Source organism: Pinus tabuliformis, chromosome 5_1 (genome assembly GCF_031772625.1).
Source record: "Pinus tabuliformis cultivar Carrire ecotype Pingquan chromosome 5_1, CPIR1, whole genome shotgun sequence".
Taxonomy (NCBI): domain Eukaryota; kingdom Viridiplantae; phylum Streptophyta; class Pinopsida; order Pinales; family Pinaceae; genus Pinus; species Pinus tabuliformis.
Window position 1 is genome coordinate 245,781,552 of NC_142305.1, and position 72,089 is coordinate 245,853,640.

Sequence of the window (72,089 nt, forward strand, 5' to 3'; positions counted from 1 at the left end):
AGAGCCGCAGATTCACAAAATACTGTTGAGCCATCCATTACAGATCTTTCATATACAGCCATGGTTAAATGGGTACTGAGTGATGTTGATATCAATAGACAGTTTAATGCTCAAGGTCAAGAGCTCACAAGGTCATTATTTTTACAAATTTTGAAGCTTTATACCCGATAAAGAGGAAGGGGCGCAAAAGGCGAAAAACACATCAGAGAAGCCCGGATCAAAGAACGGAGGTAGTTTTCGATGCGCGATTAGCGCCTAGTGCTAATCGCACATTGCTGAGAAAATTGCTCGAGAAGGAAAGCCTCTAACTGCTCAGTCACCTGTAAGCCCGAAAATTGCAAGAAAGCAATGATAAAAAAACAGACTGGAAACAGAAAGCTAAAGAAAAGGCAGAAGCAATCCAAATGGTTAACCAAGGTGAACTGAGATTATTACTGGGCATACACGGTAAAGCCACATAGTCAGTGGATGACTCTCGAGTATATCATTGATTTTGCTGAGAAGATGGTGCCAGCTCTTGCCAATTCTGTTTTCTTAGCTCAACCAAAAGCGGAAGACAATCAGCCGACTCTACTCAAGCAAATACTGAATGCTTGCAACGTTAAGGAGCAAATGCAGAAATAGTTAGATATTAGATTTAATTTTTAGAAATAGTTTTGTTTTATTTTTGCTTAGAAAAATGGCGGTAATTTAAACCACATCCTGAATCTTTGTAATTAAGTTATTTAGTTAGTAGTATTTAAACCCTTCTCATGCGTTTAGAGAAGGGTCCAGAAATTTATCAAAAACTTGTCCTTAGAACATGCACTTTTCCACCCTCAGAGGAGGTTTTGATGAATGAATGGAACGGGATTTGTTGATGTTTGCATTTGATATCTGCTACTGATGTTGCACTTTTGTACTCTTAGTGGATGTTAGAGCAAAGAGAGATAAATCATTGTCGCTTGAAGCTCATGAGTAGGACTAGTCATAAATGGTACTTTTATCTCTTGACCATTTCTGCTTATGTGTTAAATTGATATACAGTTTTTAGTTGTTTATGTATTATTGCATGAATGCCTGAGTTATCATTTGGCACTTTTGTACGGTGATAGCTATTTATTTATGCTTAATGTATGAATAGCTCATTATGCGATATGTTTTTCACAACTGTTTTATCTAACTTTTTATGCGAAGTGGTTCATCCTTATTGATTTCTTTTCTCATAATAGTTGAATGATCTTTATTACCAGTTGTTATTTGAAATCTTTTTAGATCTCATAATATAAGAATTACATCCCGGGTTAGTATAGACTTAGATGTTGCTGCTTATTAGATTACAATAGCATAGCATTAGATTAAAGTTAGAAATAGAATATCTCAATTAGGAACTGTTAGATCAGGAACATCAAATTCTACACACACACACTCATAGATTGGGAAACTGGTCCCATATCCCCAGTCAGACCCGCTATACCAAACGGATAAGGAGCTGCCAACCAAGGTCTGGACCGAGCGGGTATCCCCCTTGTTGTAGACCCGATTTTCAGGGCTTCAACATATTTGGCGCTAGAAGGAGGGCCTGAACTATGAATGGCAAGTAAATCTAAATCTGAATACCATTCTAAGAGTAAATCGCCCTCACCATCTCCCCCGACTTCTCCATTACACTTAAATCCAGAGTTAGTAGTCGCTGGAGTATCAACCGCTGCTACGCACCCTGACATTTCAAAACAATCTACCATTGAACCTCCTGAAGTCGAATCTCTGATTCACAAACTTCAGCGATTTTCCATTTCTCCTCAAAGGTCTGATAAATCTCAAGGCAGCGTGACTTCACAATATAACCCTGCTCATCCCCTGACCAAATTGAAGAGTGAAAAAATTGGTGTTCAACCAACCGAATTACCTCTTCCCATAAGGAAAAGAGCAAGGAAATCCCCTAAGGAGTCCGACAGTGAGACTCTTTCATCATCATCATCCATCTCAACTTCTTCACCGCGAAGTCAACCATCCACTCCACCACTTCAGATCATCATCCATCCGTCCACTGGAACCCCCACAACTCTTCCTCAATCATCTGCAATCGTAGTATCCTCATCTTCCCAACCGCAGGGATCATCTTCTACACTTTCCTCTATTAGTAGTTCAACAATGGCCCAGTCTCCATGGAATAACCCTGGGGCAGTCTTAATGCCTGCACCCTTGAGTCAAATATCGGCCCATCCTGAGAAATGGCTGCCTAAGTTTAATCCCGAGGCAAGCATGCTAGCAGAAGAGCATATAAACAACTTTATGCTATCCATTAATCTCAATGGGGTTACTAATGAAGATGTTGTTTTTTGAATTTTTCCTTATACTCTGCAAGGAACAGCCGAATCATGGTATTTCTCATTACCCTCCGGATCTATCACTAGTTGGGACATCTTCCAAGAGCAATTCCTGACCAAGTTTGGTGATGACAGGTCTACGGCAACACTAATCAACGACCTATCCAACCTTAGGGCCGAATCTAGAGAGCCTATCAAAGATTTTAATTTACGTTTCAATAAAATCCTAAACAAAATTCCTACTGCTTCCCAGCCCAGCGAAGAAGTACGAAGTGAATGGTATATCATTGCTCTACCATCAAACATAGAAATATTCGTGGATAGGGCTAATAAAACCACCTTAGCCAAAAACATGAAAGAAGCAATAGTAGTAGAGAAACGTATAATAGCCCTGGAAAAGAAATCCGCGATAGAGGAATGGAAATCCAAGAAAGTCACCTTCAAGGAAGACTCCAAGAAGAAACAAACAAAAGATCCATTCGATTTGGAAGGATTGCAGAAAGTTCTAAAGACCATGTCCAATGAAATGGTCGACATCAAAAAGCAAGTAGCAGAAACTTCTTCAAAAAAGCCCTACAGAGCTTTTAAAGGAGGCCCTTCAACGGATTAAAAACCACCCAATGCTATTTCAAATGCTGAATCCGAAGAAGAGGAAGAGGAAATTGCCACTGAAGGGAAAACTGATGAAGAAGAAGTTATAGAATTACAAGGAATGTGGGATTTCATCCTCCCACAAGAATAAGATCAAGAAGTATTCCCGGTTAGCACACGAAGTAAGAATCAGCTTGATCCTCCCCAAACTATCCCTAAGCCAAATAGCGCAAGCTCTGCAATAAAGGATAAAGTTGCAACAAAGAAAACGACATCTAAAGCGACTCAAACCAGCCCAGTCCAAACAGATGCATTAACTCCATCTAAAACACTAGTCGTGTCAGATGAAATGGAGTACAATATTATAGAAGATATGAAAAAGACTAGGGCCAACATCACTCTTTACGAACTAAGCAAGTTAAAGCATCAACAGAAGATAATGCTGAAAGAATTACACGTTGTGCCAGTTGCACCTTTGCCTACCGTTGTACTTTCTCAAGCTTCTCATAACATGGGAAGACCTCCAACTAATGCGGTCAATAAGATTGATCCAAATGACATCGCTCTAATTGGAGGAAGATCGAGATCTCATACTCCCCCGTTTCTCCTTATGAAATTTTCAATAAAAATGTGCACAATTGCTTGGTGGATTCTGGTGCTTCATCGAATATTTTACCAAAGTCCATATGTGCCAAGTTAAACGTTTAGCCACAGAAATCTATTGTGCACATATTTCAGCTAGATCGATCTCAAGTTGAAGTGATTGGCGAACTAAATCAAGTAACCATAAGGTTGTCATCCAACCCGAAGGTATGTCAAGTTATTGACATTTTAGTTGCTGATATTCCATAATTTTATGGCTTAATTCTTAGCAGGGATTGGTCAGAAAAAATTCATGGATACTTCGCAACTGACTGGTCGCACATGTGGCTGCCCTACAATGTTAAACCAAATCAAATAAAATTTGAACGAGAACTACATCAGAAATACATAGTAACAGAGCTAGAGGGGGAAAATGAACCAGTAGCATATAACAGTAGCATTATTGACAACTACTCGGTAGATTCTTTCCTCGGCAATTTCAATGCTCATACATCACCCTATTTAGAACACTCTGTTTTGTCCCAAGTCAAAAAAATTTCTCGAACTGATAGTTCAAAATGTATCAATTTTTTAGATAGTCCTGTAAATAAATCTTTGTTTTGGAAATTATTTTTTGATGGTTCTAAATCTAACGAAGGAGCAGGAGCAGGATGCGTTTTAATTAGTCTAGAAGGAGATAAAATCATGCTAACATGCAGACTCGAATTTGATTGCACCAACAATACAGTAGAATATGAGGCTTTGGTCCAAGGGTTATACAAAGCAATCGGGTTAGACGTCAAGTACCTTCAAGTTTTCAGAGACTCTAAGATTGTGGTTAGACAGGTACGTAATACTATACATTGCTTATCAGGTCATTTAAAACATTATCAATCCTTAGTTCAAGATCTGACTGAGCATTTCATAGCATTTAATATCTCTTCAATTCCCAGACTCCAAAATGCAAGTGCAGACCTTTTGGCTAACGTAGCTTCTAAGCTTATTCCTTCAGAAGATTTTAGTCCAGATAGATTCTCAATAGAATTAATCTTTAGACCATCTATTCCTGATAACATCACAAATTGGAGAGTATTCAATGATGATCCTGATATCGTAAATTTCCTCACATCTGAAGGATCCTACTCCAATCAAATAATTGACGAAGACCAACATGATCGACAATTGCAACAAGATAGCACTAACAATGCTATACCTAAGTCGGTAGTCAAGTTAGAAGACTTGTACGATTTGAAAGATCGGTTTAAAAGGTCTACCAATTCAAAACTCCAAAGTTCAACTTTGAACTACGAATTAGTAAACCTAGGAACCGATGCCAAACCACAAAACATTAATCTAGGCCTCGACCTAGCCCCTAAAGAAAAATTAGCGTATATTCGTCTTTTGAGACAATATAAAAATGTTTTTGCCTGGAATTATGATGAACTCAAAACATACGACACTTCCATCATCCAACATACTATTCCCATGATCGATAATGAAAAACCTGTCCAACAAAAGCTGAGAAAGATCCATCCCAATTTAGAAAATCAGATAAAAACTGAACTCAATAAGTTATTGAAAGCCAGAATAATATTTCCCGTCAGACATTCTAAATGGGTCTCCAATATGGTACCTGTTAGAAAGAAAAACGGAGATATTAGGATTTGCATTGACTTTCGAAACCTTAACAAGGCCTGCCAAAAAGATAATTTTCCTTTACCACCTATGGAACAGATATTGCAGGCAATGGCGGGCTCAGAATTAATGTCTTTCTTGGATGGATTTTCAGGATACAATCAAGTGTTGGTACATCCTGATGATCAATTGAAAACCACATTCAGAACTAAATGGGGCACATACGCATATCGAAAGATGCCATTTGGTTTGATTAATGCTGGTGCCACATTCCAGAGAGCTATGGACATCACATTCAAAGGTTTAGTCAATAAATCTGTAGTAATTTATTTGAATGATATAACAGTGTATTCCAAGAAACAAAGCGACCATATTAGAGATTTAAAACAAATCTTCCAAAGGTGTTTAAGGTATGGAATTTCACTTAACCCGAAAAAATATTTTTTCGCATTAAGTGAAGGGAAACTTCTAAGATTCATAGTGTCAAAATCCAGAATTCACATCGATTTCGACAGAATCAAAGGGATTTCTAAAATATCCTTACCTCACAACAAAAAAGCCATGTAATCTTTCCTTGGTCAGATCAACTTTGTAAAGAGATTCGTTCCATATTTTTCACGAATCGTGTCTCCTTTGCAAGCCATGATTAAAAAGAACTCAAATTTTAAATGGGGCCAAGATGAACACGAAGCATTCAACCTGATCAAACAAGCTATTATTAATGCTCCATCGTTAGCAACTCCGAATTTTTCAGAGTCTTTTATTTTATAGACATTTGCCTCAGATAGGTCATATGCTGCGATACTCACTCAAGCAAATCAAGAAAAAGCGGAAGCCCCAATTGCGTTTTTCAGTTCAAATTTACAGGGCGCTGAATTAAATTATTCAGACGTGGAGAAACAGGCTTATGCTGTATTCAAAGAGGTCAAATACTTCAAACCTTTCTTACTTAAAACCCATACTAAAATTATAGTACCGTTTCTAGCGGTAAGGAATCTCCTAATACAGAAGGATGTGGCTGAGAAAAGGGCCAATTGGGTTACTGCCTTATAGGAATATGACATTGAGATTAAACCAGCAAACATTGTAAGAGGCCAAGGCTTTTGCAAAATGCTGGCTGGAGCGTCGCAAGTTTCTGAAATTCCATCTGCAGAGGTACAAATGTGTGAGGTAAGCCCAAACGATGCAGAGTCATTATACGCTGATATCATTTATTATCTTAAGAACGGGTATGCTCCTTCACACCTCGATCATACTAAGCTAAGAGCTCTAAGGTTGAAAGCCAAACAATATCAACTCATAAATGATATTATTTTTAGAATAAATTATGATTCTGTTCTTCTTAGGTGTCTTGAGAAATCTGAAGCTGAAAAAGTTTTGCAGGAATTCCACGATGGGCCAGTAGGCGAACACTACGCTAGAGATTCTACTACACATAAAATCTTGCATGCAAGGTATTACTGGCCCACGTTATTTAAAGACTCGCACAGTTATGTGAGGAAATGTCAAGTTTGCCAAACTATTGTTGGGAGACAAAAGAAGCCATCCTTGCCACTACAGTGGGTTAACATTGAGCAACCTCTCAGTCAGTGGGCATTGGACATAATAGGTGAGATCGTTCCTCACTCTTCTAAGCAGCATAGATATATCCTTACAGCAACAGATTATTTTACTAAGTGGGTAGAAGCAGTTCCAATCAAGACAGTTAATGCTGAAAATATCATTGAGTTCATAGATCAATTTATAATCACCAGGTTTGGATTGCCTTCTGCTTTAATGTTTGATAATGCATCATACTTTTCTGGAAATGTAATGACTGAATTTGCACTTAAAAGAGGATTCAAACTTAAATATTCAGCCAATTATTACCCACAAGGCAATGGGTTAGCTGAGTCCACAAATAAAAACCTAATCAGGATTATCAAAATAACAGTTGACCAAAATCATAAAAATTGGCATAAGGCTTTGATATATGCTTTATGGGCAAACCGGATAACGCAAAAAGCTTCTATCGGCACTTCTCCCTTTAATTTAGTTTATGGGAAATAAGTGGTTCTTCCAACTCATTTGGCAATTCCCTCTTTGTCTTTAGTTCAATACATTGATGAAGTACCCACTTCCTCCTTGTAGCTAAGACAAATGGAAATAATCAAATTAGAAGAACAACGAGAACAGGCTAAGAAAACTCATGCTCATCATCAAGCACTAGTAAAATCCTCTTTTGATTCAAACATAATGACCACAAAATATTTTCAGATGGGAGACTTAGTTTTAAAATGGGACAAGGCTCATGAAGAGAAAGGCAAACATACAAAATTTCAAAGAATGTGGCTTGGTCCTTTTCAAATTGTAGAAGTCGTAGGTCCATCAACGTTTGTGTTACAGGATTTAGCAGGTAAGAGAGACTTTTTTCCTGTTAACGAACAAATTCTCAAGAAATATTTTCCATAGAAGATTATTCTTCTATTTTTGTAGAGTATTTGTTTTTCTTTTCATAATAAAACCAGTTGTGAGTGGTTACATTAGGCATTTATTCACAAGACACCAATTCTCTTTCAGATTTTGATTTTTCGCTTCTATAAATAGCAAATCTTTTGGAAACTTGATCTTTATTATTGATAGATACAGTTAAAGACTCTAGCCTAGATATGATACTAATTTCAACTCCATAAAGTTTGATGAAAAAAACCTTTAGTGAAGAAATTGTTTTATCTCAGTACAATGAAAGGTATCAATAACAAAATAAAGATTCTCTGTAGAACAGTTGTTTCCAAAAACTCTACTATTGTCGTCCAGAGCTATCTTAAGGAAAAAATGACTTCCTCCCTGCTAAAGAGATCACAACTTTCAAAGTAATAACCCAAGGATACACTTCATCTTGAAGAATAAAAGGTCTCATCACGAGCCGGCTTACCATAATCACAGATATTATAACTTGCTGACTTTGGCAAATACTGTACACCACAACAGGGCAATGACTCAAGATTGTTGCAATCAAAAGACAAGGGGTCTCATCACGAGCCAGCTTGTTCAGCAAATTTATAAATCAAGTGAATGACTGTGTCATAAATTGGCTATCAAACCAAGATATTGTTCTTTAAGAGTAAAAAAGAAAATCAAAGCAATAAGTGTGGATGTGGATTCTTCTTTGAGAGTTGTAGGTTGCTTTAAGTAGGATACAGGATCATTGCTGGGTAATAGGTAACCCTGTCGAGGCTATAAACGCCTGCTAGCAGCAGAGGCTCTACCTACGACAAATGAGCATATTTAAAACTGGTTTACAGAGAAGACTTTGTTTTATCTTTACAAGACCAAGTAATGACTGATGTAAATACAAGGGCTAGCTTGAGGAAGTAAATAATCAAAGTTGAAAATAGTTGAAACAAAATGTCATTGACAGGTTAGAGCATAATGTACTTTATCTTTCCATAATAAAGTTTAACTTTCTGAAAAATTTTCTGTTTTGGAAGTTTAGAAAATTCAATAGAAAAAAACAGATATAATTGGTTCTTCCAAGTGAATCGCCAATTGTTGTGGCCACCAACAACCCCCCTCCTTATTTAGTATTAGCAATAACACTATGTAAGTGGGGACCCTTAGTCAAAAAAAATTTAAAAAAAATCAATTAGTGCTTATATGTCACTCCTTAAAAAATATCGCATCGCGCCAAGAACGATAGGGCATTTTCTTATGAGTCAAAATGATAAAATGCGAGATTGCGACGCGAACTCCATCGCATCGCATGCATTAATAAACACTCATGTTGGAAAACCTTAAAATCGCCGATATGCGATATCGCATATCGCATGTCGCAAAATCGCATAAAATGCACATAACAATTAAATGATCAAGCAATCCGCGATCTTGCGATATTGTGATCTGTGATCTTTGCGATATTGCGATCAAACAACCTTGCAATAGAATAGCACGATGAAATAGTAGTAATGTGATACAGCGAAATGCGATACTGCGATGCAGATCGCAGAAACATTCCATCGCAGATTTTCCTGGCTCAATATTCAAGAAAAAGTTTTTCCATGAACCAAGAACTGGATACGCGCTTTAATGATAATTAATGAATTACACGCCAGTTGTTAACAAAGTATGGTTTTGTGTTTTTCGAAGAGCCTGTTCACGTCAGATGGCATGTTTTTGCATATCCGTGGCATTTAAAGCTTTCTTGTCATTATTTATTATCATTACTCTCTCCTCACTTGTGAACTGCAGGAACGAAGAACAAAAGTTACACAAAGCAATGTGCAGGAAGCTATGGGGAAAACGGGTAGAGCTCCAATATTCAAAGACAGAGAAAAGGTGCCCTCATAAACAAATACCACATGCAATAGAGCCGAAGATTCACAAAATACTGCTGAGCCATCCATTACAGATCTTTCATATACAGCCATGGTTAAATGGGTACTGAGCGATGCTGATATCAACAGACAGTTTAATGCTCAGGGTCAAGAGCTCACGAGGTCATTATTTTTACAAATTTTGAAGCTTTATACCCGATAAAGAGGAAGAGGCGCAAAAGGTGAAAAACACATCAGAGAAGCCCGGATCAAAGAACGGAGGCAGTTTTCGATGCGCGATTAGTGCCTAGCGCTAATCACGCATCGCTGAGAAAATTTCTCGAGAAGGAAAGCCTCTAACTGCTCAGTCACCTGTAAGCCCGAAAATTGCAAGAAAGCAATGATAAAAAACAAACTGGAAACAGAAAGCTAAAGAAAAGGCAGAAGCAATCCAAAGGGTTAACCAAGTTGAACTGAGATTATTACTGGGCATACGCGGTAAAGCCACATAGTCAGTGGATGACTCTCGAGTATATCATCGATTTTGCTGAGAAGATGGTGCCAGCTCTTGCCAATTCTATTTTCTTAGCTCAACCAAAAGCGGAAGACAGTCAGCCGACTCTACTCAAGCAAATATTGAATGCTTGCAACGTTAAGGAGCAAATGCAGAAATAGTTAGATATTAGATTTAATTTTTAGAAATAGTTTTGTTTTATTTTTGCTTAGAAAAAGGGCGTTCATTTAAACCACATCTTGAATCTTTGTAATTAAGTTATTTAGTTAGTAGTATTTAAACCCTTCTCATGCGTTTAGAGAAGGGTCCAGAAATTTATCAAAAACTTGTCCTCAGAACATGCACTTTTGCACCCTCAGAGGAGGTTTTGACAAATGAATGGAACAGGATTTGTTGATGTTTGCATTTGATATCTGCCACTGATGTTGCACTTCTGTACTCTTAGTGGATGTTAGAGCAAAGAGAGATAAATAATTGTTGCTTGAAGCTCATGAGTAGGACTAGTCATAAATGGTACTTTTATCTCTTGACCATTTCTGCTTATGTGTTAAAGTGATATACAGTTTTTAGTTGTTTATGTATTATTGCATGAATTCCTGAGTTATCATTTGGAACTTTTGTACGGTGATAGCTATTTATTTATGCTTAATGTATGAATAGCTCATTATGCGATATGTTTTTCACAACTATTTCGTCTAACTTTTTATGCGAAGTGGTTCATCCTTATTGATTTCTTTTCTCATAATAGCTGAATGATCTTTATTACCAGTTGTTATTTGAAATCTTTTTAGATCACATAATATAAGAATTACATCCCGGGTTAATATAGACTTAGATGTTGTTGCTTATTAGATTACAATAGCATAGCATTAGATTAAAGTTAGAATTAGAATATCTCAATTAGGAACCGTTAGATCAGGAACATCAAATTCTACACACACACTCATAGATTTGGAAACTGGTCCCATATCCCCAGTCGGACCCGCTATACCAAACGGATAAGGAGCTTCCAACCAAGGTTCGGACAGGGCGGGTATCCCCCTTGTTGTAGACCCAATTTTCGGGGCTTCAACACTAGTAAAGGTGGACACTTTGAAGAAAACTGCAGATGCATTGACAAAATTTGTGAGCTTTGAGAAGTTCTCTTGGTGTAGAGAAACAATGGGCATTGCAGGGGCTGGATAAATGAATAAGCTCTCATGTGGCCCCTTATGGAAATAAAACAACAAGTGGGAGAATGTTGGGTTGTGTTGTATTCTTTCCACAACTAGCCGGCGTAGTTAACCGAGGGGTTAGTGGGGGGGCGAAGCCCCCCCTTCGTTGCGCCGATTGAGCAATGGGGGGGTCACAAAGGGGTTTGAGGGGGGCGGGTAGCCCCCCTCTAAGGGGTCTGGGGCAGCACCCCAGGGAAACTTTTTTTGGACCCTATATTAGGTTATGCAAACCTACCTATGGTTTTGTGCATGGTTTTTGCACATGGCTTTGGATGCGATGGTTTTCAGTCCATGGTATTGGATGCTTCAACATGTATAAATATGTATTGTAACATTGAAAGGAACATAATGAAAAATCAATCTGGTAGTCCCGATTTTGGGATCCAAGGGAAAATCTCTGTGTATATGTGTTTTATGTGTTATGCTCTCGCATTGTTTATTTTCTGTGTTTTAGAATTAGTATGCAAGTAATTTCTGTACGGGATTAAAACTACTATTTGAGCCCTAACTTCTTATACCCTGACCTCGTTGGGAACATGCAAAGAAAAAACAAAGAAAGAGTAGATTTCTCTGATACCACTAATCCGAACTTGTGTAGGAATGCAATAGAACATAGATATCAACATAAACATAGAGATGCTATAGAAATAAAACTCCATTCATTAACATCAGAGAACTGAAATATGCTTAGATATAGAATGGAAATAAACTAGCTTAGGCAATGGTAGTTTATCTTTGAGAAGAGATGTGGTAGCTACATGCCTCTAAATTGTGTTACAATGAGCCTCAAGGGACTTTTTATTATTGATCGACAAATGGAAACCCTGAACAACCAGAAACCTAACCCTAGGAGATGGAATGCCAAGAGTTTGCGGGCCTTGTTGGGATTAGTCGTGAAACCAACTTCTTGGGGTCGTAACTTGGTCATATGATCTATGTTTGGCACATACAATACCTCGTTAGAAATATCTCTTTGATTACTATAGGATTTGTAGTGAGACCCTATATATGGCTATGGGCCTGCAACGGACCTCAAAAAAATGTCGTTTAGGGGGTTAAAACAACTACGAAAGTTCAGGACTCGAAAAACTGCTAAAAATAGTAAATGTTGTTATAATCAATGAAACTGATGAAGTCGTCTGGAGGTCTAGGTGGAATAGGCATGTGGCCACCCATATCCACCTAGATCAACACAACTAACTTTGAGCAACTTAATCACTTGCTCACACATGTGACTATTCTCAAGATAGCAGACCCAAAGAAGGATTTCCTAGTTTGCATAGATGTTTGAAAGGAAGGACTAGGTGGAGTCGTGATGCTAGAATTACATATAATATACTAAAAATAAATGAAAATAAAAGAGCATGAGAGGAACCATATTACTCATGACTTGGAGTTAGCAAAAATTGTGTATGCATTAAATATGTGGAGGCACCACTTGCTTGGGAGAAGGTTTGTGTTAATGTCAGATCATGGACAATTGAGATACTTTATTTATCAACCTAAGTTAAATGCTAGATAAGCTAGATGGTTGGCTTTGATTGGTGAATTTTATTTTGAAATCAAGCTTATTAAGGGCAAGGAAAACTGGATAACATATTCACTTAGTAAAATTCTACAAGGAGCTTACTTGGAAGCCATGAGCACCAGAGAAATTGACACCAAAGAAAGTATTAAATAGGCCATGCTACATGATGAGAATTTCCAGTATGTGAAGGAATGCTTACAACATGAATCAAAGGGAACAATAAGCAATAACTACAAGCTAACTGATGATGGTATGTTTTTATTCAAAGAAAAATGGTATGTACCATGTGTAACAACCAACTTGAAGAAACTCATAATGGATGAGTTTCACAAAAGACCGTATTAGAGTCATCCTAGTTAACAGAAATGTATAACAATAGTAAAGAAATTATATTATTGGTTAGGAATGAAGAAGGAAATATCTAAATATATTCCTGAGTGTTTGGAATTCCAACAAGTCAAAGTAAAAAGCAGGCATCCAATGGGATTACTATTGTCTCACCCAGTGAACATGGTGGTACTTGGACCTAATATGCTAAGAGAAATCGAGCAAGAAGTGATTGATATAAGGTAGAAGTTGAAAGTATCCCATGATGGGCAAAAGATTTATGCAAACTAACAAAGAATGCACAAATAATTCCAAGTCGGAGAGCATGTGCATCTCCACATCATACCAAGGAAGAGCTCACTAAAAGTGGGGTCATGTTCTACATTAGCACTTGTATTTTGTGGACCATTTTAGATTTTGGAAAGAGTGGGACCAATATCTTATAGACTGGCCTTGCCACCCACAGTGAAAAATATGTATGTAACATTAATCATGTGATTGAATAGTATGTTATATATGTGGAATCTGAGGGGGAATTCCAAGTCAAACCATTTTGCATCCTAGACTGGAGAAAAAACATGCTCCAAAATTGAGTAATAGAGCAAGTTAAGGTGCAATGGAAGCACTTTGGACACAGTGAAACTACCTAGGAATTTGAAGACCAAATGAGAGATCTCTACCCATTTTTGTTTAATTCGGATATTGATGTAAGAGTTGTTAATGTATAGACATATCTTAATTTTTGTGTTCAGTTTATAGAACACTAAGGATGATATTCCGTTAAGGAGGTAGGATTTGTGACATCCCTCTCATTCGGCCTATTTTTTGTAATTCAAAAATGTGATTGTAATGCCAGCATGGGAATAGGAGACATGACTAGCTTATATAATGTGTTTTAAACTTTTAAATTTAATCATTATGATTGTTGACTAAACTAGAGGAGAGCATTTTGAAACCCCAATGTCTAATGGAGTTTGCTTGCTTGGAAATCCATGAAAGTATCCATGAACTTAAATGTTGAATTTAATGAACTATCATTTGCAAACCTAGTCAAGCAATTTATGAGATGCAATTAGAGGCGATGGAGGAGAAAGTGGTGCCATTTCCCCTAACGCATCGAAGAGATAGACCTGTGACCTCTCAAGCATATAAAAGGATGTTGAGAAGAATTATTTAAATGCACAACTGAAGAGAACAGGGCTTGGCTCTAGTTGGTTAGTCCCTTGGCTCTCAAGCTCTCTCTTGTTGATTAAAATCACCCAAGTTCTTTCCTTGACAAAGTTTTTTCTTCTTCTAAGTGCGCTCAACTGATTGATGGAGCACGTGGGAGTTCTTGGGCATTGGTAGTAGAAGATAGAGTGGTGTCTAAGCTAGTATACAGATCCCTATCCATGGGGTATACCAAGTTTGTGAATTTAATAGAATTCCCTATGAATGATGTGAACATGCTATGTAAGTACTAGACAGAGTGGTTCCAACCCATGTGTGTTCAAGATTATAGACCAATACCTTAAAGACTTGACCTTGCATACTCATGATTTAAATCCTTGTGAATTTTGGGTGAATCCATTTTGAACTATGTGTGAGGCCACTACAATGTGTTATATAAACCTATGTGGATCAATAGGAGGCTCAGTAAAAGACTCAATCACTATGACGGTTGTTGTATAGCTAATAAACCTCTTGGAAAAATAATTTTGGGTCGTTATGTTGCTTGATGAGTAGCTGATAACCCACCTAGACAATGGACATTAGACCCTTTGTGGTGCTTTTTATGAAAAAACAACTAATTAACCACTTAGACAGTGGGTTCCAACTCCTGAAACTGAACAATACCCAATCTAAATCTTGGGTGAACCCCTATGAATGAAATCAAAAGAAAGAGTGGGTCATTGTTGTCAGTTCTCTTTTTAATCAATATTTTTTCTATGTTTTTTTTACGTCTTTGGTTCTAAAAATACCTCTTTTAGTCATTTATGCTGATATTTTCCCATATTTTTAATAAATTAACACTTTCCCAACGTATTTTTAGTGGAATTTTTATTTTTTAAAATTGCATGTAATTAATTGCATTGTAAAAGAAATTTGCAAATTGTAGTAGATTTCATAAATCATCCTCCATTGTGAGTTTCCTACTCACCCATTCCAAAACAACTTTGAGACCCTTGGTCAACGTGACAATTATGGTAGCAAAATGGTGACATGAACTGCTAAATTGAACCAAATCCAATTTTTAGAGATTAAATCCACAATTTGAGTTGCCAACAAGGTTGATTAGAACATATCCCATACCTATAAAAGGTTGTTCTTCATTTAGAACAAGATTTTTGGGTATGTTATTGTTCTTTTTCCTATAAAGGAAAGCAAGCAAATTTAGCTAGCCAACACATGTTATTATTTTTTAGAACTCATATTTCAACTTGAGAGCTTGGATTTAGATTAGAAATTCGTACTAAGTCATTTTGATCAATTTATGGAGTGCTTTTGAAGTTTCAACCTATGATTTTAAGTTAAATTCACTTGTTGAGCAATGGAAGGACCCCCACAACTTAAACCAATACACTCTTTCTTTCCTGGAAAAAAAAAAAAAAAAAACTATATTTTCATTCATTTTCATAAAAGAAAACACATTTTGTATATGCACTTATGGTGCATTCCCTAGGATCTTCCCTGATCCTACAAGCGGATAGAATGTCCCATTCTTTGAGCCAAATTGCCTTTCCATTTTGGTTATAGGTTAGAAATCAACAATTGTTCCAAAGCTGACAGAGTCCTCAACCTTACAAGACAAGACACCCATATAATCCACACTTCATATGTATTACCTCCTCTTCCTATTTAATATGTTGCCTTTGATTCACCTTAGCCTTGTTGTTGTGGACAACCTTACTGCTAGAATCTTGAAGATGTTTGTAAGATGATTGTTTAAAACCCTTATGCTCAACATGCAAGCTACAAAACAACATTGTGAATCAATTCTCTCTTAGGTCAAGAGGCTACAAGTTTGACCATAACAGATTCAAGCTTAAGGAAATTAGTACAATGGCTATAGAAAGAGTGCCTAGATTTTTCTAAAGACCTCTGCTCAAATTTGATGACGTGTTTAAGGCAGATTAATAACTAATGTGATTGACAAATCGTGGCCTCTCTTAGCATTAGCAGATCTAAGGAGAAATAACAAAGGGTCACAGAAAGTCACTGCATTAATAGTTTTAGGGCATCATTTTAGGGAGATCTTTGTTTTGAATTAAATCTATATCAGAAATCAACACACTCATCCATTTTGAATTAGTCATCAAGGGTTCGATCTTCTTGACAGGTGACAGTACAGGGTTTGTAATACATGGCTTACTTCTCCATGAGCTTCAAGAAACTTTCCAATCAATACAGTTAAGGTGCAACGAGTACTTTCCAGGACTGGGCTCTCCATAAGGTTGAAGAAAAATTGCAAAGAAATTAGATTCTTGTTGATGTGTAATAGAGAGCGAACAAATTTTGTGAACAAATCAACTTCATTCTGTAGAAGGGTTTCAAACTGCATAGATTGTAATGTGCAAAAGAGTATTTTAGATAATATCAAATCTCATAGTTCCTATTCCATCAACGAAATTACTCCAAATACCCTTTTTCTAGCGAAATTGTTTCATATCCATGTTAGACCACTTAGAAACAACGCATCACCAAAATTTCACTCTCTTGGTTGTATTTGGTTACAGAACTTTTTTGCATGACCAAAGCACGGTTACTCATCTAAATGCAACCTCCAAAAAAAGCTGAATGAAAATCACAGACCCCAAAGGATAAACCAAATAAACCCATAGGCCGAAATGAATAGATCATAAGATTCACATTCAATTCTTGAGATTGTCTTCATCAACCAAGCGACAAAGTATTAGGAAGAAGAAAAAAACTCTACAGTGTAGAAGATCTAAGTTTTCTTATATAGAGATAAGGGACGAAATTTAATTTGAAACTAACCAATACTTGAGGAGGGAAATTGACTTAGGATTTTAATTTGGAGGGGGGGGGAATTGAATTTCAAATAAAAATTCCCACTTAATTTTGTACCACCAATTAATTGATTCTGACTAGACATAAGGTCATAAAAAAAATTGCGAACCATTCCTCCAACAAGTGTGTGCTACCACATCATTAACTAGATTAGGGTCTTTAATCTTTTGGTGCCACATCATCACATGTCGCCACATTTTCAGCCCTTGGGGTTTTAGGACCATTGGCTGGGACTTCAACTTTGACTGGGTGTATCTCACAAACCATGAAGGCCCACTGGATGCTCCATGTTATCACTCCATAAATCCCTTCAGACTAAGGAAAGGTCCACAGAGCTAACCAAAAACCGCTATGGGCTAGAAAACTGGCCTTTCTAGATGGAGGGCACTCCCTCAACTAATGAAAACTAAAGGGTCGACTCTATAGCATACAAAGACCAGTTCTGGGAGTATTTGGATTTTGATAAAGAAAGTGGTAAATGGTTTCTACAAGAAACTATTGGCAGTATGAGTGATCTTTCTATTGTAACATGTTGATGTATCTCCAACCAACTTCATATATGGAGGCTTAATTAGCAGAGTTTTCGGAATGAATAGCGAAATTGTAGTATAGAAAAGGTAAAGTATAAAGACATTTATCAAAGAGAAGAAATAAAAACATTTATCATTGCAGCTCAGATTGATGACCATCAAGAAGAAAAGAGATAAATTTAAAGGCATACACACTTCATTTGCAACTGAAATATACTTGGTTCAGTCATACATGAGCATATAAGATGAATTCAAATATAACTATCCCCTACACCTTTAAACACAATATGAAGAAAATAGATAAGAGAAAAGGTACATAAACTAAGAGAAAACCTATTCCAAAAACATTCATACCATAAGAATCTCCATAAATCGACTGGAATCCCTTCAACATTCAGGCATGTTCATTAAAACCAAACCACAATCGTGATAGCAGTAATTCCTTTAGAAATTGGGAAAACCAAAAACAACAACCTTCTTTGTCTTCATTTATCAAAATACATAGTAGAGACATGGAGGAAAATCAATTCAATTTCACTGCATCTTCGATCCCACAAAGGATCGATTCAAATTTTGGAAAAGATAGTAAACGGCGGTTTTTTCCATGCTTTTCACCCAAACATAAAGCATAAAGCACCCTTTTGTCTTTTTGAAAGAAAAAACAACCTAATTAAATACAAATTATCTTAAAAAGGTCTTCAGACTGATAAACTAACTGAAATAGAAAAAAAAAAAAAAAAAAATCTGCTTTTGTGACTGTTGAAAAGCCTACACAACATGTGTGTAGTGCCCAAATCTTCATGCTTTTGGAAACGACACGTGGCAAGAAACTGGGATGGTGAGTTGGACACCATATGTACTCCACGCCAGCACCTTCAAAACCTGACAGATGGCCATTGTACTGTGTACGTGGAATGGTCAGACCATGGGCTGCGTAGAAAGTGCGTATAGCCTACGTAGAAAAATTGTTGCAACTGTTCCTTGAATTATCTTCATTGCTCCTAAACGTTGTCATGAGACTATTATGCCGATCATATCAACCTTAACATATTAATAAATAATAAAATTAAAACAAAACTTAAGAATAAAAAGGAAAGCCTGATCATTTTCTTTTCCTCTTGCTTGATAATTTGTTGCTAGAAGCCTTGTTGCTAGGAGTCTTGGACTTGGGATCTGGAGTAATGAGGTCCTGTTGCTTCATAGGTGGAAATAAATCAAGTGTTGTTTTGGATTTAGGATCAAACTTAGGAATTTTCATGAGCGGAGGTATTACAGCAGCCCTCTTATACGTCTTTAGCAATTTATGTGCCTCTAAATCTTGCCTCGTAGTTCTCAGTTGTGCATTCAGGACCGAGTTTAACTGGTTGTGAACACTTGACTTCATGGTCACAGTGTTCTAAAATATGTTGAATAGAAGTCTTATACTCTAGATTTTGTTGCCTGAATTGATTGACCTAGTCTTTGCTTTCTTCTAACTCCTCCAGGCACCTATGATAATCTTTCCATTGACGGAATGGGGGTGTACCAGGGGCTTTAGCTATTTGTATCATATGTTGCACATACTTAAACTTTGATTTAAACACCCTGATTGCTGGCTCACTAGACCCCACCACAACATTCTTAGCTTGTTCAACAAAGGTAACATGTTTCTTCTTCCCTTTGGGACTTGTTAAGGGTGACTTTGTCTTGTCCTTTACTCATTTAATGGCTTGTTTTATGTCTCTGTTTTGCTTCTCCAAAAATGTTATAGTTTTTAAATAGTGCCTCTCTCATATTTACTATCTTAAGATCCTCTTCTTTGTATTGTGCAACACCTGTCTCTAGTGGTGCTATGACTTCTTCATAATCTGATTGTACCATTGTTGGATCCTTGACCTCATCCACCTGTGCATCTGTCTGCTTATCTTCATAGATTTCTACAATTTCTTGAGGGGCTGCCTCTTCCTGGGTTTTCTTAACTCTAGACATTGTTCTTGGTCTCATTACAAATTCATCTTGGAATGTGTATTCAATTTTGACCTTAAGTATGGCTTGTTAAGTTGGTGTTTCATGTTCCTATGTTCCTCTGTTCCTTTGTCTTCCTTGTCATCCTCTATGCCTTGTAACTTATTTTTCTTATTCAACTTGCCTATAAATTTCTTGCTTGGCTTAGCACTTTCCATTTTTATGGGTTTCATTTACATAACTGAATGAATGCTATCCTTCTTTGGATGTTCTTTCTTGGAATCTTCTTTATCTGCCTTGATTGAAGGTGACCCAGTTTGTGGCAAGAGGTCAATACTTGCAAGAAAATCAAACCAAAGTATTTTATTTCTTTCAATAGCATGTTTAACCAAGATTTTGATCAAAGAGAAACGAAACATACTTGAAGCATGGTTATCCTTTTGAATCTGTACTTTGGTGGACATTATTTCTAGACTCTTAAGCAAGAAAAAGGGGAGGTTCATGGGCTTTCTTTCGATGAAATTCCATAGCAACCTGAGATGATACTGGTATATTCTACTGAACCTACAAGTGAAATATCTTTGGATAAGCTTCAGAAGGTCTGCATACTTCTCTTGGAGATAAATGCTAAGGAAGGTGGAGGAAAACTTGTCAAGATACTCTGGTTTTACAAACTACTTATAAGCCAAAATGTCTAACTCATCCCCCTTGAACCATTTATCCCCTGTTGTTGGGAGATTGGTTGCATCAACTATGAACTTTTCAGTCAATATGATCTCCAGGTCTCCTAGTTTCACTCTGTTGTCTTGAAAATTTAGAGAAAATAAGCTAGCCAGTTTGGCATTGTGACCTACTTTCTGAATCTTCTGGCAGAAAGGAATGCACCCTATGTTCTCAAAAGCCACTCTAATGGTACGGGATGAATTGAGCATACTAAAAGTACCGAGTTCGGTGCGAATGAGGTCTCCTTTTTTTAGTAGCAGGAGCCATCTTATCTCAACACCTAGCTGATTGATTTTGACTTTTGGGTTATGGCTACGTGTGTAGACCCAAAGGAATGAAAATAGGCTCGAATGACAACAAAACTCCACTCAAATAGTTGTAACAATAGGATGGTGACAACACAGTTTATGCGATGGAATAAAAGCAGGAGGCTTTAAACATTTAAAAGGTATTTAAGTTAAAATCTTCAGGAAACATTAATCATTCAAAATTTAAGCTTAGAGCAGTAAAACAATGCTCTTAGAGGTAAGACTGTGTTTTTAAATAGGACAGGAAGGATGACTAACTCCCTACCTCTACAATTTCTTTGTTCAATTTGTACACTGAAGAATAGCTTGAGATGAATTGTTTCTCTGCACAGGAAAAATGTCACGCCATGATCAAATTGTTTGCAACTTGTAAACCTCCCTACAAATCCTAAGCCTCTCTGCACCTTTTGAACTCCCTTGTGACCTTTGCTTTGAAAATAAACCACTCATCTCATCCTCTGCATATCACCTGCGAGTAGTCATACAGAAAATTGGCAGCCTGCATAATGATTTGAAATTATGGTGCTGATGTAAGCAAGATGAACGTGCAACCCACATTTCTTATGAAATTTCACATGCTCGAAAAGTGTTGTTCAAATGTTGTAGAGTGGAGAAGGATTTAGCTATGAGAGCTTTGATAACCAAAGCGTGTTGGGGGTGAATAGGACAATAAATGAATCATGGTGGGTAATGATGTTTAGGAAAGGGAATAGTTTTAAGCCTAGGGAAATGTGGTTTAGGTGAAAACGATGATAAAAGTTTAGGCCTAAAATAAATCGATAGGAGTAATGTAACATTAGGGAATGAGGGGAAGGAATGAAATGAGGGAAAAAGGAGATAGGTGGAGAGATTAATAAAATGTTTAGTAAAGGTGTAGGTCAAAGCATTGATAATTAGGATCTTTTCGAGATCCTTTCCTCAATAGCTAACACTTAGGCCATGTTACCCACCTATCATCACCTAATACCCATACTCAACAATAGAACCTTGACAAGCATTAAACACTCCTTCCTAATGACTGATTTTGATGACCAAAGTGATTACCCGACTGAAGACGGCTCCTTTGAGCAATGACAGGTCAAAACATAACAGTGAGATAATTGTATGATTTTGATCTTCTTCTAAACAAAAAATAATTAACTCGAGGTACATTTCTGTTGTGGTGAAAACACAACCCCCCATTTTTTACTTGCTCAACTCAAATAATGGGGACACTTTTGATGAGCCCCAATTTTTGGTACAATTTGGGCTCATTTAGCCTATTTTACCTTGCTCAACCATTCATCTTTTATCACTTATGCATTCATTTCTTAGTATATTCGTGTTATTTGTAGGAAGAAGGGCAGGCATTATATCTATGTGGCTAATACATGATGATTTCAGGTTTTTGGCATTAAAGAGAGCAAAATACCACGCAAATGGAGACAAGGAGACAACAAAGGTGACATTGCGGGTTCATAGGGAGGTTGTCCACAGTCTTGATGACCTTCCTCGTGATTTTCACCTTAACTCCGAGCTCCAACAGCTCTCCCCACCGAGCTTAAAGGCAGCCAACATGTTCTACAGGATCAGCAGTTTGACTTTCAGTTGGACAGCCAAGCTCCACGAATGGAGGAAGCCAGCTTGATCTTCATTGTGTATAAATATGAAGGCCGTAGCCTTTGATAGAGGCTTTTTGAACTTTTGAACTGATATTGTAATTTCTGAGCACAGCTCGGTGTTTGTTTTTGTAAGCCAGTTTTGGCATGACATTAGACTCTTGATTATGAATAAAGGCAAGCAGATTTGGATCTAGTTCTGAGCTTTTAAGGGAGCTATAGCTCTCAGGTTAGGGCCAACCTGAGAGCAATAGATCTCCTCTTCTTGTAGTGTTATTTTCCTTTATTTCCAGCACTTTGTTTCTTTGTTTTAATATGCATTTCAAGAACACAGTCTGCTGATTTGATTTCTTTAATAAGATTGAGTAGGATTAGCTTATGATTAAATCACTTTCAGTTGCTTAGATCAGAATAGGAGGTTTGTAATTCACTGGAGCTCCAAGAAAAGGTTGTTAGTGCCTTCACTGCCATCTCTGTTTAGGGATTGGGGTGTAGTCTATACCAACCACCAAAAAAAACGCAGTCTTTTTCTACTTTTATGCAAGCTGCAACATAGTCGTTTTAATCATAGAACCATCCATGCACTCTGATCTTGAGCCATACTTCTTCATCACAACTCCATGCACGACTTCTCTTCACGGTTTACATTGCTGTTCATAGGTTTAATAGCACAGGTTAATGGATTCTCGTTTTTGGTACAAGACATAAGCAATTTGTTTTATTTACACTGCTCGGTATCATTCCACTTCCTTCTTCTTCTTCTTAACCACGCCTAAAGCCATCTACTCGACCTCTGTTCAGCTCGTTTACCTTCCAACTCTTCCATTGCCCACGTAGCTCCATTTTCTTGACCTTTCGTTGCTCCCATCCTTCCATCCACCAACCAACTCCGTGCACTCTTTCTCCATCTTATTCCTCTGCCCCTGAGCCATCACAAGCTCCATCTCCACCTTACCTATCCACCCATACCACTCCATCACTTCACCATCACCCAAAACTCCCACGGTAGAACATCTTGTAGAAGGGAGCAGACTTCCTGTAGAATTCCTTAGTTTCCTGTAGGATCCCCTGCAGACATCCTGTAGAAGCCTGCAAACTTGGTTGCCAAGCACCTGAACGTTGTGGACTTCTGTGGACTGATGCTAGGGATCCTCTGGGACCTCTCCTAGCCCTCCTGACCTTTCCCAAGCTTTCTCTCCCTTCGCACCACCTCTGCACAGCCAAACCCTAATAAGAAACAAAACCGTAACCACTCCAACCACTTAAGCAAAAATACAAAAACAATGTTCTTTCCAATGGAAGTAGTTTGAGTTCATGCATTTCACACCACTAGAAGTAATGGCATCAATTTTAGACATTTGCACTCTCACTATTGCATCATAGAGGTTAAACTAGTCAGATTAGGGTTTACTATGGTTTCATGTTTTGGTTGGCTTTCAGTTCATTTTTGCAAAATAGATTAATTTCCTTTGAAATAGCCTTCGTCCATCATTTAGAAAGCTTCTTCTGAGAACATATAGAAGTTGGCTTGAGCCCTAGCGGACTTGTGCCAGCTGACCAAGTGACAGCTGCGACAAGAGCTAGTACTTGTGCATACATCACCGTCGCTTCCAAGTTTGTACGAACTACCGGGTTGATAAAATTAGAGATAGGAAGCCCCAGGAGTTGTAGCATTATTGCTACAATACTGGAGCCCACCATCTTTTTGGTGCCGTTGCCGGGGAAGCGTCAGAGTATTAGTAATTGTTGCTTTTCTTCTATTTTCTTACTCTTGCCTTCTGCTAAGTAGTTTATTTCATTTCCATTCTGCAAAAGTAGCATAGACATTTCCTACTTTCATAGATTATCATTTCCTGCTTTCATAGATTAGCATTTCCTGTTTTCATAGATTAGCATTTCCTGCTTTCATAGATTAGCATTTCATTTCTGCAAGCGTAGACTAGCATTTCCATTCCTGTAATTTCATTTGAGCAAAGTAGATTAGTTCTTTCCTGCTTTCAGTTTAATTCTGCGTCTTTATAGCTAGTTGTAGATCAATCTGTTTCAGTTTTGCAGGTGCCAGAGGAAAAAACAAAAGCAAACAAAAAAAAGAAAGTCTTTTCCATTTCATGCCTCATAGAAACCAAGATAAATCAGGCAAATTCCTACCCAACACCCCACCACATCACTGAGTCACCCTTCTCTCTTCTTTGGTGACAGTGATCCAGAAGAACCTATAGGTGAACATCCCGAGATATACAAAGGTCCTATAGAAGAAGAAGAATTAGAGACCACCCCATCTGAAGCTATGGCTGACAATAGAAGAGAATATGAGAGAATAGAAGGTGCCTTCCCCATCCGAGAGACCAATGGAGAGATGAAAATGAAGAACATTAGCCCCTCCGCCTTACCTCACTTCCATGGACTGACTACTGAAGATCCTGATACCTTCCTGTTTGAGTTTGTTGTCCTTTGTAGAACCTATGACTATATTGAAGATGAGCAAAAGCTGAAACTCTTCCCTTCAACTCTTAAGGATGCAGCATTACGCTGGTTCATGGGCTTACCTGGGAATAGTATCACAACTTGGGCTCAGATGCAGCAAGCTTTCAATACCAAGTATAGGGATTATTGTAGGTCTAAGGAAACCAAGGGAGAAATCTTTCGGATGACCATGGGAAATGATGAGTCCTTAGAGGATTATGAGGAAAGGTTCCAACTTAGCTATAAGCGGGCCAGGTGCACACTTGACCCTGAATCCCTCAAGTTGGTCCTACTCCGAGGAGTCCCTGAAGACCTCTTAGATACCCTTCACATGTTAGCTGGGGGGGACATTTACCAACCGCCTTATGAGGACATCAAGACTGTGTTTAGAAACCACTCCAGGGCAGCTCAGAAATGAGGTAGAGGAAACCTCCTCTCAACTAGTGTCCCTTTCTCCAAACATGAGCTTGCAAATCAATTGGAAGATCTCAAGAGTGAGGTGAGACAGACCATTGCCATGCAGCTGGACACATTCAGGATCCAGCAGAAGAAAGAAGAAGCTGAGAGAGCCTTGGCTGTCTTCTGCCCTAGGTGCACAAGGAGACACCCTAAGAACGAATGCCCATTGCATTCGGTTGAAGTATGTTTCGTTTGTGAGGAGGACCATCCCACAAATCAGTGTCCAACCTTACCTGGGTTTAAAGCCATGTACCAAGGGACAGAAGCTCCCACTGAACCTCTCTATTACCTCAACCAAAGGAGGCCACAAGGATCTAGACCTTATCAGCAGGGAATGCAAGGGGCACCTCAAGCTTATTACAGCCCCAACCAATCGACTCCTATGCCTTCCTGGGGTCCCCCTGCTCATCCTTCCTGGTCCATGCCTCCTCCATGGTCTTATCCACCTCAGTACCCTACTCAACCTACTTCTCATTCATATCATTCACATGCCCAGCCACAGCCTCAGTGGAATGCACCTCAGTCGGGGTGGAGGCCCCAGTACAATACTCCTCCCGCCATTTTGCCTCCACCACCAGTTCAACCTCAGCCATTACCTCCTGCTCCTCCAAGGCAACCCCAAATGCCTGCTCAACCGAACCCAAAACCCAACAATAGACAGGCCTAGCAGGTATACACTGGGGAAACCTCATGCCCTACCTATGCTGTGGAGATCCAGGAGATCAATCTTCGATCTGGAAAGACTCTACCAGATCACCAACCTCCTCCCCTAGAGGATGAGGAAGATAAACAGAAAAGTGAACCAAAGGCTATTCCACCCTTTCCTGAGAGACTAACAGCCACCACACAACCCAACCCAGAGGAGGATGAGCTTCTGGGTGAGCTCAAGCAGTTGTGTGTAAAAATACCACTTCTCCAAGCCATCAAGGATGTGCCAATATACAACAAACTGGTTAAGGAAAAGTGTTTCAAACACCCAGGCAGGCGGAAGAAAGATGCTTCAACCATCAATGTCATAGGACAATTGTCTTACCTTATGTTAGGACAAGTCATCTGCCCAAAGTACCTAGATCCTGGAAGTCCTGTAGTAGATGTCCACATCAATGGCACCATCATACCTCACACCTTGATTGATCTGGGGGCTGCCATTAATGTGATGACCAGGGACACCATGCTCAAACTCAATCTTCAGGGTTCCTTGAGGAAGACCTCGATAGTACTGCAATTAGCAGATCGCTCCACTGTGACTCCCGAAGGGATTGTGGAGGATGTCTTGGTCTCTATCGACTCTTGGAAATACCCTGCAGATTTCTTGGTTCTACAACCCAAGGCAAAGCTTATTGGATATCCTCTGCAGATGCTTACATAAGTTGCCATGCAGGAAATATGACCATCAAGAATGGTCCTATTTCCAAGCAGCTAGTCCTATACCCTCCTGCCCAACCCTCCTTAGAGCATGACTTACCACTCTGGCTAGAGGAAGGAGAGGAAGACGAGGTGTACTCAGCACCTCTGTGCACCTTGGATACCACTAGAAGAGACCCCCCAACCGAGGATGACTTGATCGAGACCTTGATCTAGAATCCACCTTCCAATGCACTATCCTTAGAGGAATTGGTGGAGGATGCCCAAGCTAGCACCTTAGTGGATCTTTGTACAACCAACCCTGTCACTCCCAGAGTCAAGAATGTGGAGTTCGGCCCTGAGAGAACGTTAAAGATCAGCTCCTCCCTATCTCCTTCCCAGGAAAAGGAGCTGTGTAGCCTGTTGGCCAGTCACCTAGATGCTTTTGCTTGGAGCTATAAGGAGATGAAAGGAGTCCATCCTTCGGTCTGTACCCACCACATATACATCAAAGAGGATTGTAAGCCAGTTAGGCAACCCCAGAGGAGAATGAATCCAGCCCTTAAGGACATTGTCAAGGAAGAATTGCAAAAACTATTGGATGCCGGATTCATCTACCCCATCTCAGATAGTGAATGGGTGTCCCCTCTGGTGTTGGTTCCCAAGAAAAATGGGAAATGGAGAATCTGTGTGGACTACCGAGAACTGAACAAAGCTACCAAGAAAGACCATTTCCCTCTACCTTTCATAGATCAAGTGTTGGATGGACTGGCAGGAAAGAAGTTCTTCTCTTTCCTGGATGGGTTTAGCGGGTACAACCAGATTCAAATCAGCCCAGAAGACCAAGATAAGACCACCTTCACTTGTCCTTGGGGCACCTTTGCCTACCGAGTCCTTCCCTTTGGGCTATGCAATGCTCCTGCTACCTTCCAGAGAGCTGTCTTGAGCATCTTCTCGGAGCTGGTCCATGATGCAGTGGAAATCTATATGGATGATTTTACTCCTTATGGGGCCAACTTCCAAGAAGCATTGTCCAATCTGGGAAAATTCCTAACCAAATGCATTGAGATGAACTTGTCCCTTAGTCCTGAAAAATGTGAATTCCTAATGACTGAAGGGACCGTGCTAGGCCATACCATTTCTTGCCAAGGGTTACAGGTGGATCCTAACAAAATTGCTCTCATCAAGAAGGTTCCACCTCCTCAAAAGGTAAGGGATGTTCGGAGTTTCTTGGGATTAGCAGGATATTACCGGAGATTCATTAAAGACTTCAGCAAGCTAGCCTCGCCATTGTTTGGCCTGTTGGCAAAAGATGTGGAGTAAATGGACTGACGATTGTCAGAGGGCTTTGAATGAATTGAAGGGCAAGTTGGTGTCAGCCCCAATCCTGAGAGGTCCAAACTGGGCCCTACCTTTCCACATCCACACTGATGCCTCGAACAAAGCCATAGGTGCAGCTTTAGGACAAGTTGAGAAAAAACTTCCATATGCCATTTACTTTGTTAGTAAAAACTTGTCCAAAGCTGAGTTGAATTACACTATAACCGAGAAAGAATTCTTGGCTGTGGTCCATGCACTGAACAAGTTCCGACATTATATTACTGGCTATCAAACCTTTGTACATACAGACCATGTTGCAATTAGATATTTAATGAATAAACCAGATGTGAATGCTCGTATTATTAGATGGTTACTTTTATTGCAGCAGTTTGATTTGACCATTGTTGACAAACCAGGTAGAGAAAATGTTGTTGCTGACTTTTTATCTAGATTGGATTTGTCTGCAGATGAGGATGGAACCGTGGATGACCAGATGCCCGATGAACACCTGTTTGCTATTTCAGTACTCTCTCCATTGTTTGCTGATATAGAAAACTACCTTGTTTCAGCACAGTTCCCTCCGCACCTATCTTCAAAAGAGAAGAGCAGAATCATCAGAAAAAGTGTCTCATTTACTTGGATTGGGGGCAATCTGTTCAAGCTTGGCCCCGATCAGATCTTAAGGCGTTGTGTAAGGGAGGAGGAAGTCTTTGATATCCTCCTCACCTGTCATGATGGGCCTTGTGGAGGACATTTTGCAGCAAAGAGAACTGCCTTCAAAATCCTACAGGCAGGCTACTATTGGCCCACACTTCATCAAGATGTCAGAAGATATGTCAGCCAGTGTGACCAATGCCAAAGAATGGGGAAACCGACCCAAAGGGATGAGATGCCTCTCCAACCTCAGGTGACTCTTGAGCCATTTGAGAAGTGGGGTATGGACTTTGTGGGCCCAATCAACCCTCCTTCGAGGCAAAGGTCTTACATCATTGTGTGCACTGACTACCTGACAAAGTGGGCAGAGACCAAAGCAATCAAAGCAGCAACAGAAGAAAAGGTGGCCGAGTTCCTAAGAGAAAACATCTTCTATAAGTTTGGCTATCCAAGAGAGTTGGTCACCGATCAAGGGAGCCAGTTCACCTCCAACCTGGTTGAAGATCTACTAGCTCATCACAAGATCAAGCATAGGACTTCCACCCCCTATCACCCTCAAGAAAATGGGCAGGTGGAAGTCACCAATAGAGCATTAGAAGGGATCTTGACTAAGGTGGTGAGCAGCAGCAGAAAGGACTGGGCAGATCACCCGGTTGAAGCCACATGGGCTTACAACACCACTTGGAAGACCACCACCGGCTTCACACCTTATGAACTGGTCTATGGGAAGAAAGCTTTGATGTCCATTGAGTTTGAATACAACACTTTGAGGATGGCAGCTCAGCTGGACCTAGATCTCAGCCATGCACAACAAGAAAGGTTATTGCAGCTGAATGGACTGGATGAGCACCGAATGCAGGCCCTCCTTCACTCAGAAGTGGTTCAACTTCAGATAAAGGTGTTGCATGACCAACATCTCCATGACAAGCAATTTCAGCCGGGAGATTGGGCTTTGTTGTATGACTCCAGATACAAAGATTTCAAGGGGAATCTGAGAACCAGATGGCTAGGGCCATATTCAGTGGAAAAATGTCATGACAATGGATCTGTTCTTATTCGGACCATTGATGAGGAAGCCATCCCCATGCTTGTCAATGGGCATCGATTGAAGATCTACAGGAAGCCTCCCTCAAGACAAGAGTTCATCAAAACTATGGAGAAGGCAGTGTTGGTCATAGAGAATGGTTCTGCCTCTGCTTTGGGCATACCCTGAAGAATCTAAAAAAAAAAAATAAAGAAATAATAAAGATCCTTGGGTGAAAACCTTTCTGAGGCGCCCAAGGCAGGTGGTAGGGGTGAAAACCTCATTGAGGCGCCCCTATTGTCTTTTCAAAAAAAAAAAAAAGATTGGAAAAGATCCTTGAGTGAAAACCTCTTTGAGGCGTTTAAGGCAGATGGCAAGGGTGAAAACCTCAATGAGGCGCCCCTATTATCTTTCAAAAAAAAAAGAAAAAAGGAAAAAAAAAACAAGGTCAGCAGATTCATTATGTAAAATTGCATGCAGATGTTCTATGGAGGAGAGGAAGCCTCTCAACTCAAAGCCAAGGGTCCTCATCATGCAGTCAGGACACCTCACCAGCACCTCCTCCAAGAATACTCGTTTTCTCCAAGGTATGTGCAATTTTATTACAGCTTGAGTCTTCTACAGGAAGATGCAGAGTTTCTACAGGAAGATGCAGATTTTCTACAGGAAGGTGCAGACTCTCTACAGGAAACTCAACCTTTCTACAGGAAGCTCTGTATTTCTACAGGAAACTTCCTGTAGAAGCTCAGAACGGGCCAGAATTCATTTCATGAGGAGATCTAACGGCTAAGGATCGGTTTGGATGCATGCAAGCCACTGTTATCACCCTTGCACATTGCTGTTATCTTGTTCCACCATCCTTGTCGACATGCAACAAAGTTACCTGCACCAGCAAAGCAAATCGATGAGTTCTCAAGAAAAATCAAATTGTAAATAAAAAAACGCTGGAGATCTCGCACCATACTCATCCCAGTCATCCAGAAGCTCCGGGAGCGTGATCGTGAGGCCATCCATCGTCGTGCAGCATGCATCCAAGGAGGAAGAACTGTTCCAAGACATCCCACGGGAGTCCTGTAACAGTTAAGCCTGCTAGAGTGGATACCATTCACAGCGCAGGCCATATGCAATGAAACGTGGGCGCATGCAACTAAAGCATCCCATCCATCGTCGGCAGCTTGTAAACATGGACCTCCGGGCCTATGTAAGTTCGCCAGCAGCAGGTAAATCCACTCATCAGCGTCCAAAGAACCGAAACATCGTGTGCAGCCGCGCAGGTAAGTGTCTCGACCCTTCCTTCCAGCAGATTGCATGAATGTTACTTTGATTGATTGCTAAGTGTAAAGGTGAATGGGTTGAGCGGCCGTATGGCCATTTGGCCGGCCACGTCGGCCAGTTAATGGTCTAGTTGGATGTGTGGGTGGCGGTCATGACAAAAAGAATGGGCAGCACGCACGTGAGAGCAATTCCGTCGAAAAAAAAACGAGATTAACAGAAGAGGCGGCGGCAGATCTGCGGGAATTGATGCAGCAGCAAGTGAACGCGCAGTTGAATGATGGGATGACGTCACCCAACGGTCCGGCGGGGACAGCTCACCCCGCGCCACGGATTCCGCCGATTCAAAATCTAATCGGCTAGATTGCACTCATGCATTTATCAACCACCGTTTTGAACTCGAGCGGCTATCCTGATCTTTCTGTAGTTCGATACGCCGAGCCTTTGGCTATCAAAACGATTGTGAAGCACACCCAAGGCGCAGACCGACTGCAGTCTTTCCCGAAAATCGCGCGCTGCATTCTACAGGAACGCTGTCATTCTACAGGAACGCTGTCATCCTACAGGAACGCGGTTTCTACAGGAAGGCGGGTGCCTCACATAAAAAGGTGGCAAATTAAAAAGGTAACCCTGAACTCTTCATGCAACTGGTTATTAAAGGTGGCAGAATTGTCGTCCACAGTCTGGTCATAGAAAAATGGTGAAATTGTTGTCTGTTGTGCCTATACTGTCATTCTACAGGATGTCAGGGTAATTAAACTGTGTTAAGTTCCTCAGGGATAAGTTTTGTGGATTATGTGCATGACATTCTACGCTCTGTCTCAGTAAACCAAATTTCTTCCACAATCACCACCTCTGGTTAAGGAAACTGTTTTATCATGCCAGGTGGGTTTATTAGACGAGAACCCACTGATTCAACCAAATTAAGGGAAAACCAGGAGGTGGTGGAGCTCTTCACACGGGTTCAATGGATATCTTTTTGTGACAAATTGCAGGGTTACGACGATGAAGTGGCAGAAGAATTTTTGCAGGCTCTGAGGCCGAAATCCAAGACACTGGCCACAGTGAACTTCAGGGGTCTAAGCCTCAAACTCACCCCGCAATATATCAGTCGAATTACTGAACTTCCAATGGGTTCGCCATGGGATAAGGAAGAAAGGAAGTTGAGCCAGCAGGCCAAGAAAGAATTCTTTCCACCTGAGGAGGAATTCTCGGAGGACAAAAATGGGGTGCGAAGAACCAGCTTGCTACCACCATGGAATGAAGTTAGCCTACAAATCATGAAGTATATAACCTGTGAAGGTCGTTTTAGCATCGTGTACGCGTATCACTTTCGGTTGCTCAATGAATTGAGGCACCGGATTGATCTTCCTGTAGAAGAGAAACTGAGCATTCCTTATTTCCTGCTACAGTCTCTAATTGAGTGTGCCACAAAGCTAAAAGAAGGCATACCAGATCAGGTAGCCCACCATGGGTTGATCAAACTTCTTGTGGAGGATGCGCTTCATTCATATAAGGTTCCCCTCTCGTGGGAATCATTCAGAAATTTGACAAGGGATGGAGACATAAGGATGTTGATTGAAGAAACGGGTTCCTCCAGCAGTGAGGAAAAAGAATCAGTGGCCGAGGGAAAGAAGGAAACAGGCCAGAAGACCCCGACCACAGTGCAGAAGAAAGAACAAAAGAAGAAGCATGAGAAAAAGGATGACAAAGAAAAAGGTGACACACCCATCTTGTCAGCTAGGGAAAAGAGGTTGCAGAGCAGAATGGACAAAGCTGAGGTGGTCCACATCAGCCTGAGTACCTCATCAGCACCCGCAACCAAACCAAAAAGCAAAACCCATGCAGCAAAGCAAGCCAAGGTGGCGACACCCGTGTCTACAGGAAAGCAGAAACAGGCTTCTACAGGAAGCCCGAAAACAGTAAAAGGGTCTTCTACAAGAAGCCCAGAAATCATTGAAAAAGGGACTTCTACAGGAAGCCCGAAATTGGCTAAAACAGGGTCTTCTACAGGAAGCCCAAAAGTGGTAAAGAAAGGGTCTTCTACAGAAGGCCCGAAAGTGGGTAAAGCAGGGTCTTCTACAGGAAGCCCGAAATCAGAAAAGAAGGGGCCCTCTACAGGGAGCCCTGAGAAAGCAAAACGCAAGAAAGAGAAGGCTGGCATTCTCGAAAAGGAGGCAGCAGCTGCGCTGGCCGCCCTCAGTACACCTCCAAAGCCAAAGGAGAAGAGAGAGAGGGAGATCCCTCTCCCTTTTGAAGCCAGGAGAAGTAAGAGAATAAACACGGGCAAGCCGCAGCCTCCACCCAGCAGCCAAACCATGATAGGGGGTGTCCCTACTTCACCCAGTGAAAGATCCCCCTCTAAAACATTGGCCACCCCCAAGAGGAGAAGCCCAAAAATAACTTCCTGGACACGAAGGATAGGCCAATTGGCTTCCGAAGCCTGGCTCAAGGAAACAGGAAAGAGGGAAGAAGCGCCACCCTCGTCACCGCCAGGGGCAGAAGAGGCAGGGCCACCAAGAACAGGAAAGGAAGAACATGTGTCGGGCCCTAGTTCCCGGCCGAGGACAAGGAGCTGGAGCAAAGTTGCTCAAGGATGAGAAAATATTTTAGCTGGGGGGTGATGATGAGCCCCAATTTTTGGTACAATTTGGGCTCATTTGGCCTATTTTACCTTGCTCAACCATTCATCTTTTATCACTTATGTATTCATTTCTTAGTATATTCATGTTATTTGTAGGAAGGAGGGCAGGCATTATATCTATGTGGCTAATACATGATGATTTCAGGTTTTTGGCATTAAAGAGAGCAAAAGACCACGCAAATGGAGACAAGGAGACAGAAAAGGTGACATTGCGGGTTCATAGGGAGGTTGTCCACAGTCTTGATGACCTTCCTCGTGATTTTCACCTTAACTCCGAGCTCCAACAGCTCTCCCCACCGAGCTTAAAGGCAGCCAACATGTTCTACAGGATCAGCAGTTTGACTTTCAGTTGGACAGCCAAGCTCCACGAATGGAGGAAGCCAGCTTGATCTTCATTGTGTATAAATATGAAGGCCGTAGCCTTTGATAGAAGCTTTTTGAACTTTTGAACTGATATTGTAATTTCTGAGCACAGCTCGGTGTTTGTTTTTGTAAGCCAGTTTTGGCATGACATTAGACTCTTGATTATGAATAAAGGCAAGCAGATTTGGATCTAGTTCTGAGCTTTTAAGGGAGCTATAGCTCTCAGGTTAGGGCCCAACCTGAGAGCAATAGATCTCCTCTTCTTGTAGTGTTATTTGCCTTTCTTTCCAGCACTTTGTTTCTTTGTTTTGATATGCATTTCAAGAACACAGTCTGCTGATTTGATTTCTTTAATAAGATTGAGTAGGATTAGCTTATGGTTAAATCACTTTCAGTTGCTTAGATCAGAATAGGAGGTTTGTAATTCACTGGAGCTCTAAGAAAAGGTTGTTAGTGCCTTCACTGCCATCTTTGTTTAGGGATTGGGGTGCAGTCTATACCAACCACCAAAAAAACGCAGTCTTTTTCTACTTTTATGCAAGCTGCAACATAGTCATTTTAATCATAGAACCATCCATGCACTCTGATCTTGAGCCATACTTCTTCATCACAACTCCATGCACGACTTCTCTTCACGGTTTACATTGCTGTTCATAGGTTTAATAGCACAGGTTAATGGATTCTCGTTTTTGGTACAAGACATAAGCAATTTGTTTTATTTACACTGCTCGGTATCATTCCACTTCCTTCTTCTTCTTCTTAACCACGCCTAAATCCATCTACTTGACCTCTGTTCAGCTCGTTTACCTTCCAACTCTTCCATTTCCCACGTAGCTCCATTTTCTTGACCTTTCGTTGCTCCCATCCTTCCATCCACCAACCAACTCCGTGCACTCTTTCTCCATCTTATTCCTCTGCCCCTGAGCCATCACAAGCTCCATCTCCACCTTACCTATCCACCCATACCGCTCCATCACTTCACCATCACCCAAAACTCCCACGATAGAACATCCTGTAGAAGGGAGCAGACTTCCTGTAGAATTCCTTAGTTTCCTGTAGGATCCCATGCAGACATCCTGTAGAAGCCTGCAAACTTGGTTGCCGAGCACCTGAACGTTGTGGACTTCTGTGGACTGATGCTAGGGATCCTCTGGGACCTCTCCTAGCCCTCCTGACCTTTCCCAAGCTTTCTCTCCCTTCGCACCACCTCTGCACAGCCAAACCCTAATAAGAAACAAAACCGTAACCACTCCAACCACTTAAGCAAAAATACAAAAACAATGTTCTTTCCAATGGAAGTAGTTTGAGTTCATGCATTTCACATCACTAGAAGTAATGGCATCATTTTTAGACATTTGCACTCTCACTATTGCATCATAGAGGTTAAACTAGTCAGATTAGGGTTTACTAGGGTTTCATGTTTTGGTTGGCTTTCAGTTCATTTTTGCAAAATAGATTAATTTCCTTTGAAATAGCCTTCGTCCATCATTTAGAAAGCTTCTTCTGAGAACATATAGAAGTTGGCTTGAGCCCTAGCGGACTTATGCCAGCTGACCAAGTGACAGCTGCGACAAGAGCTAGTACTTGTGCATACAGCACCGTCGCTTCCAAGTTTGTACGAACTACCGGGTTGATAAAATTAGAGATAGGAAGCCCCAGGAGTTGTAGCATTATTGCTACAATACTGGAGCCCACCATCTTTCTATAAAATTTTGGCTAAACACCTTTTTGGATTTTTATTTAGTTGATTACCCTTCGCTTTTGTTAATTTTTTATTTTTCTTTGGATTCTTGTTTTGATTGCTTTGTTAGAATCGATTTCTTATAAGCTTTTCATTGACGCTTGTTTCGCCTCATTTGGTCAACTAGTTTGAAAATGGCACTCCTTTGAAAGTCTGATTATTTACGTAGCCTAGGTTTAAAATGCATAAAATGTACAATATTGCATTTTGTAAATAAATTAGTTCAATAACGCATTCATTTTAAATATTAATCCATAGCGAGTTTTTACTAACATTTTTCCATTTTTACTTATACAGCCAAATCATGAATTATAAGGATTTTAAGAAATTTACTCCAATTTCCAAATCAGTTACTAATCTTAAAAAACCCATAATTTCCAAGTGGCTGTAGTTTAGAAACTAAAAATCGTAAAATAAAACCAAAATTAGAATTGATATTTAATGTTAAATTTTAAAATAATTAAATTAATTAATATATAATTAATTTAATTAAAATAAAATTTAATACATAAAAAATATATACATATAATAAAAATTCTTTCGATCGCATCGGAGATTTTAAATCGCATCGGAGGTTTTGATTGCATCGGAGGTTTCATATGTGACAAGTTTAATGAACCCCCGACACTTCCCCCTCCCGATGCCGATCACCAATTAAACAAAAGTTTTTTATATCACATCGGAGATAAATTGTTTATCACATCGGGGATTTTAAATGAACACATTTCTTAAGACTCCGATAAGCCCTCTCCACGCCGATATGCCGACTGCGAAAAGGGAATAAGGCATTAACTTGTTTTGGGTTAATATAGTTTAATAAATTTACTCATACGTATGAGTAATATGGAATAGGTGAGTGAATAAAGGTAGTGTAAGGTAGTTTGTTTTTATTTAAATTTTTTATTTATTATTTTAAAAAATTTAATATTTAAATAATAAATTTTAAATTAAAATATTATTTATATTAATTAGTTTTTAATTAGATTAAATTTGTTTATAAATAATTAATTACATATTAGTTAGTTAGATTAATATTAATTAATAATTAGTTTAGTTTGCAGTTAATAATTAAATTAGAATTAATTAGAAACTAATTTAGGATTAGTTTTTAATTACAATATTTTTAGCCCAGCAACAGAATTTCCAGATTCATGCCAGATTTGACCCATCAACTTTGGAGGCTCATAGATTGGGTTATACTTGGCCAAATGAGGCCCAGGATGGCTCATTGGAAAGAGAAAATCAAGGAGAACATTTTTGAGGAGGTTTCACTAACAGATTTAATCATTTATTGGGTCAAAAATCAGGCAGAAGATCAAGCTCCGAATTTTGAAAACAAAATCAATTTTCTGAGTTATTTTCTTCATTTTCATTTGTCCAAACCTCTTCTAATTGCAGATCCATTGGTTAATAATATCTTTGGCCAATCAAACCATCCCATGCATCAATTGAAAGCTTACATTTTATTTTCAAGTATTTATTTAAATAGAATTTGATTGGATTTGATTTAATTGCCAGAAATGATATTTTGATTGCATCTTAATTTATTTTGATTTCTTTTGCAGGAAAACAGCGGAAGAAATATGGAGAAAAGAATCTCAATCAATGAGAATGCTCCAGCAATTGAAGATTAGGATTTTTGAGCAAGTAAAATTGGATTTAGCAGATTTCTCTTCAACAAACTCTTCTCTCAAGAATTCCTTGACAAATATTATAAATAACAGATTGCAGAATGTAATTGAGGGGCTGCTCTCCTCTGCAATTCTAGACTTCTAAAAACACTACTGTAATAGGAATTTAGAGTTGTAGGAGAGAGGAGAGAAAATCTCAGATCTGGGGATTATTGAGGATTTTTTCTTTGTATCTTGAATTATGTATGAGGGGCAGAGTTTGCACTATTGTGGCTCTAGTTTTGAAGACAGAAGTTCAAGCAATGTAAAGGACTGTTGAAGACCAAGATCAGAGAAATGGATGCAATAAATTGGTATTTTTAATACTACTGTTTCAAATATCAGTTTCATTTTTATGGTAACATGAATGTCTCATTTTATTCATGTTTGTGCACTATTGTCAACATGGGTAATTTGTCTCAATATTGTTATTAGGTATCTCTGTTCTTATGAATTAAAATCTGATTTTTGAGTAACTATTTACTCATAAATCTGTCTTATAAAACTGATTTGTTGAATGGTAATGTGTTGTGAACTATTTCCACATATCATTATTCAATTATTGGATTTATTGATTTGATAATCAATATCATTTTTGTGAACTACTTCCTGGAATGTTGTTGGTTTATTATTTCAAATTATAAGGTCTCAATAGGATGTGTTTTGGTAACCATAATATCAGTTAATTGAACTACTTCATTAACTTGATATTCATTATAAACAAGACATATTTAAATCCCAATACTTTAATTATCTTGCTCTTAGTTGGGTTAGATCTATATCTGCCTAATTAAGATAGGATTTAGATTAGTTTCTTTCGCTTGCATCATAGAATAAGCTTGCATTTAGAGTAAATTCTACTTTTTTTTAAGTCCTCTCTTCAAGGAGGAAAAATTTTAGTTGTGGCTTGGCTGAACCGAAATCAGCTTAAGGGTCATTCTCTTCCCTGATCAGCACGAAGAAGTGATCTGATATCCCTGTCTATTGGTAGGTAAAGATACATCGTAAACCAATAGCAATAGGGAGAAGGTAACTGGACCTAGTTAAACCAGTCGGAGCCACCACACCAAACGGAAAAGGAGCCGCTTTAAGGTCCGGACCGAGTGGTTATCCCCCATTGTTGTTGCAGCGATTTTCGAGGCCTCAACAATTTTGGCGCTAGAAGGAGGGCCTGAGATTTTTTGTCTATTGGAGTCTTTTCAATTTTAATATTTTATTTATTGTGATGACTCCTCTTAAGCTTCCAATTTGGAGTTGCATCCATGGACGTGCATCTTCCAACACTCCACCCGAAGTGGTAAGACTCTTGTCTCAGGTAAAATTCAATGGTAAGAGAAATTCTTCTGCTTTTAACCATGTCTTTCAATTTCTTCAAAATGTTTCAAATTACGATTTTCAAGGAATTGATGAAGGCATTTTATGCAGAATTTTTACTCTCACATTTGCGGCAAAAGCCAGAAGCTGGTGTAGAACTCTTCCAGTTGCTTCAATCCACAGTTGGGATCAATTTGTTACAATTTTCATTTGTAAATTTGACGGCTATAATTATGAACAGGTAAGTGAAGAAATTGAATATCTACGAAGGTTTGAAAATGAGTCTGTTAATGATTTTAATATTTGATTATATTTGAATTGCTTAAGATTTAAAGACGAAGATAAACCTACGGAAGAAGAATCATTAGATTGGTTTGAATATATTTGTTCTCTTCCAACCATTCCCAATCCATATGAAATTAATTCGAGCTTTGTTCCATCCCCTTCTAATATAAATGAGAATTCCAATATGGATGTGCAAATAAATGGTGATGAAGTGGTTTCACAAAGCTTGGAAAATATTTCCATTCAAATGCAAGAAGACAACAACAGCAATTTTGGAGAAAAAGCCGCTTTGAAATCTGAAAGCTACTTTGAAGTAAATTCGGAAAATCAAATCTGAAATCAACAAGTACAACCAGCAATCAAAATGCAAAGTGCTATACAAATTTCTGAATTTCTCCATGATGAGCAAATGCCAAAATCAGAGAAGCAAAGTAGCGTTCTTCAAGAAAGCATACGCACGCAAAGGAATGATCTGCAATCTGAAATTTACAATGAGCATAATGCACAAGAGTTCTCAAACAGAGACAGTTTTAAATGCATTGTTTCAGGTTCACATTTTTCCCTTTATCCTGATATTTTCAATGATGGTAATATTTTTCCTCTTGGTATTAATGATATTTCAGAAATTAAAGAATATGATTTAAATGAATTACCATTAAATTTTTATCAAGATAAAGAAACAATAATTGATCATTCTTTTGCCACTAATGAACATGAGATTTTTGTTCCTCCTTGTTTTGGTATATTGGATGAAATCGAAGGGAATTCCAGGCAATCTTGTGAGGTCATTTATGATGATTACTCTGACATTGAGGATGTTGATTTTTATTCTTCTCAAGAGAATCCTCATGATAAAATTCAAATAACATCTAAGGATGAAGAACGCTTCAATTTAGAAATTATCTCAACTAATCCTCATTTTAGAGCAGCAAATTATCTTCATGATTTCACCATTCAAGAAATCATTCCAATTTATGATTCATATGAGGATCAAACTCCCATTCCTATTCATAATCATAATTCGTTTTCTATTTCACAAGTTGGAATTCGAAATTACCCAAATTTCATAATTCTAGCCAATCCTTGTGAAAGAGAAATTATTTCGAAACAATCCCAATTGTGTTGTAACATTAGTTGTACAAATAGTGATTTCATTTTAGTTTTTCTTTCACAGTTATTTTGTTTAAACTTAGATTTATTTTCTGATTTTATTTTGCAAAATTTTCACACTTTTCGCTGGCATATTGAACACCTTACTATCAAACACTCAATTGATGCATTGCCCAATTGGGAAATTGAAGTTTCATATTATAATCATGAGCATCAAAAGATATCAATATTTTAATTTCAATCAATGCTAATGTTTCATCAAAAGCTTCTATTTTTTCAAAGGCAATGTCAACAAGAGAATGTATTTTTGCAATCTGACCAGCAATTCAATTCAATTAATAATTTTCCATTTCATTTGAAAGATTTCCATCCATTTTTCATTAATTCATTTGAAAAATATTTGGAAATTTTTCTCTCAAAGGAAATGGTTAATAGCTTAACATTTGTACATAACACTAACGATTTTTTCCAGGCCTTTGAATTTGAAAACTCATATCCACAATTCGGCCTGTCATCTCCTCTTTTGAACGTTTCCCAATCATTAATGAAAATCCATCCAGATTTTTGTGATCCAATTGGTATTGAATTGGAAAGGAAATTTCATGAGAAAGAGATTTTAAATCAGTTACTAACAATAACTGTACATTTTGATTTCATATTTAATTTTCTTAGTTTAATTAGATTTGTATTTTTATTACTAACATTTGAACTGTACATAAATGCAGCAATTAAAATGAGAAAATGGCTACACTGGAAATATGACTATACCTAGTCATTTTCATTTATATAGTTAGAATAGGAGTAGAATTAATTTAGTTAGTTTGTTTTGTATAGTTAATTTATTTTCAACAGTTCTGTAGATTAAAAATAAAACAAAGCAATTAGCCATTTTCATACATGTTCAGTGAAAACATTTTTCCCTATCAGGAAATTTTTAATTCTTGCTTTCCTTTTTAAATTTCTTACAGCAATACCTCTACTCTGCTTATTTTGAATAATGTCTTGATTAAATTCAATTGAGGTTGCACTTGGCATCGATCGCCTCAAAGCCACTTTTCTTCATTTCAGGATTTCCTTCTAAGATTTTCTGTTGAAATTTATATGGTAAGGTTGAGGATATAAGAGCTTCATGATCTCATTATCCCATGAAATGTATGACTGTCTATGATAAGCTTAATTCTGACTAAATCATTAGTAGTCAGTCTAACCTTTCACAGTAATCATATGAAGTTCATATTATCTTCCTCGAAATTTTGTTAAGGATGTCCATTCTGCTGTGTGCACACCTTCAAATCTGTTTTGATATTTTTCCACAATTAGTGGCTTTATCCCATTCTGATCTTTAGTTTATTATTTGATGCTACAAAACGCATAATATTCATTTACTAAAGGTATTATTGAACAGTCGCTATAACAATATGGATTCTTCTCAAGTTATTCAGAATAAGCAGAGATTATAAATTGTTGTTTCAATTCAAAAGGGGAGCCTATTTTTATATTTATTTCTGGTAAATTTTATATTTCCTGAACATGAATAAACAGATTTTATTTAGGCTGATTGCACACTTAGATTTAGAATAAATGATGAGATGATTTTGAAAAAAGTCAAAATTTTGATAAATCAAAGGAAGAATTTGAATATTCATAAGGTAAAATTTGCAAACAATTTCCTTGATTGGTTGATATGGGCCAATCCGGTGCTAACACATGGTAGCCCGGATTTTGCCCAATGTGGCCTTATTTCCAAAATTTTGAGGATCAGGGAGGATCGAACCCCTGACCTCCTGGAATGGCTAAGTTTTCACCGGAGGGCCGCACCAGATGGGCTATGATAGATCTTGTTAATGGAGTGGACGATATTGTATTTATGGTGTGTCATAATCTAGTCGGAAAAAGGTTGGACGGTCGAGGTCAACACCACGACTGCTGAAACTTTGGATAGGTTGGTTATTATATATTCCACCAAACATATCATATAAACCATATATCACCACCAAATGAATCATATACAATGTATTACCATACCCAACGGTGGAAGGATGGGCGGGGGTTTCGAACCTCTGACCCACCAAAATATTATTTATGCAAGCGCTATCACACATTCGACTAACCATTATGCCAAGTGCGGGACTTGGTTAACCAAGCCACCAAAACATTGTTTAAACTTTATGCAGGTGTCGAACCAGCCAAACCACCAGCGCACAGACCGAGGTGGTTATTATCAGCAAAAAGTGGTTTTGCAGGGACGGAGGCGGTTTTGGATTTCTCCAGGGGGTCTGGAGGTCACAGTGGCCAAATATGGTCAAGTTTATACTCGTTTTTCTTGAAATTTCGAGATGAATGCAATGGTGAGGTCCATTTTCTCATTTGAGCTACTTTTTTTTATCTCATTCCTATAAAAGCATTTTGAAGACAAAATAAAGCGATCAACACTGGAAGTTAAAGGACCAGGACACGTAGCCAAGAAGTCTGGTGAACTCCCTTATTAAATTTTGATGTGTTGATGTGATTGAATGTGTTTTCAATTTGCTTATGTGTTTATGTTATTTGCAATCTTTTCAATCCATTGCACTAAGTAACATAAGCAACTTCACATAAAGTCTATAATACCTTTCTCATTAACGGATCAAGTGGTATCAGAGCAGCAAGGTTTTTAAGGTCTGACAATATTGTGTGAAGATTTGAATGCTTACTAGGTTAAGGCTCGAACGAGGTGACGGTGAACATGTTGAGGCGAATCTAGAGATTGGAAGGGTCTTTTCACAAAGAAGGATGGTGGATGAAACCCCACTTGGGTCAGAATCTCAATTCCTGGATAGTTTCATGACGATACATGCAATGGTGGAAGAGATGTATCGCGAGTTTAAGAAGAACAAAGATGAAGGAACTTCATCACCTAAAGACCAAGAAGATAAGAGAAAGGGAGAAATGCTTCCTCCACCATCTCCTCCATCATCACCATCATCGTCATCATCATCCTCTTTTTCTCATAAATCTAGTCCTTCTAAGAAGAAAAAGAAGAAATCCTCCTTGATCAAATTAGATGTAAAATTTGATTTGCCAATTTGTGATGGAGAACTTAACGCTGAAAAGCTTGATAATTGGATAAGACAAATTGAAGTGTATTGTAGGGTGCAGAAAGTTGTTTCAAAAAGGAAGAAGATCCAGCTTGCTAACCTTCGACTTGGAGGAACTGCACTTGTATGGTGGGAAGGCAAGACACGAGTAGATCTCAAAAAACATGGTAAAATCATTTCAACTTGGAATGAATTTGTTTCTGCTATTAAAAAGCAATTTTATCCTTTGGCTTATATGCAACAAGCAATGATGAGTTGGCAAACACTATGTCAATTAAAAGGTCAAAGTATTCAAAGTTATACTCGGGAATTCCATAAGAAAGCTTTAACATTAAGCATATCATTGGACTCACTAGAGACATTGTCGAAATACATAGGAGGTTTTCATAGTTATTTGAGGCATATTATACTTATGTTTAATCCAAATAGCTTAGATGATGTATCGGTTCAAGCAACTCATCTAGAAGCTAGAGGGAAAAATGTAACCCATGATGTTGGGAAATCATCCAAACCTATTGAAAGCAAGAATAAAGACAAGAAGAAACTTAAATGGAAGGAGAAGAAAATAAACATTGTGAAGAAAGATAAAGCTTCATGCACTAATTGTAAGAATGAAGGCTATAATGAGGCACATTGATGGTCATTGCATCCGGAATCGAAGCCTAAGAAGTTTGGGAGTAAAGAGCGGAAGAATGTTTCTGCTATTTAAAAGGACTTGGGATCAGATTCAAGTGATGAGACAATAGTTACAGCTACAGGTATAAAAGGTAAAGATTCTAAAGCATCTACAAGTACTTCTTCACATTCTGTTGATAATGATAATGATGAGAGGAAAAGAAATGAACTATTTCACATTAGGGTCATTTCCCAGCATACTAAAATTGATACTTTATTTTATAGTGGGTCACAAGTTAATTTGATTTCTGAAGCAACTATAAAGAATTTGGGTCTAGAAACAAAACCCCATAAAAAGCCATATCCATTAGGTTGGGTGTGTGATAAAACTAAGCTACAAGTTACGAAACAATGTAAACTTCGTTTTACTATTGGGTCAAATTTTGTAGATGAAGTTGAGTTAGACATAGTCCCATTGGACATATGTGGAATTGTATTAGGAAGTCCATACTTGTACGATAGAAATGCTATCTTCTATCAAACTGAAAATAAGTATCAACTCACTAAGGATGGAATTGAATATATTGTAAGGGCTCATAAACTCAAAGATAACTTCTCTCTCATAAATTTAGGACAGATGAAAAGAATTGTAAATTCAAGTAAGCAATTTTTACTTATGATTGTAAAAGCAAAGGATATTGATAAATCCGATGCTTTCCAAGGCTGTAATCCTAAACAGAAAGCAGATCTAGTTAAATTTGTTTCTAATTATGATATTTTGTTTCAAGAGCCTAAAAGGCTTCCACCCAAGCGAGAGATAGAACATGAGATTTATTTGCAGCAAGATACTCCACTACCTAACATTGGAATGTACAGGTTATCATCTCTAGAGAATGCAGAGATAAAGAAGCAGGTACAAGAGTTGCTCGATCAAGGGTTTATTCGACCAAGCACATCACCGTGCAGATCACCTATTGTGTTAGTGCGAAAGAAAGACGGTTCGTGGAGAATGTGCATTGATTTTAGAGCATTAAATAAAATCACAATAATAATCGTTATCCTCTTCCTCGTATTGATGATTTGTTAGATCAGTTAAAAGATGCAGTTTACTTCTCTAAATTTGACTTGCAAAGCAGCTACCATCAGATCAGAGTTGCAAAATAGGATGTATGGAAGATTGCTTTCAAAACAAAGCAAGGACTCTATGAATGGATGGTTATGCCTTTTGGCTTAACTAACACTCCAGCTACATTCATGTGAGTCATGAATGATGTATTTAGACCATTCATTGATGATTTTGTAATAGTCTATTTATATGATATTCTTGTTTTCAGTAGAACATGGGATGAACATGTAAAGCAGATTCTAAATGTTCTGAAAAGAGAAAAACTCTATGTAAAACTATCAAAATGTGAATTTGGCATAACACCTTTGAATTATTTGGGTTGTATTATAGGGGGTGGTGAGTCGAATATAGATCCCTCTAAGGTCGAAGTCATTGTAAATTGGCCTAAGCCCAATACTGCTACAGAAGTTAGAAGTTCCTTAGGGGCGGCACAATATTGGAGCAAGTTTATTGCTAACTTTTCTTTGGTTGCAGCTCCTTTCCATGCTTTGACAAGTGTGAAACAAGTGTTTCAGTGGGGAAGAAAATAGCAAAAATCCTTCGACACATTGAAAGAAAGGATCAGTACAGCACCAGTACTAGCACTGCCAGATCTTTAGCATCCATTTGAGATCGAGACAGATGCAAGTGAATGTGCCATGGGGGCAGTGTTGATGCAGCATAGAAATCCTATATGCTTTCACTCTCAGACATTCACATCAGCAGTAGTTAACTATCCTACATATGATATGGAATTATATGCATTAGTTCAGAGTGTTAAAAAGTGGAAACATTAGATAATGGGTAAAGAAACAATCATGCACATAGATCATCAACCACTTCAATATTTACACTCACAAACTAAATTGCAACAATCAAGACACTATCGATGGATGGGTTTTCTACAGAAATTTCATCTTGTTATCAGATATAAGAAAGGCATACATAATAAGGTTTCAGATATGTTATCAAGACCAACTATAAATGCATCCACAATACTTAAGCATAATTCGGTAATTCATGAAAGTTACATTGAACAATATGCTCAAGACACGGATTTTAAGGATGTATATGCAACTTTAAGTCATGGTAAGCAGGTAGAAGAATTGGATTATTCATAAAGGACAAACTCTTATATCATTTGGGAAAGTTATGCATTCCACAAAATAAAAGAGTTAATATAATTCGAGAAGCACATACTTCTCTCATATCAGCTCATTTTGGTGTAAGTAAAATGGTTGCACAATTACAAAGATTCTACTATTGGCCACGAATGAATGAGACAAATTCTAGATATATTAAAGGATGTACTATGTGTGCTAAAAGAAAGCCAAGTAATAGAAAATTAGGCTTGTATACTCCACTTCCGATTCCTTCTCTTCCTTGGGAAAGTGTTTCCGTGGATTTTGTTGGTGGATTGCCAAATTCTAGAAAGGGTCATGATTATTTGTATGTAGTTGTGGATAGGTTCAGTAAGATGTGTATTTTGACACCATGTAATAAACAGGTCACAGCTGAACAAACTGCAAAGTTGTTCTTTCAAAATGTATGGGTTCATTTTGGGTTACCCACTTCTATTGTATCCGATCGAGATTCTCGATTTGTCGGGAAATTTTGGTCAAGTCTATGGGAGTTAATGGACACAAAGTTAAAGAAGAGCACGACATTTCATCCGCAAACAGATGGTCAGACAGAAGTGGTCAATAGGACAGTGATATAGTTGCTTCGAGGATATTGCAGCAAGCATCCCAAACTTTGGGATGAGCATTTGTGTTATGTGCAGCATGCTTACAACCATGCAAAACATTCTTCTACTCAAAGATCTCCTTTTGAGACTTGTTTTGGTTTTATACCAAAGTCTCCCTTGGATTTTGTCTTTGGTAAAGACATAGCAGTTGATGGACACAGTGATGTGGACAAAGCAACCAAGTTCATTAAACAAATCCAGGAAATTCACCAGGCAGTACAGGAACAGCTCAAAAAAATCCAAACAAAGTATAAGGCGCGGCATGACAAGCATCGAGTTGAGCATAGTTTTCAAGTTGGTGATCAAGTCTGGTTGCACATTAGCAAAGAAAGACTACAAGGGGCAAGTAAGAAGTTGAAACCAATTATATATGGTACTTTCAAAATACTTGACAAAATTGGTGAAAATGGTTTCCGCCTAGATCTACCAACTTATATGCAGATCTATTCCGTCGTAGATATTGAAAACTTGCGATTGTATGAGCCTTGATTGATTGAATATCCCGAAGAGCAAGGTCAGTTACCTTCCATTGAAGAACTTTTTCCCAAGTATCTCAATGAGCTACAGGAGGATACAATTCTTGACAAGAGGAAAGGGACTTCGCGATGGGGAAATGTTGAGTATCTTTGAGTTGGACTCAAAGGTACAAATTTGAGTAAATCATGATGGATAGAGATTGGAAAAGTGAAGGAACTTTATCCTCACTTACTCGACAACTAAAACCGACTTTTGGTGGTCCAAAAGCTTCTAGTGGGGAGGAGTGATCCAAAATGGATCTAGTTTTTCCTCCAGATCAAAGTCTTCAAATGTAGAAGAAAGTAGGATCAAGTCGAAGTTCTCATCAATACGATTCCAATGGTGTGAATAGCATGTAAATCTGAGTCCAGATGAAGAAGTTAAAGCCAGTCAAAGTTTTTGGAAAATTAGGGTAAAAAGTCAAAAATTCAAAGGTCAACAGTCAATGGTCAATGGTCAACGGGATGATGTCAGCAGGACACGTGTTGTCCCGGGAATACACCACTTATCCTGGATGATTCCAGCAGAGGAGGTGACGTGTCATAGTCTGATTGGTTGATATGGGCCAATCTAGTGCTGACACGTGGCAGCCCGGATTTTGCCCAATGTGGCCTTATTTCCAAAATTTTGGAGATTAGGGACGGTCAAACCCCTGACCTCCCGGAATGGTTAAGTTTTTTTCAGAGGGTCGCACTGGAAAAGCTATGATAGAGCTTGTTAACGAAGTGGATGAAATTGTATTTATGGTGTATCGTAATCTAGCCGGAAAAAGGTCGAATGATCGGGGTCAACCCCACGACTGTCGGACCTTTGGATAGGTTGGTTATTATATAGTCCGCTGAACATATCATATAAGCCATATATCACCACCAAACGAATCATATACAATGTATTACCATAACCAACGGCAGAAGGATGGGCGCGGGTTTTGAACCTCCGACCCACCAAAATATTATTTATGCAAGCGCTTTCACACATTCGACTAACCATTATGCCAAGGATGGGACTTGGTTAACCAAGCCACTAAAACATTGTTTAAACTTTATGCAAGTGTTGAACCAGCCAAACCACCAGCATGTAGACTGAAGCAATTTTTGTCAACAGAAAGTGGTTTTGCAGGGACAGAGGCGGTTTTGGATTTCTCCAGGGGGTGTGGAGGTCACAGTGGCCAAATATGGTCAATTTTATACTCGTTTTTCTAGAAATTTTGAGATGAACACAATGGTGAGGTCCATTTTCTCATTTGAGCTACTGTTTTTTATCTCATTCCTGTAAAAGCATTTTGAAGACAAAATAAAGCGGTCAGCACTGGAAGCTAAAGGACCAGGAGACGTAGCCAAGAAGTCTGGTGAACTCCTTTATTAAATTTTGATATGTTGATGTGATTGAATGTGTTTTCAATTTGCTTATGTATTTATGTTATTTTCAATATTTTCATCCATTGCACTAAGTAACATAAGCAACTTCACATAAATTCTATAATACCTTTCTCATTAATGGATCAAGTGGTACCAGAGAAGCAAGGTTTTTAAGGTCTGACAAGATTGTGTGAAGATTTGAATGCTTACTAGGTTAAGGCTCGAACGAGGTGAAGGTGAACTTGTTGAGGTGAATCCAAAGATTGGAAGGGTCTTTTCACAAAGAAGGATGGTGGATGAAACCCCACTTGGGTTAGAATCTCAATTCCTGGATAGTTTCATGACGATACGTGCAATGGTGGAAGAGATGTATCGCGAGTTTAAGAAGAAATAAGATGAAGGCACTTCATCACCTAAAGACCAAGAAGATAAGGGAAAGGGAGAAATGCTTCCTCCACCATCTCCTCCATCATCACCATCATTGTCATCATCATCCTCTTCTTCTCATAAATCTAGTCCTCCTAAGAAGAAAAAGAAGAAATCCTCCTTGATCAAATTAGATGTAAAATTTGATTTGCCAATTTATGATGGAGAACTTAATGCTGAAAAGCTTGATAATTGGATAAGAAAATTTGAAGTGTATTGCAGGGTGCAGAAAGTTGTTTCAAAAAGGAAGAAGATCCATCTTTCTAGCCTTTGACTTGGAGGAACCGCACTTGTATGGTGGGAAGGCAAGACACAAGCAGATCTCAAAAAGCATGGTAAAATCATTTCAACTTGGAATGAATTTGTTTCTGCTATTAAAAAGAAATTTTATCATTTGGCTTATATGCAACAAGCAATGATGAGTTGGCAAACACTACGTCAATTAAAAGGTCAAACTATTCAAAGTTATACTCAGGAATTCCGTAAGAGAGCTTTAACATTAGGCATATCATTAGACTCACCAGAGACATTGTTGAAATACATAGGTGGTCTTCATAGTTATTTGAGGCATACTATGCTTATGTTTAATCCAACTAGCTTAGATGATGTATCGGTTCAAGCAACTCATCTAGAAGCTAGAGGCAAAAATGTAACCCATGATGTTGGGAAATCATCCAAACCTATTGAAAGCAAGAATAAAGACAAGAAGAAACTTAAATGGAAGGAGAAGAAAACAAACATTGTGAAGAAAGATAAACCTTCATGCACTCATTGCAAGAAGGAAGGCCACGATGAGGCACACTACTGGTCATTGCATCTGAAATTGAAGCCTAAGAAGTTTGGGAGTAAAGAGCGGAAGAATGTTTCTACTATTCAAAAGGACTTGGGATCAGATTCAAGTGACAAGACAACAGTTACAACTACAGGTATAAAAGGTAAAGATTCTAAAGCATCTACAAGTACTTCTTCGCATTCTATTGATAATGATAATGATGAGAGGAAAAGAAATGAGCTATTTCACATTAGGGTCATTTCCAAGAAAACTAAAATTGATACTTTATTTGATAGCGGGTCACAAGTTAATTTGAATTCTAAAGCAATTGTAAAGAAGTTGGGTCTAGAAACAAAACCTCATAAAAAGCCATATCCATTAGGTTGGGTGTATGATAAAACTAAGCTACAAGTTACGAAACAATGTAAACTTTGTTTTGCTATTGGGTCAAAGTTTTAGGTGAGGTTGAGTTAGACATAGTCCCATTGGATATATGTGGAATTGTATTTGGAATTCCATACTTATACGATAGAAATGCTATCTTCTATCGAACTAAAAATAAGTATCAACTCACTAAGGATGGAACTGAATATATTGTAAGGGCTCATAAACTCAAAGATAACTTCTCTCTCATAAATTCAGGACAGATGAAAAGATTGTAAATTCAAGTAAGAAATTTTTACTTATGATTGTAAAAGCAAAGGCTATTGATAAATTTGATGCTTTTCAAGGCTGTAATCCTAAAGAGAAAGCAGATCTAGTTAAAGTTGTTTCCGATTATGATATTTTGTTTCAATAGCCTAAAGGGCTTCCACCCAAGCGAGAGATAGAACATGAGATTTATTTGCAACAAGATGCTCCACTACCTAACATTGGAATGTACATGTTATCAGCTCTAGAGAATGCACGGATAAAGAAGCAGATACAGGAGTTTCTCGATCAAGGGTTTATTCGACCAAGCACATCACCGTGCAGATCACCTATTGTGTTAGTGCGAAAGAAAGATGGTTCGTGGAGAATGTGCATTGATTTTAGAGCATTAAATAAAATCACAATAAATAATCGTTATCCTCTTCCTCGTATTGATGATTTGTTAGATCAGTTAAAAGATGCAGTTTACTTCTCTAAATTGGACTTGTGAAGTGGCTACCATCAAATCAGAGTTGCAGAACAGGATGTATGGAAGACTACTTTCAAAACAAAGCAAGGACTCTATGAATGGATGGTTATGCCTTTTGGCTTAACTAACGCTCCAGCTACATTCATGTGAGTCATGAATGATGTATTTAGACCATTCATTGATGATTTTGTAATAGTCTATTTAGATGATATTCTTGTTTTCAGTAGAACATGGGATGAACATGTAAAGCATGTAAAGTGGATTTTAGATGTTTTGAAAAGAGAAAATCTCTATGTAAAACTATCAAAATGTGAATTTGGCAGAACACCTTTGAATTATTTGGGTTATATTGTAAGGGGTGGTAAATTGAAGATAGATCCCTCTAAGGTCGAAGTCATTGTAAATTGACCTAAGCCTAATAATGCTATAGAAGTTAGAAGTTTCTTAGGGGCAGCATAATATTGGAGAAAGTTTATTGCTAACTTTTCTTTGGTTACAGCTCCTTTACATGCTTTGACAAGTGCAAAACAGGTGTTTCAGTGGAGAGGCAAACAGCAAAAAGCCTTCAACACATTGAAATAAAGGATCAGTACAGTGCCAGTACTATCATTGCCAGATCTTCATTATCCATTTGAGATCAAGATAGATGCAAGTGAATATGCCATGGGGGCAGTGTTGATGCAGCACAGAAAGCCTATATGCTTTCATTCTCAGACATTCACATCAGCAATAGTTAACTTACATATGATATGGAATTATATGCATTAGTTCAGAGTGTAAAAAAGTAGAAACATTACATAATGGGTAAAGAAACAATCATACACACAGATCATCAACCACTTCAATATTTACACTCACAAACTAAATTGCAACAATCAAGACACTATCAATGGATGGGTTTTCTATGGCAATTTCATCTTGTTATCGGATATAAGAAAGGCATACATAATAAGGTTGTAGATATGTTATCAAGACCAATTATAAATGCATCCATAATGCTTAAGCATAATTCGGCAATTCATGAAGGCTACATTGAACCGTATGCTCAAGACACGGATTTTAAGGATGTATATGCAACTTTAAGTCATGGTAAGCAGGTAGAAGAATTGGATTATTTCATAAAGGACAAACTCTTATATCATTTGGGAAAGTTATGCATTCCACAAACTAAAAGAGTTAATATAATTCGAGAAGCACATACTTCTCTCATATCAAGTCATTTTGGTGTAAGTAAAACGGTTGCACAATTACAAAGATTGTGCTATTGGCCACGAATGAATGAGACAACTTCTAGATATATTAAAGGATGTACTATGTGTGCTACAAGAAAGCCAAGTAATAGAAAATTAGGCTTGTATACTCCACTTCTGATTCCTTCTCGTCCTTTGGAAAGTGTTTCCATGGATTTTGTTGGGGGATTTCCAAAGTCTAGAAAGGGTCATGATTATTTGTATGTAGTTGTGGATAGGTTCAGTAAGATGTGTATTTTGAAACCATGTAATAAACAGGTCACAGCTGAACAAACTGCAAAGTTGTTCTTTCAAAATGTATGGGTTCATTTTTGGGTTACCCACTTCTATTGTATTTGATCGAGATTCTCGATTTGTCGGGAAATTTTGGTCAAGTCTATGGGAGTTAATGAACACAGAGTTAAAGAAGAGCACGACATTTCATCTGCAAACATATGGTCAGATAGAAGTGGTCAACAGGACAGTGATACAGTTGCTTCGAGGATATTGCAGCAAGCATCCCAAACTTTGGGATGAGCATTTGTGTTATGTGCAGCATGCTTACAACCATGCAAAACATTCTTATACTCAAAGATATCCTTTTGATACTTGTTTTAGTTTTATACCAAAGTCTCCTTTGGATTTTGTCTTTGGTAAATACATAGCAGTTGATGGACACAGTGATGTGGACAAAGCAACCAAGTTCATTTAACAAATCCAGGAAATCAGTTAAGCGCGCTTGAGCCAGAGGAGATCTGGGATGGGTGACCTCCCGGGAAGTCCTGGTTACCGGGTGCAAGCCCCGGAAGTGATGATTGACGCTATGTGATTTGTTTCACCAGTTTCAATCCCACTTCTTCACCCCTGTGAGCATCACCTGATGCAATGAGTGCTAAGTGAACTATTCAAATCATGAGAAATTAGTCACTTACGACTACCTCTCGTGGAAATGGTCATACGTGAATGACTTACTTAACGCAGTTGAATCCCAAAAATGATATCTAATATAGGAACAGCTGGAAAGAATCCAAGCAGAGTATAAGGCGCAACATGACAAGCATCGAGTTGAGCATAGTTTTCAAGTTGGTAATCAATTCTGGTTGTACATCACCAAAGAAAGACTACAAGGGGAAGGTAAGAATTTGAAACCAATTAGATATTGTCCTTTCAAAATAATTGAAAAAATTGGTGAAAATGCTTTCCACCTAGATCTACCAGCTTATATGCCAATCTATTCCATCGTAAATATTGAAAACTTGCGATTGCATGAGCCTTCATTGATTGAAGATCTCGAAGAGCAAGGTAAGTTATCTTCCATTGAAGATATTTTTCCTGAGTATCTCAAGGAGCTACAGGAGGATACAATTCTTGATAAGAGGATAAGGACTTCGCGACGGGGAAATGTTGAGTATCTTCGAGTTGGACTCAAAGGTACAAATCCGAGTAAAGCACGATGGATAGAGATTAGAAAAGTGAAGGAACTTTATCCTCACTTACTCGACAACTAAAACCAACTTTTGGTGGTCCAAAAGCTTCTAGTGGGGAGGAGTAATCCAAAATGGATCCATTTTTGCCTCCAAATCAAAGTCTTCAAATGCATATGAAAGCAGGATCAAGTAGAAGTGCTCGTCAATACAATTCCAATGGTGTGAACGACACGTAAATCCGAGTCCGGATGAAGAAGTTAAAGCGAGTCAAAGTTTTTGGAAAATTAGGGAAAAAAGTCAAAGGTCGGCAATCAACAGTCCAGGGTCAACAGGATGATGTCAGCGAGGCACGTGTCATCCCGAGAATACACCATTTGTCCTAGATTATGTCAGCAGAGGAGGTGACATGTCGTGGTGTGATTGGTTGATATGGGCCAATCCGGTGCTAACACGTGGCAGCCTGGATTTTGCCCAATGTGGCCTTATTTCCAAAATTTTGGGGATCAGGGAGGACCAAACTCCTAACCTCCCGGAATGGCTAATTTTTCACCGAAGGGCCGCACTAGACGAGCTATGATAGATCTTGTTAACAGAGTGTATGTTATTGTATTTATGGTGTATCATAATCTAGCCGAAAAAAGGTCGGACGGTCGGGGCCAACCCCATGACCGCCAGACCTTTGGATAGGTTGGTTATTATATAGTCCGCCGAACATATCGTATAATCCATATATCACCACCAAACGAATCATATACAATGTATTACCATAATCAAAGGCGGAAGGATGGACGAGGGTTTCGAACCTCTGACCCACCAAAAATATTATTTATGCAAGCGCTTTCACACATTCAACTAACCATTATGCCAAGGGCGGGACTTGGTTAACCAAGCCACCAAAACATTGTTTAAACTTTATACAGGTGCCGAACCAGCAAAACCACCAGCACGTAGACCGAGGAATTTTTTGTGGGCAGAAAGTGATTTTGCACGGATAGTGGCGGTTTTGGATTTCTTCAGGAGGTTTGGAGGTCACAGTGGCCAAATATGGTCAAGTTTATACTCGTTTTTCTCAAAATTTTGAGCTGAACGCAATGGTGAGGTATATTTTCTCATTTGATCTATTTTTTTTATCTCATGCTTGTAAAATATTTTTGAAGAGAAAATAAAGCGGTCAACACTGGAAGCTAAAGGACCAGGAGACGTAGCCAGGAAGTTTGGTGAACTCCTTTATTAATTTTGATGTGTTGATGTGATTGAATGTGTTTTCAATTTTCTTAAGTGTTTATGTTATTTGCAATCTTTTCGGCCCGTTGGACTAAGTAACATAAGCAACTTCACATAAATTATATAATACCTTTGTCATTAATGGATCAAAAAGGTTCATATACCCTAGGCCATGAAAAAATGGAACCCCGATAAGGAGTCACTGAATCATAGTCCACCTAGTCGAGTTCATCCATGTTCACCTCACAAATCCGGCTAGATTAAGATGCTCCCTCAAAACCTGTGACTAAATATGTTAGGTTGGAATGAAAACCTCCACCTGAGTAAACTAACAAAGAAGGAACCAGATAAAAAACATCCTCCACGGGCTAAAAGCTCCACCCAGAGGCAAAGTAACGACATAATGAAGTAAACCTCTTCGCCACCATAAAAAGGAATAAAAAAGAGTATTTCTAATTAAAAAAACATGACCAAGTGACAAAAATGATAAGGAATAGAGTGCAAGTAGTCCCCATTGAAAACTATGACAACCATGCATGTTCAAAAAATCATATCAAACCTTGTGCCACCATGAAACCCTAGTACAAACGCTCTGTCACCGCCATGAAACCATAATCACATGTGTAGAAAGCACTTAACAGTGAACATGCTCTAAATGTTCATGCACTGAAATTCAAGCCAATACACTCTTTCATTGTTGTGCGTTAACTTGGTAAATATTTTCTTTTTCATGTTTCTTACTATCACTTCTTTCATGTTTATATGCTTTGATTTCATCTTGTACATTCATTGTGTAGATAAGCTTTAAATGTAGTTTTAAAACCGATGTTCATAAGAGTTCTTTTCAAACCATTTCATGGTTATATTATCTATTTTCTAAAGCTTTCATTTTTATTTTAGTGTAGCTATATCAACTAATTATTAGTATAAGTTAACTAGTCGTTATAAGCCACATATCATTATATTTCGTAACAACCATACTTATTCCATATTTAATTAATAGAATACATATTTTGTTGTAGGTTTAAGTGCGTTTATAAGTCTTATTTATAATATATTAGTTGTCTTTTTAAGGATCAATATGATTGGCGAAAGTAACCAAGGCACCATGAGTTCTATTCACCAACTTTCTAGGTGAAGAAGGCCTCAATTTCTTGAGAACTTTTCCATTTATCCTTGAATTTATTAAACACCATAGTTCCCTACTTTTTATCTACTGCTTTTCTTAAGATAAATTGATGGTTTGAAAAAATACTATCTGAAAGGGATGAGTAGAAGACTATGAATGAAAACCCATTTTCATTGTCTTAAAATGGGGAAGGCCATAGTGCAATCTAAACCTGCTAACTAGTATTGGGTCACGGGCAAGTCAGTTTTTTCCCGGAGGTGAAGCTCATTTTACCTGGTCAATTTGCTAGTCAGTGGGGTTTCCCCTTTTTACTCGACACTCACAAGGGTTTGGTGTAAGGTTTCTTCTGTATTGAGTTGGCAGTTCTCTTATGAGAATCATGGCTGACACCGACCTTGTGGATTATGACTCGGTTTCTTCATTTCGGGGCACCATCTTCTTGGGTCCTGGGGTTTTTATGGACTGTGGGGAAGGTAGTCAATGTTTTACTGGTGGTATTCAGAAGGTGTTTCCAGCCCATGGTGGTATGGCGTGGCCGGAATACCATTTTCCTATCGGGGCTCCATTATCTGCTCTGGTGTGTTTACCATTCTTATCTCCAAATTTTTCTTCAGTAAATCCTATTGTTGTTCCCATACATACTTCGGGTGGTTTGTTGGGTGGTTTCCCTTCTATGTTTCAACACACAATGGGGTTTTGGCTTTCAGTTCCTCCTAAGTCCTTTTCAGCAGGTCTACAGAATATGGGGGCCCTCTCTCAGCCTACAATAGGGGTTTCACTTCTCTTATGGCTTGTTCTACTAGAAAGGGCTTATCGGGGGTCCCGGAGATGATTTCAAATGCGCAGGATAATTTTGTACATCCACAAGAGGCTAGGGAGATTTCATTGTCAAGCCCTCACACTCAGGAATAAGGAATAAAGGCTAAGAACGGATTGTGCCAGGTAGCCTGTGAAGCAAATTTTTAATGCCAAAATATTCAAAAATTTTGGGATCGTGGGGTGTGTTGAGTGATGGAAAAGGTATGTATTCGCCATTTATTTCTTTATCTTTTCCTTTGAATCATAACTCCTTTACATTCTAAAATGGCAATATGTTAAAGAATTATGGTAGAATTAAGGAGATTTGTGATTGATACAAAATAACTGATTATTGTCTTTTTCTATATAGAAAATGAAGGAAATGGAAAACCACTATTCGGGAGGAAAAGAAAAGCAGAAGCAACTATTTTCCCTTCCCCAGGAAGCTGTATCCAGACAAGGAGATAAATATCGGAGTGCATAGTCCAGGAGAAGAAAGGGAAAGCACGACATCAGTGCAAGAAGACAAAACGATAAACTGGAGATCAAAGATAGAGCGAATCCCTCAGGATCCTTTGATCCTGAGGGATCGCTGCTTCAAAACTTATCTGTACTCTTGATATATCCGCGTGGCCATTATAAAAAGGGATAGTGCTTGTAGCCCAGGGGGCATGTATTATCATTTTGCAGAACTTACTGTTGTGTTGTTACTTTGATCATCGACTCTTGTGGTTAAAATAGAGTATGATTGCTTGTAAACTTTTTATACATGATTAATACATAAATGAGTCGTTGTTCCATTCCTTCCTACTGAGTTAGCCCAGCGGTGCTTCACTAGCGGCTAAGGGCCTGGCCCTGGTGGATCCACTTGCTACCTGTACCATTATTTTACAGTTCCAGTCGTGTGATGGTTTGATTTACTTTTCATTTCTTTGAATCGCATTGCTTTCTAATTTCCCGTTCCTTTACATTTTCATGAAATTGTAATCGGATCGCGTTGTTATTTTTCCACCATAAGAGGATTACTATTCATTACACCTAAATTTTTATACTGTTCATTTTGGTTATAAAGCTTCGATGTTCACTTTGGACTCTGCCGTTCATTACAGATTATTGTTCATTTGGCTTTGCTGTTCATTTACATTAAGATAGCGTTGTTGTTCATTTCCATTTAGGGTTGTTGTTCATTTCCATTGAGTTAGAATTGTTGTTCATTCATACTAGATAGGTGTTATTTCTTTCCTGCAAGTATTTGGTTTTGCTTTTAAGTATTTTGCAATGATCATTTTTACTACATTTCTGTTAACAACATTAGTGATCTATCATTTCTAGTTAATTGCTATAGTGTGGAGTGTAATATCAACAATTTTAAAGGACATTGGCTATCATTGCCTAAGTTCTTAGATTGTGGATCTTGTTTATATTTGATTTCATTTATATCAGTTGATAGAGGAAAGAGTTATCACTACTACATCCTTGATTGATAAATTGTTGTAGTTGTTAGCTCTGTTATATAATCTGGATTTTCTAAAGTTGGAGGCAAACTTGGCCCCTGGTCGTGCTCGAAGAAGGCCTATAACGGTTGCCCTCACGTTCCCCTTTACCTCTTTCTCTCTCACTTCATCTCCAGTTCTTGCACGCTTTTGTTGAAAACCATATAAAACTCCATCGTTCTTAAGCCCCGAGCGCTAAAACCTATACCCCATATAACTGTGTGCCTTCACAAACTCTCACTGTCGTGACCTCAGCCATCGATCTCCGCCACCCCCCCTCCAATGTTTCCCTATCACATCCGACGAAAATCCGTGTGATTTAATCCCCACCTTTCGATCATCCCCGTCACGATCGGACAGCGATCGCTTCCCCCGTGCCTGCAAAGTGACGACGCGATAACGCACGATGAAAAGTGGTTTCATCCTTTCCCCACTGCCACGTGTCGCACTCCAAGTGGTATGCCACGAAATTGTACCTTTACCGCCCATCCTCTGTCCTCGCCCGATAACGCCCGTATGCTTCCGACACCCGATGACCGTTGGATCTGTCCACCCGAGATCCAACGGCCCACATTCATTCCGCCCCACTTCTCCCGATAGTCCCCGCCAAGCCATATCCGCCGTCCATCCGCTCAATCTGATGGCTGATCCTCATCCTTCATCCGACCTATCTATTCGCCATGCAGTCCACGTCCCTGCCTACCCCGTGCACCCAAAGGACGAAGGTGACCAGTTTACCCGTACTAGGTGCATTTCCTCCTCAACAACCACATTCAACGGACAGTATGGTCGAGGAGGAAAAGGACAGAGCACAAACAGATAAATGCATTTAACAGTTATGGGACTTCATCCCATACGATACTCTAGCCACCTGAGAGGACAGCAGAGCACCCGAGAAGATCAAATTTATCCACTACAGTAAGCAATCGCACTCAGACTCCATCAGGTAGTTAAAGCAGTTGGTGGTCAATTATGACCCCTCCATACTTAGAATGGCCGAGTGCCTTTGTAAAAATACTCTATATATACCCAGAAACTGTAGGAATTTACAGGGTAAGTTCCTCAGAAAGAACACCAAAAGGACATCGCTCACAACCAGATCTCAAATCAATACACCAGTATTTTTGACGTGGTTAAAACCCTCAAAGTGCAAGGAGGGAAACAGTCCACGGCCTGTCCCAACGTGGGTACTACAGGCAATTTATTAATCAAAGAATGAAAATTTACATAAGCTTCTCTCATGCACGGATTACCCGAACAATGACCCTCCATGCGCTTTAAATAGAACTCATGGACCAATCGGGTGTCAAGCCACGGATCAAGTGTCGGTAATACCGAGGTGAGAGTGAACCGTCGGATCACTACATATCGTGACCGTCGGATTGTAAGTTACAAAATGTACAACGGTAAAGAAACACACTTTACCTAACTCTAACCTAACTCTATACTAGACCAAGTTGAACTTAACTATATCCTATGTGTCGGAATATCCTAACATCCCCCCTTAAGAACAACTTGGGATAGGATTGAAGGATTTACAAATATGACACAATAGGAGAAGGAAGGAGGCACTAGAGCCTATCCCCCCTTAGTGACAACTTCCTGAACTCCAAGCATATATCGAAGTTTAGTGAACTTCGCCTCTGTGAGAGCCTTTGTGAAGATGTCTGCAACCTGATCATCTGTTGGACAATATTGCACTTCAAGAACATGGTCATGAATGAGCTTTCTGATGAAGTGCATGTGTAGTTCAATGTGTTTGCTGCGCTGATGCTGGACTGGATCTTTGCATAGCTGAATGGCACTTTGATTATCACACCAAAGTGTGGTTGGATGCTGCTGCTCAAAGCCAAACTCTGATAGGATCTGACGAAGCCACAAGGCTTCCTTACTAGCTTCCACGGCACCACGATACTCTGCTTCTGCTGACGAAAGAGAAATGGCAGCCTGTTTCTTACAAGCCCATGTAATAGGTCCTGAACCAAGAGTGAAGACATAACCGGCAGTAGACTTCCGATCATCAGGGTCACCAGCCCAATCAGAATCAGTGAAACCAACTAACAGAGGAGCTGCTTTGGCACTGTAATGAATCCCAAACTGTACTGTACCTCGAACATAACGAAGTATTCTTTTAGCTGCTTTCCAATGACTTTCACGGGGGTTTTGCATAAAACGAGCAACAAGGCCAACAGCAAAGGAAAGATCAGGACGAGTATGGGTTAAATACAAGAGTTTTCCGACAAGTTGACGGTATAAGGTAGCATCAACTTCAGGAGAAGTACAAGAGACTGAAAGTTTGACTCCAGACTGAAAGGGAGAAGGGGCTGGCTTACAGTCTTCCATGTGAAAATGACGAAGAATATCACAAGCATACTTGGACTGGGAAAGGAAAATACCCTCCTGGGATTGCAAGACTTGAAGACCGAGAAAATAGTGTAAGTGTCCTAAGTCTGTCATTTCAAATTTCTTTTTAAGGCTGGACTTCACATGGTTTATAAGGTTGGGATCACTACCAGTAAGAATAAGATCATCAACATAAAGAACAAGGATGATAAGAGAGTTGCCCACTTTCTTGGTGTAGACAGTATTGTCAGAATGACACCTAGAAAAGCCAGATTCTAAAAGAAAGCTATCCATTTTGGCATACCAAGCCCGAGGAGCTTGCTTGAGGCCATAAAGGGATTTCTTAAGTCGACAAACAAGGCTGGAGTCTGTTTGTATGAAGCCAATGGGTTGTTCCATATAGATTTCTTCCTGCAAGTCCCCATGCAAGAAGGCAGATTTAACATCCATCTGATGGACTTCCCATTTTAAAGAGGCAGCAAGGGAAAGAACAAGGCGGATAGAGTTCATTTTGGCAACAGGGGAGAAGGTTTCAGTGTAGTCAATGCCTTCAACCTGTGAAAAGCCCTTAGCAACGAGACGAGCTTTATGTTTATCAACTTTCCCATCTGGTCCATACTTGGTTCTGTAAACCCATTTACATCTAACAAGTTTGCGTCCCTTTGGTAGAGGAACAAGATCCCATGTATCATTTGTCATCAATGAATGATATTCTTCATTCATAGCTGCTTCCCAATGTGGATGGCCTGAAGCTTCTGCAAAAGTGTCAGGATCATGATTTACTGGAGCTTGAGCCAGTAAAGAAGAGGCTCTTTCAAACTGAGAACGTGTACGTCGCTGATCTGTAGGATCACCGGCAAGATCACCTGCTGCATCCCGAGTAGCACGGACCCATCGTGGAAGTTGAGGATCCTGAGAAGGTGGGGGAGGATTATCATCCTCGCTTTCATCATCTGAAGAAGAAATGTTTTCAAAAGTAGAAGAGATAGGAAGAGGTGGCACATCCGCCGGACTAGGCTCGCAGGCCGATTTATTTTCATCAAACTTTACATCTCTTCTAATGATAACATTTTTGGACTTAAATGGAATAAGTCTATAACCTTTTACATCTTCAGAATATCCAACAAAAGTACATTTCTCACTCTTAGGTTCTAAAGCTTTATGTTTTTCATCTGGAATATGGGCCCATGCTTCACTTCCAAACACACGAAAGTGACTTACATCTGGTTTAATGGAACTCCAAGCTTCTTCTGGAGTGATATTCTCTAGAACCTTAGTAGGAGTGCGATTGATTATATAATTTGCACAATTAATTGCTTCGGCCCAAAAACTAAGACTGAGTCCTTTAGATTGCAGCATACAATTAGCCATTTCCTTTAAGGTGCGATTTTTCCTTTCAGCTACACCATTTTGTTGTGGAGTGTATGGAACAGTATGTTGCATTTGAATTCCATTTTTGGTGCAAAAGTTGATGAATGTGTTTTTAACATATTCTCCACCATTATCAGTTCTTAGCTTAAGAATTTGATGTCCAGATTGTTTTTCAACAAAGGCTTTGAAGGCCAAAAAGGTGTTAAATACTTCGCTCTTGAGTTTTAAGAAGTATACCCAAGTGCGTCTGGAGAAATCATCAATGAAAGTTAAGAAGTACTTGCAGCCAGAGAATGAAGCAACAGGAAGAGGACCACATAAATCACTGTGCACAAGCTGTAAAGGGGCTGAGGCGTGCCAAGAGGCACGTTTGTCAAAACTGTCCCGATGATGTTTTCCGAGTACACATCCGGAACAAACACCATCTCTGCAAGATACCATAGGAAGACCTGTCACCATATTTTCTTTACATAGATGCTGAAGGGAGCGATAGTTTAAGTGACCAAATCGCTCATGCCAAAGTTTGCTCACTTCATCATTATGAGCAACAAATACTGAGGGAAGATTTGATGACCCAAAGTTGTGAAACTTATACAACCTTTTGGAATCATCAGCAAGACCAGTAGCTAGAATCTGTTTAGGATCTTTTAGATCCTTGATTACAACATCATGAGGTGAAAATTCAACAATTTTACCTTCACCTGAATGAGTTATCTGATAGACAGATAGAAGGTTGCAGGATAAGGTTGGAACACATAATACATCATTAAACTGACCATTGTCTAGATGAACAGTTCCAGTCCCTACAACATTAAGAGATCTATCATCACCAACATATATATTTTTGGTGTTACAATCATTTAAAGAAGAAAACATGGCTTGGTTTTTGGCCATGTGACAAGAGGCTCCAGAATCAATGAGCCACTCATGAGAATGAGAAGAAGAAGAAGATACATTTAATGCATAACCAGACTGAGATGATTGACAATGACATGCAGAAAGTGCCATTCCGGAAGTTGAAGTTGAAGTAGGCTCCACATGGATGTTATGTTTCTTCATTGCGGCTTCCAAGGCTTCCATCTTCTTAAAGCATTTAGATTCTAAGTGGCCATCTCGATTACAAAAGTTACAATGTCTATCAGTCTTCTTCCATTTGTTTTTATTGGTCTTATCATTTTGCTGAAATGATCTTTCATTTTGAGGCTGAGATGGTTTAGGACCATTCTTTTGAGGATATGACTTCTTAGGATTCTTTGAATTTGGTTGCTGCTGGGCGGCTAACGCTTTCGTGGAAGAGTTTCCAAGATTAAGAAGACCAAGGTGTAAGAGTTTTTCTTGTTCTCTTATTAAGGAATCACAAAAGGAGTCAAAGGAAGGGGCCTTGTAGTCTTTTCCTTGACAAATGAAAGCTTCCCTTGTAGAATGGAAAGTGGAAACAAATACAGAGTAGGCTGGTCCCAACTTAGTAAGGATGGAATAAATAAGGTTACCATCTTCTTTCTTAACTTTAACACCTTCCAAGAGATATCTAAGGGTCTTGAATTTGGACAAGAAATCTTCAATGCAAGAAAAATTATTAGGATCCAAAGTAAGCAGCTCATTTTCAAGTTGATGGGCTCTAATTTCATTTTTAATCCCAAAAACTTTAGCGAGTTTTTCTAATGCTTCATGAGGAGTCTCAAGTTCTGCAATGTGGAATCTAAGATCAGGAGAAATAGACATCCCTATCAAACCACGTGCTTGATCTTGTCTATTTTCCCATTTTGCAGCCTTGTCTTCATCTTTTGGTTTCTTCTCTTGGTCTGTGGCTATTCTGAAGAGACCTTTACTTCTAAGTAAATCTTCCATGTAGGCTACCCATTGGAAGTAGTTAGTGCTGTCAAGAATGACTTGGCATGGACTTTCCATTTTAAAAAAAACTGAAGCTGAAGATGCTGAAAGTAAGTGTTCCAATGGATAGATCTCGAAAAAATAGGTGGTTTTAAAAAAAACGGCTCTGAAAAAGGCTTCCGGATGAAGAAGTTATGGCTTTTTGAAAAAAAATTGTTGACGTTGCCGGCAAAGTGCGCGAATGTGCGGGAATGAAAAAAAATCTGCCCCCACAAAATGGAGACTTGAACCCAAGACCCCTACTCTCTTAAAATAGCTTTGAACCAATTGATCTATACGAAAAATTTGAGAGAGAGAGAGAGAGGGGGGGGGCCTTGGTTTGCGTGCTTGCCTTGAGAAAGCTCTTTTTCCCTACAAAACACAAAACACAAAACCCAACACGAATATGCAAAGAAAAACGAACCTTGCGGCTCGAAGTTAGCTTTAGCCAAAAAAACTAGAAATTTTTAAAAAAAATCTCAAAGTTAGCTTTAGCCGAAAAACTAAATATTTTTCTCAATGTTTCTGATTTTCCGAGATCACACTAAGGTGCAGGGAAAAGAGCATACGCATGAGAAAAATCCTTCCTTTCTGTTTCTGATTTGCCCAGATCGCACAGAGTCGCAGGGCAAAGAGCATACGCAGAAATGAAAGGTATAGATCCGGTTAAAAAAAAGGCTAAATAAACTGAGACCGAAATAAGCAGAGAGAAAATAACAGTAAACTGCAAAAAAAAAAAAAAACACTGTATACCTCCCGATCTGAAAAATGACGCAGCTAGGGCTACCGGAAACCTTTTCGCGTGAAACGAAAGGGGTTCCTCACTGGAACAGATGCTCCGAACGCAACAGAGCAGTCCTCTCGGCCCGAAAGAAGTCAGAAATAGCAGATCTAGGAAACGACAGCCGCATGCAGTTCTACCGGCTTCAGATTTGGATCACCAACGGACGCGGCCCTCAAATAGCTCTGATCCCATGTAGGAATTTACAGGGTAAGTTCCTCAGAAAGAACACCAAAAGGAAACCACTCACAACCAGATCTCAAATCAATACACCAGTATTTTTGACGTGGTTAAAACCCTCAAAGTGCAAGGAGGGAAACAGTCCACGGCCTGTCCCAACGTGGGTACTACAGGCAATTTATTAATCAAAGAATGAAAATTTACATAAGCTTCTCTCATGCACGGATTACCCGAACAATGACCCTCCATGCGCTTTAAATAGAACTCATGGACCAATCGGGTGTCAAGCCACGGATCAAGTGTCGGTAATACCGAGGTGAGAGTGAACCGTCGGATCACTACATATCATGACCGTCGGATTGTAAGTTACAAAATGTACAACGGTAAAGAAACACACTTTACCTAGCTCTAACCTAACTCTATACTAGACCAAGTTGAACTTAACTATATCCTATGTGTCGGAATATCCTAACATCCCCCCTTAAGAACAACTTGGGATAGGATTGAAGGATTTACAAATATGACACAATAGGAGAAGGAAGGAGGCACTAGAGCCTATTGAAACAAGATGTAACCAAGGTTGATGGTTGATGTTTTGATGTAAGGTTCAACTTCTGGAGACTGCGACTATTTTGATACTTGTAGCGTCTCATTTTCATTTTCAGCTAATACAAGCTTCTTTTGTTGTTAATTGCTCACTTTTTATTCTCCTTCTGCTCTAAGTTTTGCCTAATATGTTGTATTTCTGAGCTCTTGATATTTAGCATTAGGGGAGCTGTCATCCTACCTTTGTGTTAAAGTCTTGTATGTATCAGTGAATGAGTTATTTAGGTTTTTTTCCAGCTAATGCCAGAGAGCTGTCATCCTGTCTGTGTCTTGGGGAATTAGATTTACAAACTTCTTTACTGGTTGCATCCAGCCATCACATGGCCTTGTGCATCTACTGGTATGGTCAATATTCTCCATATTCACCCATTCCTTAAAGTGTGGGTAATTGGTGGTCTAAAACCTTGTAGTCTGGGGGTGTTCACGCATGTCTGGAGTTAAGCAAAGTAGAAGTGGTTATCTGGCTTGAGCAAGCATCATCCCTTCCATTCATACATTTACAACAATAAGTTGAATTTGTAATGTTCTTGAGCATCTCCAAGCTACAACCCAGGAGAGTTTCTTGGGGTGATAACAGTAGTTTTCTGAGTGAATGATTTAAGTTTCAGAGCATTAAGTTTCTTTTGATTACAATTAAATTTTGTTTCAAGCATCCGTTTACTCTTGTATTTAGCACTGTACTGCAAATTATAAAACATTACTCTTGAAATAAATTGCCGCCTCAGACTGAGTACACTCTTGAAATAAAAAATTGTACCTGGATTAATAATTAATGTACGATAAATATGAGTTCAAAAGACATCTTTTATACCTCAACATTTTGGCGTCGTTGCCGGGGAGAGTGTAGCCATTTCTTTTTTTAAGAAGAGTAGTGTGCATTTGATAAGTGCCTGCTAGGAGAGAATTGGGTATTAAAAATGGAAGGTAAGAACCTACGTACGGAGCATGTAATAGCCCTGCTCCCCCGCCTGCTTTCCTGCAGATTTGTTGATTACTTTGGGTAGAAATAAGTATTTGAGTTGTGTGCATGACTAAGCAGAAAAATCCTGAAAAGAATCCAAAACTGCTACCCAAACCTGATAAAGCTAAGGGATCGGTAACCCTTGGCCAATCGACCTTTACAGATGATATCCTCAAGAAAGCAAAATCTCAGCCATCAGTAGGCCCTAGAAAAGTTGCTTCTAGACAACCTACTAGCTCCCTTCGGGCCACAGAATCACCATCTGTAGCCTTTGCTGAGGTACATAGCCAAACAGAAGAAATTGAGCAAGATTTTCAAGAAATTGAGAATTGTCCCCCAATTTCTTTAAAAGAAGGGGACTCTAGTAATCTCTGAGAAGGAGGAGGAGAAACATGGGAAATAGAAGAACCAAGATCCCCTCTTGGAGTAGTTCAAACACTAAGTAGCCCAGATAAGGGAAGTGTTGTCAAGATCATCAAAAACAAACCTGAAGAACCAAAATCCCCCTAGATAATACTTCAGCAAGGAACACTCATTATCCCAGACCAAGGAAGTGTTGTTAAGGCCATTCCTACTCCTTCTAATCAGCCTAGAAATAACTCCCTAGAAATCCCAGAAACATATTGGCACATATTTGATCAAATGGCCCAGAACCAACAAACTCCTCAAATGTCCACACTACAATATCCCATCGTGGACACTACAGTTAATGCACCTATGAAGGCCATTCCTCTCCAGCATATTCCTACATTCCATGGCCTAACATCGGAAGATCCAGATGCATTTCTATTTGAATTCGATGTATTATGTCGAGGGTACTATACCATCGATCCCCAAAAGCTAAAACTATTTCCCTCCACGTTAAAAGGAGCAGCTTTACGATGGTTTATGGGGTTAGGTGGAGGTGTTACAAATGACTGGGATCAGATGAAAGGTGTTTTTCTAAAGAAATATCAGGATTATTGTAGGTATAGAGAATTAAAGGATGAAATATTTCAAATGACAGCCAGACCTAATGAAACATTGGAGGAATATGTAGAACGCTTCCAATACAATCTTCAGAGATCACCTTATGCATCTTTACCCTTACCTGATAATGTGTTAAAAACTACATTAATTAAAGGGATGAAGGAACAATGGGTTGAAACATTAAACATTATGGGAAAAGGTGACATATATCAGGAAAGTTTTGCTGACATTATTGATTTATGTATCAGGAGTTCGAGAGGCAGTACAAGGCTAAAACCGGCAGAACGTGACATAATCACAAGGGACAACAAGATCTTCGGTGGAGGTGTAACCCGTGCAGAAATTGGGAATCTAATGGAAGACTTCAAAACCGATGTTCTCGGGACTCTGACAACGCAGCTTGACATCATGCAGGCTAAACAAAAGCAAGCAGAAGCAGAGCAAAATTTCACAATATTCTGCCCTAGATGCAGAAAGAAACGCAACCATAAAGATTGCCCACTAGATGCAGTCAATGTCTGCGCCATTTGCACAAAAGACCACTCCACAGAAAATTGTCCCTCACTCCCGGGTCTGAAAGCAGTCTATAAGGAAGCGGAAGAAGAAACAGAACCAGTGTACCTACTCAATCAATGCTGTCAATGGCAGTCACGACAAACAGGTATTCCTATTGATCCATCCTCTTCTTTTCAGTCTCCTCAGTATAATCCTCAGCAATATAATGGAACGTGGCAAAATCAGCCACCTTTCCATAGCTGATAACAACAGCCATTTCCTACATCACCATGGCCAAATCAAACAAATCAAACCAATTGGCCAAACTTCCCTTACTGTCCACCATTTTGGCAAAATAATGCATATCCGACTCAATGGTCACCCTCCACCTCGCAAACTTAAATCTGGCAGTCGAACTAGAAAAAACCTATGAATCAGCCAGCCGGAACGATTCCTCTCCCTCAAACTACACTGCCAGCACCATATACATTGCAACAAAATCCCCATACCAACTTAAGACTGCCACTCCCAGCCCAACCCAACCTGAACCCTAATAATAGACCAGTTCAATCTGTTCAAATAATCGAAGCACCAGAACTAGAAACCGAGTTAAGGGAGCGCAACGAACTTCAATTAAGGTCTGGGTGCATAATAGAAACTGAGGGAGATAAAAATGCTCAAGTTGAAAATCTGTTACCTTTAGAACAAACATTACAAGAAGAGGATGTGGTTAGACAACAAACTCACAAGCAAGCAACCTCTTCTTCTCCCCCCTTCCCAGAATGACTAATCATACCGCGCCCAATAGAACATCCTAACTTTAATCTTCTGGGAGAACTAAGAAAATTGTGTATAAAGATCCCACTCCTCCAGGCTATCCAAGATATCCCGATCTACACAAAAGCCATTGAAGAGTTATGTATAAAAAAGCCAAAGAATAGAATAACAACTAACCCAACTGTCCAAGTAGTCGACACCCTACCTCACTTACTATCAGGAAGAGAGGCACCTGTGAAATATGAGGACCTAGGAAATCCTATAGTTACAATGCAAATTAATGGACACCCCTTTCCAAATGCCTTAATTGATTTAGGAGCAATCAATATCCTAACAACCACCACTTGTCAAAAGCTTGGTATTACATCATTAGATCCAACCACAACCTTATTGGAGATGGCTGACCTATAGGTAGTCAGACCAAAAGGCACACTACATGATGTAATGATCTATGTAGACTCCTGGGAATACCCTACAGACTTTCTGATAATTAATCCCAAAAACCGGCTAGATGGACACCCTTTAATCTTAGGTAGACCTTGGCTAGCAACTGTTGATGCTTACATTGGCTGCCGACAAGGCAGTATGACTATAACTAGAGGGAGTAATGTCAAGAATTTAGCTTTATACCCTCCAGCACAACCAAGCATAACAATAATGAAAACTAACAAACAACCTGTATCATATCTCACAGAAAACATTAGATCGCCTTTAACCATAGAAGATGCCCTCAAATTTAAAGACCAAACAGAGGACAACATCATTAACAATTTCATTAACCAACCAGAAACCAGATCCCATGTACAATGTCACATGATAGAGGCAGCATTTGATAATGAACTAGAAGAAGATCCCCTCAAAGACACTCATGATCAATCAATACCTACTACCTCTGTTTCAAATAGCAAAACTATAGAGATTGAGCCAGGAAAAACCTTGAACATTAACAAAAACCTGACTCCTGAACAAGAAGAAAAGTTGGTCCAACTACTGAGAAAATACAAGGAAGATTTTGCATGGGATTACCCGGACATGAAAGGAATTGATCCCCAGCTGTGTATGCACCACATTTATACAGAAAAGGATGCTAGACCCATTCACCAACCCCAACGGAGACTAAACCCTCATCTTAAGGATATTGTGAAAGCTTAATTACAAAAAATTTTAGATGTAATCTTTATTTACCCAATATCTGACAACAAGTGGGTCTCTCCACTAGTAGTGGTGCCAAAGAAGAACGGAAAGTGAGGATGTGTGTAGATTACAGAAAATTGAACAAAGCACCCAGAAAGACCACTTTCCCCTTCCATTCAATGATCAGGTATTAGACACATTAGTAGGAAATAAATTATTTTCTTTCCTAGATGGCTTCAGTGGATACAATCAGATTCAGATTGCCCCTGAAGATCAAGATAAAACTACTTTTACCTGTCCTTGGGGAACATTTGCTTACAGAGTCCTACCCTTTGGCATATGCAATGCCCCTACCACATTTCAAAGGGCCATCCTCAGCATCTTTTCATATTTAATAAATGAAGGGCTCGAAGTATATATGGATGATTTCACACCGTATGGAGATGATTTTGAGCCAGCACTAGACACATTGGAAAAGGTGTTGCAAAGATGTATTGCCACCAGGCTTTGCTTGAGCCATGAAAAGTGTCATATGATGATGACTGAGGGACTCATCTTAGGTCATTATATCTCAGCAGCTGGAATACAGGTAGATCCAACTAAAATTCAGATAATTTTGTTAATACCTACTCCTACCACACAAACAGAGGTACGCAGTTTTCTAGGTTTTTCTGGTTATTATAGGAGATTCATAGAGCATTTTTCTCAAATAGTTGCACCTCTATACGCACTAACTGGGAATGTTGATTTTATTTGGACAGATAAGTGTGACCATGCTTTCGAGGATCTGAAAAATCTTGTATTGACAGCCCTAGTGCTAAGGGGGCCAAATTGGGATTTTCCATTCCAAATTTCATCTGATGCTTCAGACACAGTGATTAGAGCAGTCCTTGGGCAAGAAGAATATAAAAAGCCATATGCAATTTATTATGTTAGCAAGAATCTATCTCCTGCTGAACTAAATTATACTGTAATTGAAAAAGAGTTTCTAGCTGTAATACATGTTGTAAATAAGTTTAGACATTATATAACTGGGTATCCTATAGTTTTATATACATATCACTTTGCCATAAAATACTTAGCAAATAGACCTGTTACAAATGGTAGAATAACAAGATGGTTGATTTTATTGCAGGAATTTGACATCGCAGTAAAGGATCGACCTGGAAAAGAGAATCTTGTAGCTGATTTTCTCTCACAAATGCCAAAGCCAGCGGACGCAGCAGCAGTCGAAGATCAATTCCTAGATGAACATTTGTTTGTTATTACTGTCAGGACACCATGGTATGCTGATGTTGCAAATTATTTAGCAGTAGGTAAATTACCCAAGCATTTAATGCCCAATGAACGGAAACAGATAGTACAGCGTAGTACCCGATTCTCTTGGATTGGGGGCTACCTATTTCATACAGGGGCGGATATGCACATCAGAAGATGCATCCGCGAAGACGAAATATTTAACATTCTGAAAGCTTGCCATGAGTGTGGTAGACATTTTGCAAGCCACAGGACTGGTCACAAGGTTTTATAAACAGGCTATTACTGGTCTACAATCTTTAAAGATGCTAAGAAATTTGTGCAAGCCTGTGATAGTTTCCAAAGAGCGGGACGCCCTAGACAGTCTGACAAAATGCCTTTAAATCCATAGTTAGTGATTGAGCCATTTGAGCATTGGGCGCTCGATTTTATTGGTCCAATTAACCCATCATCAAATCAGAAAACATACATTCTAGTAGCAACAGAGTATGTTACCAAATGGGTGGAAGTAGAGGCACTTCCAAGAGCTACAGAGGATTCTATAATACATTTCCTTTTCCAGATATTTGTGCGATATGACCTCTCGAGGGACATAATCACAAATGGAGGACCGCAATTTGTAGGTAATAAAATTACTGCAATATAAAAAATTACCACATTTGGCACAAAATTACCACCCCATATCACACACAGGCAAATGGCCAAGTAGAGAGCACGAATAAAGTGATAGAAGAAATACTGACAAAAACAGTTGCATCACATAGGCGTGATTGGGCTTCAAGATTGCCAGAGGCCTTTTGGGCATACCGAACAACGTGGAGAAATACCACCGGCCATTCACCATATCAACTAGTATTTGGAAAAGAACCCATCTTTCCAATAGAATTCGAAATACAAACATTAAGAACAGCACAGGAGGTGGGTTTGAATTTAAATGAAGCCCAGACTAGCAGATTACAACAAATCAACGAGCTAGATGAAATTAGGCTCTCGGCTCTTCAACACACTGCATTAATTCAATAGCAGAGAGAAAAATGGCACGACGCCCTTATCAAAAAGAAAATCTTCCACGAAGGAGATTGGGCACTCCTATACGATTCTAGGTTTCAGGATTTCCCAAGAAAACTCCAGACATGATGGCTTGGACCTTATGAGATACAGAAAGTGCATGACAATGGCACCATTACATTGACTACCATTGATGGATCTGGACATTCGTTCAAAGCAAACGGTCATCGAGTGTGACTTTACCACAAACCACTCACTCGGGAATCCTTTTACCAGCAATTACGGGAAGATTCCACTATGCAGATTCTTGTTGAGGAAGATAACCCCTCCTCAGCAGTAGTTCACTGAATAATTCTTTTGTTTCTGAATTTTGTATATAACTTTTTCTCTTTAATTTTGCCTGTATAAACTGTTTTTTTAGATTGTTACTATTGTTCCTCTTAAGGAACAACAATTTTGCATGCCTGTATTTTTCGTGTTGTTCCTCTTAAGGAATAGTTGTTATTCCTTCGAAGGAACAACAATCGTTCCTC